Genomic DNA, 69,110 nt, shown 5'->3' on the forward strand with positions numbered 1-69,110 from the left:
TCCCCTCTTCCTACATCATCTTACATGTAGTTCTACACAAGGCTCACCTTGTGTTCACACAAAACACAGCCTGTTTCCTGTGGGGTTTTGTGTAGGTGTGGAGATCCATCCTCAGAGCTGCTTGCCACTTAGCTAGCTCTGCTTGAGGAAAGGGACAGTTGCCAGGAGAGAAGTAGGGACAGACAGAAAACTAATGCTGGGATGTAGCCATGCTTGCAGCATCTCAGCACCAGCAGAGGACAAGCTCAGCTGCTGTAAGAGAAAATGAGATCACCTCTCAGGAGATTGAAGAGATATGCTAGTCTCCAGTATAAGCCAGAGGTTTGGCAAAGGCGAAGTACCAAGTCAGCACTGTGAGCTGTTGCTGTTTTTTTTAATCCCATTAAAAGCTCTAAACCCCATTCTAATACTGGAAAAATATCTGCATTTTTAAATAGGCTTTTGTCATCATAAGATTATAAAAGCTTTCAATGAACATCCGCTGCATCTGGGAAGGTTGGAGAGACTAACCTTCAGATTTCAGAGCCTGGGATGAGGAATCTGCTGACAGGGCTTTAAAATAAGTCACAGAACAGACTGTCTTGTGAACCTGAAATAGACTGTCAAGGGAAAACACCCTTGCCTACTCACTGGAAAAGCTCAGGATAAAAAGCCTGATAATCACGGTGCAGCTGAGCACCCCATTCAACTCCTTTGTAGAAAGTTAAGCTGGAATGTCAGAAACGTGGCGGTTTTGGCTAGCTAAATCTGTATTTAATGATAGACCTATTGTATTGTATTGTTCCCCTTTCTGGCAGTGCACAGTGGTAAGAATCTTACCCTGTATATATGAATGTGTGTAAAATGTATCTGTAGCTATTTATATAAAATGAGGAGGAGGTTTAACAGTGCTGGTTATTTCTGAAAACTCTTCTGAAACAAATCATCTATGCTTCTGTCTAGATAGTGTGTATCTGTCTGTCTAATACACCATTTATCTCAAATTATTTTTCAGAAATAGCTGTCATTCTATAAACACTGCCCTCACTGAGGATGGAGCTGATGTCTTTTTTTGGAGCCACCATTTATCAGTGTTTTTAGTTGCAATTTGGTTATGTCATCTGAGACAGGATGTTCAGTTTCTGAAAGTACATGTATAAGGACAGAGAAGGAGAGGTACTTCAGTGATGTAAAGAATTTTGTAATACACTAGGCAATATTTGTTTGAGTTTTTTTACATAAACAGCATAGTAGAACTTGCACTCTAAAGTAGAACACTTTACAGCTTCTGAAAGCTTCCTTTAAGTCATGGATTTCCATTAGACTTGCCACCTTAGAAATGAAAATAAAAGAAAAAGTGGTTAGCCACCCTGGCTGGAGGTGATCTGCATGTTTAGTGAGTGCAACACTGACCTAAAGAAACAATAATTTATCACATTTTTGTGACTTTTTTCCTTTTTTTCCTTCTGAATTTTGAAGCTAAAAAAATAAGAATGATTGACGTACAGGGTTAAAAACCATTAGTGAGCAGCTTTGAAAAAACTTCCCTTGCTTAGTGTCCCGTCCAGTCCTCTCCCCCCGGGTCAGTTCTGGCTCAAATTGAGTGTTAGACACCACTGAATCAGGCCAGTTTTATGACTGATTTACATGGAACCCCAATTTTACCTACAGCATTCGCTCCCTTTGCAGGAGTGTAATGAACCGAAGCACAGAACAATGGAGAATCAACTCCACTGTCAGTCTCATACAGTCAGACTAACTTTCTGCTTTCTTCCTAATGTTACACAAACATGTTTGTTCATCATCTGTTTTTTTAAATTTAGAAAATATTTCTGTCCTCTGATGTGAATGTACATGCAAAATTGTGGGAAAAATATATAACACTGATGTATGGATGGACTGCAATAAAGTTCTTGCATTACAGACAGATTAGAGGCCTCTCCTCAGCAGATCTTTTCTGGAGATGACTGAGACTTGACATATGTTTAAAGAATCCACTAAGTAGTAGGTAAGCAACTGATGATTTATACTACTTGAAATTCTTGTGTAGTGCTTAGGATATTTTTAATTAGGTGGATTGTTATATAAAGCAATAATAAAGAGAAGAGCCTGGCAGATTGGAGCATTTTCTAAGACTCAGGAGTGACTTGGAATGAAGACTTTTGCTCTGTTCTTAGGTCTAACACTCACTAGTAGTTTAACAACAGATGCGCCGCTCAACTTCTGTGTCATTTTACTCATTACATGATAATAGGTAAGATTTATCAATACCTAATTGCTGGAGTTGTCATAAAGTCTTAATAGCTATTCATTATGCAACAAGACACTCTTAGGTTGGAAAGGCTATTGAAATGTTAAGTTATTACAGTGACACCTCAAGATAATTGATCCTTGGGAAATGATGAAATTCAAGGAAAAAGGGGTTTTGTTTTCATTTGGAAACAGAAAAAAACCTTAGAATTTCTGTTGCAACTGAAAATGCATTTTCCATTTTAAGGAAAAAAAAGTTGAGACATTTTATTTGTTTATTTGAAACACATCCCAGCCTCTTTGGGACTTCAGTTCTAGGGATTCTCCAGGCTACTGCCAAGAATTTAAGGATAGCTGTTATCTCTTGGTATAGAGAGTAGATTTGATAAACCATTATCATGCCATCTTGAGTAAAATTCTTTGGGCTTTTGGGCTCCTAACAAAGTCTGTGTATCCAGCATGCACTTGCTTCAGAGCAATGCTATGACATCTGCTTCCCCGATGTCGGGGACCCCAAAGCTTTCATAATCTGAAACTCTGGGTTTTCAAAGTGTACTGCTCCAAGAGAATGACAGAACACGTGGGCTGTCCTGGGGCCAGGCCACACGGAACTCATGCATGATATGCTGAGCCAGAAACACAGATGCTTTGAAGAGTCGTGTATTCCCTGGTGGCCCCATGGCAGGGGTAATGGAAGCTCTGATTTAAGCCACAGTTGTCAACAATTCCCCTCTTCTTGCTGCAGCGCATCCCACCGAGCTCCCAGTGCTGTGTGGTCTCCTGTTAGTCTCTTGGGGTGCTGTGAGCTTGAGGGAGTCTTGTGGGAGCCTGTTGGAGTCCTTGTGGAGTCTCTTGAGAGCCTGTTTGGCCAGTAGGAAGGAATCAGGCAATGAATGAAGAAAAGCTCTTTGGAACTGTGATGCTTCTATACTGAATTTTTATCTTAGGGGATCACAGTTTTCTTTGTTAGGAAAGATGTGTCAAGCCGTAATTACGGTTTTGGAATAGTGCAGCTTCAAGTCAGTGTGCTGACCTCTGTTAGACTGACTTCAAGACAGCCCTGCCAGTGTTCCCCAGCTCAGCAGTGGGCCCTTAGCATTTGACTCTCCATCCTGAATTGTTGAAGAGTGTTGCTGGAGAACAGTTTCACACAGCTACTGAATTTCAGTGCTCATTAACTCTTTGTGCATTTGTGTGGAAGTAAGCCACTGCGTTTACTTCATAAGCATTTGTAAGGCTTCATTTGCTTGGAGATGCTTTGGGTGAAAGATACTGTAGGTGCAAAATAACAGTAATAGAGGTCTATTGTACCAGGACTCATATCAAAGGAGTATTGTTGTAACAAAATTCTTTGATTTATTATACTCTGCTAAACAATGGGCAACATAAGGATATGGAGAAAAACACTGACTGACTTGAATTGAAAATGAGAGAATAACAAGCTCATCTTAGCATTGATTACATAAGTAAACATGGAGAAGAGGCTTATCTGCCTCTGGCAAATAGCTGAAATGAATATTTCAAAATAAGACCTCTCTTTCTGCTCAGCAGAAAGCATCCTGTTTATGTTATTAGCTTTGCCTCTCCCTGATGCTCATTGTCTGGTTTAGAAGGGAGAGAGCATTATGTTCCCAGTCACCTGAGCTTAGCTGGGAAGGTGCATGACACTCACAAAGCAAGCACAGACTGAATTTCCAGCCTTACATATACCATCCCACCTTCTCAGCTGTAAAAGGGATAAAGATTGTGAAGATTGCTATAGAAACACTATTGGCATCTTTACTGTTACAGCCCTTGGCTGCTTTTCCTGTTAGTCACAAGCTGGTGACCACAGAGACTATCCCCCGTGTGAAAAGTAACTTGGTTTTATAACTGAATATGGTGGTATTGAGATGGTCTGGATTGAGAGGCTTAGAACGCGATGTCCTCCCTCCACAGACTGGTTCCAGCCTGAACACTTTCAAAACTAGCCTTCCTTCTCAGGATTTACAGCAGTGTTTAATGGGTACCAGCAGAGGAAGCAAGAAGGGAGAGATTAGTCTATAGAATCTTGATCCACACTACCTGAAGTGTGGGCTATGGAAGTGCCCAGAGGGGTTTATGAAGCATAGAAAAAGCTGAGCGATCACCATCTCGGTTTGTCCAGAAACCGATTGCGTAGGGAGGTCAGTTCTGGACCTTGAGTTAGGTCTAGACCTTCCAGTGAGATCCAAAAGTATTGGCATGGATATTTGTCCATCAGCTGGCCAAAAGCACTGCCTTCATGGTGAACAGCCTGCCAGGTGTTTGCACAACTCCTTGTTGCTATTTGTCTACAAAAGGTATGGTCATACCACTGATATGGGTGTTGTACTGTCTTTTTAGCCTATTATCAGTCCCTCGGCCATCAAATTCTAAGTATCATGGCTTGCTTAACAGAATTCTTCATGATTTCAGATGTAGATTGCATACTTTCAATTGTTAGGAAGGATTTTTTCTCATCACTACCAGCAGTCCAAGATGTCTTAAAGTCTAAATCGTTCATTATCAGCGTGCAACGCACTCAGACACACACTGTGTTTTCCTCACCACATTGCATATGGGATCTACTGTTGTTTCAGTGAAAAACTCCCCTGCTGAATAGTTAACAAAAAGCAAAAACGTGCTTTCGGTGACAAAAGGACTGTTTGTGGTTGTGTAAGTAAGGAGAATTTTGCTTACATTCAGCTAAGCAAGTAAAGATAGAGAATTGTCTCTCGCATATTAATGGATTTGCAGAGACCCTGATGGAAGGGCTCTGTGATCCTGCATCCCAGAGGAAGCACAGGAGACCCAGATAGTCACTGTGCCTCCCAAATGCTGCACACCCCTTCTTCCCCTAGCAAGGCTGAGCTTCACTAGCTGTTTCAAGTGATGGAGTGTGCCTGCAGGCATCTGTTTGGGTGCTTGGACTTTCTTCTTGAAACCTGTTAACTTAAAATCTGTTCAACAAGTGTTCTCAGAATTAAGGACAGAAAGAGATCAAGCAGTTAAGCTTGTAATCTGAGAGTTTAAACTGCAGGAATATGTCTGTCAGCTAAGTTGAAAGTTAATAGGGCATCTGTTTTACACCAAAGAATCTGGCCTACAGTAAGGAGAGACATTCCTTTGCATGTCTGGAATGGGTTTATAACTGGGTTACAGTTAGCTCTGTAATTCTACCTGGTTTGATCTGAGGCCAAGAAAGAGAGATGGAGCAGCTTACATAAAAATGCAGTCTCATGCAGTATTATTTCATCCTTGGCAGTTCTTCTGCCTTCTTGTCTTACCTAGCTGTGTGGGGAGGATCACTGACTCCTCTCTGACTGTAGCAGCTTGCGTTTGGAGATTTGGAAGGATGGCTCTGGCTGAAGGACATAGGAATCTTGTGCAATTGTGGTTGTCTGTACCACCCAGGAGCAGAAGCAGAAAGGCGGTCATTCATACAGTGCTGAATAAATCCACGAGACAACTTGGCAGAGAAAAGGAGCTAAAGGTCAGTTGATCTGAACTATCTCAACCTAACACACACCACCTTCCCACCCCACCGCCCCCATCAGATCTGAATCGGGTCTTCTGAAGTGTGGAAGCACTTTCCAGTAACCTACCTGGGCAACAGTGAAAAGAATTCCCGTGGGAATAATCAGCTAAAGCAACCACGATTTTGGCCAGTTAAAACTACTGGGCCAAATTCTGCAAGTCCTTCATCTGTATTCTGCTAAATTCCTGCTGGCATCAAAGGGAATAATTTTGCTTGAGTAAAAGGATAGTGAGTGATTGTGTGGTGCTGCTGGACTGAGTATTTCTGGATGTTTACCACTTGACTGCCACAGGAATGAGCAAGAAGCCATGACTGGTGTTTGCCAAGAAAAAAAATCACGCCAAGTGAATAGGCAGGAGGACCTCACTGTGCCCCAGATCACAGCTGAACTGACAGATGAGAATTAGAGTAATAAATAGGGCTGCATGATTTGTCCCTAAGATCTGCAGCTTAAAAAGAGGGTCTGGCAGCATTTTTAAGAATGCTAGGAGACTTGGAAAGTGTGTAGTTTTGCTTGTGTTCTCTGTACTCTAGAAAGCTTCCTCCAGGCTCCGTCATCCTCCAGTGCTGCCCGTGAGGACTGCTCTGTTGGCAGCAAGAGCAAACCCCGGGTGATAACAGATTGGTGGGTGCAGCCAGACAGAAAGGGAGGCTTCATGAAGCCCTTAGAACTAGCCTTGTTTACTCCGGCTGAAGTACAGGATAGGGCTTTTGTGTTTATCATGAAACTGTGAGGGTTGATAGGGACTACGTCCATGGGAAATTTAATCTGAAATAAGAGAAGGGAGAGTGCAAAAACTCACTACGGCATAAGGCTGCACAAACTGTGGTCATGCTCTGCTCCAAGTGTCTTTATGTGGTGGTGGGCTTAGGCTCGAGTAGAACAGATTTCCCCTCCCTCCTTCGGCGCTGCTCTGTATGTCAAGGGAGTTCATATTCCCCGGAGGATCTCAGTTCATTTAGCAGCTTCTTCAAAGTGGTAAGGAAAAAACCTGTAGGTTAGTTGATTTGTTAAATATATTTTTTAATTGACTCCTAGATTTGCAAGCTTCTTAGGTTTAAGGGTATCCTTTCTTCTTTGTCTACTGAGTTCTCTAAGGGATGAGCTAATTATATTACACAAGGCTGCTTTGAACTTGCTGTATGCCCTTGGCAGCTCTTAAACATTTGCTGAAAGGTATAACAGGTGGCTAGGTGGTAGGTGGTCATAAATAATCCTTTACTGTATTAAGTTAGGATTCAAACATGCAGCTAAGTTGTGTCCTCTGTCTCCTCTCCCTGCTCAGGTATGAGGACGGCATCTGTGGTTTTTATTGAGGGCAGTGCCTGGCAGGGAGCAGGTCACTGCACTGAACACTGAAGCAAGCAAGATAATTTCCACAGCTGTTAGCTGAGTAAAAATGAGGTTTTGTTGGACCTTCCCTCAACCACACTCATGCAACAATTGCTTTGTTCATTGTGGCTTCCCTACTTGATGTATTTTCCCCTCCATTAGCCCCCTTTCGCCAGCCCACCACTTTGTCATATGTGTAAATGTCAAGTGGCTTTAAAAATGAATCAGAACATTATTTCTGTCACCCACAGATATCTGATCACCTCCATCTCTGCACTTGCCCTCTAAAATGCTCTCTGTAATTACTTGGTATGGGCTAAGTTGGACTAGTTTAGTAACAGATAAGCATGAAGTGAATTACTGGAATTTACTCAGTTCCTCAGCCAAATTTCAGACTTCTCACATCTCTTTCCTTAGTTGTAACAACTAATATATTTAATACCTCATCCCACACCATATTAGTGTCAATGCCAGGATTTGGGAGGACTTGCAAGAATACTCATTCCTCATTTGATCTCAAATTAGGCCCAAAATGCAAACTTTATAAACAAACTCAATTAGTTTTCCAGGAAATTAATCTTTGTGATTTATTTAATTTTCAAGCTTTTAAAGATGTTTTAAAATTAAACATTAAGTTATACAAAAACTATATTATATTAAATAGTATAAATATAATTAAAAATGTAAATATAAATTTAAAATTTAAATGTAAATGTGAAATACAAATATAGAGAGTTGAAACAGTCAAACCTTTCACGACTTTTGCGGGGTTTACTATTTGTATTCTCAACCCAACAGTTTGCCAAGGTGAGCATGAATTTGCAGAATGTTTTGGTCTTCCTGAGACTTCTTTTTTTAATTTGAGCAAAGTCTCAACCACCGAATGTCATCTTCAGCTGCGTAAGCAGGATTCTTTACTGGAGTGAAATAATATAATGCTGTGGCTTCAAGGAGCTCTTTTGGCATATTCAGTGAGTATGGATTTACTTGAAGGACTCTGGAGGCTCAGAGAACTTTCCATCTAACTAGCAATGGCCAGTATGATATACACATTCCCCTATCACAGATGTAGTTACAGCTGGATGGCTATTAACATTATATAGTAGTTAATTCTCAGAAAATACAAGCAGAGATGTAGAGTTGAATGGAGCCCGTGTTCATTCAGAGACTTTCTTGATGCCTAGTGAGTAGCAGTTTCAAGTAGTTCAAGGTGCAGGTGCTGAGGTTGCTGTTTCTTGCTATATTTGTTTAGTCACCTGTTGTAGGTTTGCACTGTCGCTTATGAGTGTGTTTAAGAGCAGCTGTGGCTTTGAGAGTGCATTTGGGAAAGACTATGTGATTGGGAGTGGATATAAAGGTCTTAGGAATGGATGTGGCCTTGGGAGTTGCTTTGGAAGAGATCGTGGCCCTGAGGATACATTTGGGGAAGCCTCTGGGGCTGGGGGAGAGAGTGGTCTTGGGAGTGAATGGAGATTTATGGATGCATTTGGAAGAGGATGTGGTCTTGAGAGGAGCGGGCATGGTCTTTTGAAAAAATGCAGTCCTTGGTGTGCTCTTGGAGGTTGTCTTTGGACTGACTTTGCCTGATGGTTTGGGAACTTGTCTTGCCTTCTGCGTGTGTTAGGACTGGCGCTTACGGATCTGCTGGAAGTTCTTTTTTTTGCCCTGTCTTTCATCTGATATTTCTGTGGCATCTTGCACCTGCTGGAGGTCAGTCCTCACATAGATCTTGTGGTGTGCTGTAGTAAGGGACCTGCAGAAGGGAAGCAAAGCCAGGCAGCCGTTATACTTCTGGCTTCTAACCCAAGATTCACTCTAAGTGTTACAATGAGACCTTTTAAATTCATTTGTCATCACATATTCCATACAACACCAGACAGCGATACTAACTGTTCATACGTTGCGCATGAGTATAGTTATATATAGTATGAGTATATATGAGTATATGTCATTATACTCATGCGCAACGTATGAACAGTTGGTGTTGCTGCCTGCAACTGTGAACCACTGCAGGGAGTCTCACATACAGCAAATAGCTGGGGAACAGCTGGCGAAAGAGTTACTAAGCTAAAGGATGAAAGTACCTGGCAAAAAGCATCAACTATGCTTAGAAAATAGGTATATTTGTGGAGCAGCACTAAGTACCACTAGTGAAAAGATCTCAAAATGTTCTCCAAGGATAGATCAATGGTTACATAGGATGGAAACTGTGCTCCCTTTTTTCCAAGTGTATAAACTGCAGTGGTTTTATTTTGGGTACCAACTTCTAGTACTGTACAGCACCTATAAATTCTGTTTGCACAGCAGCTCCGGAAATGAAGGTTAATTTGTCTTAAGGTTGGCATCCAGGAATAGAAGCCAGCCCCTCCTTCCCCAGTATGCAGTTTTGGAATGACATGTAAGTGTCCAAAGGCCAACAGCTTTGTAGTGACTGCTAGTGAAGTGATGGTGATCCCAGTCATTATTCCTGTCTTGCCCATACAAGTGTGTTCTGCAGAGGGAACACGCTGAGGATTTACTGTGATGGAGATGACAGTCTAAACATCTGGGCAGCTCTTACCAAGAAGCTCATAGTATCTATGAGCATGTTCTGAACTGCAGGAACCATCCTTCTAAGAGAAACCAGGACATGCCATGAGCACCAAGGTCCACATCTATAATTACATTTATCTCCTTTTTTACCTTCTGTCATTCACTTTTCTGACCCTTTTTTTGGGTCTTTTCTCCCTTTATCTGCCTTTCACACTCATTTGCCACTACTGTTCTTGTTCCTGCTCCATTTCTTCTTTTCATGACAGGACCAATCCATCTCCGCTCTTTATACTCCTTGCAATTGTTTTCCTTCAAGAAAAAGGTATGGCTGCCTGCTGTGCCTTTAACACTGGCATTTTAGAAAAAAACTAATCTCACCTTGCAACCAACAGCAAATTCCTTGAAATGTATCCTTGCAACATGGTCTTCAAGCCATGCTTTTTTGTCTCTTTTTCATCTTGTTTTTGGCAAAATCTCTCTTCTGTAGCATGTTAGTCAACAGAACTATTAGCTACCTTGGTTACGCCCCTAAGCTTTGTCACCTCTGCATATCCCTTGTACTTAACAACAAAAAATCCCAGGGTGTTTTTCCACAGACTTTCTCCTGCATGCGTCTCCCCTGACAGGGGAATGTTTTATAGCTAATTATCCGTCCCAGAAAACAGAAGTACTTGGCTCTGAAAAGCTACTAACAATGCTGCAAACAAGGAAGATCCGATACAGAACTACTCTCTGTGAAATCGCTGAGAATAATCAGCAGCAAAGACAGTGGCAGTAACCTCAGGGTGTGCATGGGTCGCTTCATTAAAAAGTTAGAGGCATCCTTGGTTTTGGCTTTCCCTTGTATTGTGAATGTGTATTTTTTGGTGCTTTAATCTCTGCGTTTTGATGGGTTCAGTGTGATCAGTTTGTGCCTGTGACTTTTGCACTCTCAAGTCTATGCAAAAGTTTTTCTTCCATTTGTGATTCTGCACACCACGAGAGCTTCAGCAGAAGGCACGGTGTGTGGATTCGAGGCGAGATCACATCACCACTGTAAGGAATGGGCGACAGTGGTCTTAAGGTCTTAACTGTACAGAGTTAGGAATAAGACTTCATCATATCAATCACTTGTACCCCTTTGTCTTGAATGCTGTTTTTGTTTCCACTATCCTCACGTCTGTAACATATTTATCAGCAAGATAAGAACCCAACAAAAAGGTAAGACACATTGTGAGAGGGCTGATGGGCTGATGAATAAGGATACTACAAGATTAGGTCTGTATAGGTTAGAGAAGGGCAAATAAGAGGTGAAACACAAGTACGCACAGCAAAAAGGGAAAGACTGTATCTGAAGCTGACTCAGGAGTCTTCATAAAATGTCAGCCTATACAGCTCATTGCCATAAAGCATCAGTGAAATTAAAAAACATTATCTGTATATATGTCTTCAAAATTTTATAGTTACAGGAGAGCAAATAAGAGATTTCTAAGGCACAGAAACTCTTCTTGCATTAAGGGGGAAGCCCACCACTAAGATGAGTCTCCCATGTAGGCAAGTTATGTGTAACTGCCTTCAAGAGGATTCCTTACTGGTTTGATTGCATGAGTCAGCTCTGGCTGAGAATGAATCCTGAACTCATCGGAGTGCAGGTGCAATGTGGTTGGGAATTCCTGTCTTCCTGTTGCCTTGCGAGTTTGCATCTCACTTTGTGCACAGTGAAGATATCAAGCCGAAGGATGACCAGAATAGCTGTGGTGTGGATTTTCATTGCTGGTGGCTTCTGTGTCAAGGCAAACAAAGTGATTGACAAGCCTCCTTTCATGGAGTTTATATACTATTTTTCAGTTGTTGGGTCCTGGTTTTGCCAAAAAAGGTAGTGGAGTATGGGAAAGGGGTACGCAGAAAATTTTAATTCTGGTGACGTCTTTCCTGTCCATTATCTGTAGGTAGCTCTCCTGTGAAGGCCTTTCCTGTGTGGCTGAAGTTCTCTGAATTAAGTTTTATTTTAGCTTGTTTTAATTTAGCTACTTTTCTGCTGTACTGTGCTGTCTGTGTTTTGAACATGGCACGTAGAGAGCCCCACAGAAGCACAGAATGACACTCACTGACCAACAGACCACTGACAAAGAGAACATGCATCAAAGGAAAGCTGGTTTTGTTAATGGAAACAGGAATGAGGTGGCTGTGTAAGCCAGCAGTTACTCTCAGTGGTATCTTTAGAAGCAGCTCTGGAAGGGGGACTACACGTCCCTGCTGTGGGGTGGAACTTGTCAAAAGTTTAATGCTTTCTCCTGACCTGCAGGGAGCCCAGGCTGATACCACAAAGTGCTGGGGCTGGCTAAGGGAATGCGCAGAAGACACGCTCTGACCTGCAGAACATAATCATCGCCACAAGTCACCTTGTGACTCCTGCTTTTGAGCAGGGGCTCCATTAGGCAGCCACAGGGAAGTTTGTGGGGCTTCAAAGCAAAACATATATTTTAGAGAGTTTGCAAATATGTTCATGTAATTCCAGATCATCAGCTGAAGTGCTGAGATCTCTTAAATGATTTTTGAGATGGAAAAAACCCACCCAGATATACTTCTACTAAAATCTTTATCTGGAACCACAAAGCTTCTTCCAAAATTTCCTCTGAGTGATAACTGTTTCTTATGGTTGTAGTTTTAAAGACTGAATTTAGACATTCTTGGAACTTTCATTCGCTACAAGTAGTCACAATAGGGAGGAATCAACCAGTTTGAGTTTAAAAAGTGAGGTTTACTCCAGCTATTTTTCTCCAATTGGATGATTTTTCATATAAAAAGTTAAATCTGAGCCCATAAAACATATGTCTGAGTAAGTCTTTTATAATCATATTACTAATTTTATCCATTAAGTAATTACCACTTCACTTTTTTTCTAGCACAATAAAAATCTAGAAATGGAGATCTGCAATATTTTGCTGATTCAGTCACTTAACTCGATTGGTATCGTTACAGCAGGTCCTTCTGAGCAGACAAGGTCTACCTCATGGGAGATGCTCATGCTAGAAGGCCTTAAATTAAACCTGAACCTGCCAGCACCTCATGAAAAACACCCCAAGGATAGTACCAGGTGAATTGGAAACTCACAGCATGGCTATTTGTGCTCAGGGTTTGTTTATAGGCAGGGCCAGGATGATCCTGGAGGTAGGTTGAAGCCCTAAGAGAACCATTTTCTTCTCACACTGCACAAAGAGGCACTAGGCAACTACCACTTGAGGGTTTTTGTGAGTCGGTGTTGTCCCCCTGGGGAATACCAGGTTAACTCTGTGGTCTCAGAGCAGTGGGCATGTTGGAGCTGGCACCACGGTGGACATAAGGCAGCAGATGGTAGGAAACGAGCAGGTATTTTCCCCACTGAGAAGCCTACAGAAGCCTTGTGTTGATCGTGTATTCAGATGTGTGCACAAACACATTAAAGCAAACAGATGTATGCACCCTTACTGTCGCTCTCTCCAACGCCAGTCTTTCAGGGAGACTCCAAGTCCTAGTGCTTACTCTTACAACAAACGCTTTTTCACCTGATGGTTCTTGAGGAAACTGTAACCTCAGTGTGAAACTAAAAGGCTCAGAAACCCAGAGGGCACAGAAGAGTTATTAGTTTTCAGGTGTTACAATTTCTAACTAGCTTTGAGGTAATTTTTTTTCCTCAGTTTTTAAGGGCTTAATGCAAGAAATATTCAATATAAGATGTAATAATCAGCCCAAATCAAGTGACAGCCACTGCACAGAAATGAGCAATTAAGTCATTAGTAGAGCAGGACATGAGCTTGTATTTTTAGCATCCTTTTCTTGTGTCTTGTGACAGGAACAGACTTTTTCTTTGCATAACAAATATATAATAATTTGGTCTAGACTCTTTTATTCTAAGCCACAGCCAGACAGGAAGGAAAAACAAAACTTCTCCAGGAAAGGGCCTGCTCTGCAACCCCATTTTCTGTGGGCTCTTTAAAGGAACAGCATAGGGGCAGTAAGCAGGCCTTGAACCAGCACCTGCTCTGGAAATGTCTCAAATGGGCCTCATAAAGTTAGAAGGTTCATTTAAATTCCAATCCCATACTTGGTTTGGGGATAGTTATTTACTGTTTCATACAACAGGCTTCTCAAACTCCCTGGAGATCAGGTGCTGAAAAGTGTGTCCATGGTTTGCTCCAGTCATTTTCTAGATGGGGTCTTTTATGGGCTGATGTATCCTATTTCTAATGGTGCTGAAATTATCACAGAATCCCAGAATCATCTCGGTTGGAAAAGCCCTTGAAGCTCCTCCAGTCCAACCATGAACCTCACCCTGACCGTTCCCAACTCCACCAGATCCCTCAGCACTATTAGCCAAAGAGGGGTTTTTTTGCAGTACTTGCTTTCCTGTTGGGAATGTAGAAACACACAGGCAGATTGTACAAATATGGAAACACTAGTTTTTGTCAGTCTGAACCTGCTGGTTCAATTGTTTTAATGTTTTCTAGGCTAGAGAGGGAGAAGGATCCGGTGAAATAGGTTTTCTTCTCTGCTTTGACATTAGCTCTTTGTTGCAGTTTCCCCTCTCTGCTGCCTTTAACTGTCAGGTGAAATGGGGGGAAGGTAAACCATGACATGACAACAGAATATTTTTTAAGTCTTCTGGGCAGCCTCTGTGGGAGTTGGCCTGGCAGGTCTGTTCCCTTCTTCTCAGATCTCCTAACCAAAATACAAGTTGTGGCGGGATAGCGTGGGGTGGGAAGTGGCAGACAGAAATAGCTCTCAGAGTTAGTAAGTGCAGAGGCATCGTGGTAGGCAGTAAGGGAGTCAGAAAGGTGCCCTCAGAACAGGTCAGGTCTTGCTGTAGGAAGGACCTTAGACGTACCTAGAGAGCGGATGGGTCACTGGGGTGTGCAGCAGTGGTGGTGCTGATCACAGAGCGTGCTGCATACAGTTTTATCATGCTGTCCAAATCACATCCCCAGCTAAAATTCTGAGTTACACTAAAAACCACTTGCAGTTTAGTAATTTCAGATGATCTCAATTTGTTGATTCCTAAAAATTTGCTAGTGGAAGAGTATAGCTTGGGGCTTCCAGACTTCTGGCATGTCTTTTAAGCTTCTGTTTCCCCAAGGTGATGAGAAGCTTACCCTAGGTACATGTCACAGAGCAGAGATGATCACTCAAGGAAGCAAGTGATCTGCTAAAAATCTGTGGCTTATTAAGGACTTAATGGCAGCTACCTCACACCACTTTCTCCTGGGTGTATTCTCCTGTGTATTTGGAGGGTCCTTTCTGGCAAAGTGGTGCACAGATCTTACAAAAGGAGTCAAATCAGTGTTCGTAATACAGGCTGCAATCTAGCAGAGGATGAGCAGGAAGGGAAGCAGTTGCCATAAGCCCACTGCTCCCTGCCTCACTTGGAGAAGAAATGGTGGGCTAGGCTAAGTGCAGGGAGGACATCAGTGCAACCACAGCCCCAGATCTTCAGGCCGTGGAGCCTAACTTCCTGTTTTTTCTAAGAGAGATGTTTCCTAAGGACGTTGAAGGGACCAACACTATGGTTCTTACTTGCCTCCAACACAATAGCAGCATTCTAGTTCTTCATTTTGCACTTTCCTTTTGTGTGTGTGTGTGTGTGAGAAAAGGAGGTTTAATCACATTTTCCATTCTTTCTAAAGCATTTTGAAAGCCTCAGGGAAAAGTGCTAGGCAGGAGCAGTGCATTACAGATAAGCTTCTAGATTATACACAGCTAGAGATGACAAAAATAGCACACAGCAAGGACTGGGCTAAGGAATGGTCAGGGAAAGACAGGGAAGTCCCTGGGGTTTAATGGCTGAGTAGGAAGAGATGTTGAGAGCACTGATCACCCATAGTAATTAACTCCTAAGAAGCGCACAAGGATCATTACAGAACTTGCAAGGTATAGCAAACAAGATGTAATTATTAAGTAGGATGATTCACTCTTAAAAATGATTATTAATCATGCTATGAACTGTGATGAGGATAAGCAGATATAAAGTATTAATTGCTATGTGATGGTTAATTAATATATCCTCAGGTTGTGATAGTCCTAATTAAAAAAAAATTATGTTCACTTCAGCAAGATTAATTCCAGGATAAGATACTACTGAGTATGAGCAAAGGCATTAAAATTCTGCCTGCCAAAAGCATGTTAGTTAGTTCTGGTCCTGGATGAATTTGATCAGTGGAAGCTGATGATATTCATCTGAGAGAGCTTACCATGAAAATGCTTTTTATAGGTGACCTGGTTTTGTAGCCTGCTGATAGTCTGATGCTGCTGAAGGGAACAGAAGCGTTTCTGTTGTCTATAATATGAAGGACTGGGGCCTTGAGATCAACAATTCAAAATGAATGAACACCAGTTTATATATTGCCGTACTCCAGAAACATCTCAATAATCCTTTCTACCTGTAAAACTCTTCTTACAAAGTTTGTAGCAACAACTGTTTTTTTCTGGTATAGTTGGTATTGAGAACGTCAGTAAGGAAGCATCGCTCGCTATAATGGAGGCTCAGTAGCCTGCCTTGGCTCTGTTCTGTAGTGTGACACACAGACTCATCCTTCTCTTCCCTGTCTGAGCAGTAGCACTGCTTTAAATCCTGTCCTGGATAGTGCAAACTAAATGCATTTCCCTACACAGGACGGAGCTATGACAAAACACGAGCCACAGGAGACAAATTGTGTCTGCAGACTTGACCAGCGCAGGTAACTGTAAAGACTGGCTTTTAGAGTAACGTGGTCTTATTTCCTTAGTGTAGTTTGGAAGTGCTGTAGTTTCATCTGTATCACTAAGAGGTTATTTGTGATGAAATGCCCATAGTTTAGCAGCAGTGCAGGCTACATACATGAGGTAGTACGATAGGAGGTTTATTCCTGGAGTGCCTCTGCCTATAGCTCTCCTCCACCCCTCAAGCTCCTCACATGCCAGTTTTTTCTCTCTCTGCCCAGAGCTCTTTTGTGTTCACTTCTAATAATGTGAGGATCATCCTAGCGTTGTATGGAGCCTGACTTTTAAGTACCTGAACTTTTGAAGAGGCACTGTCTGAAATACGGGCTTTACAGATGAAATATGGTGTAGAAAGCTCAGAATCAGGTTGCTTTTGAACAGTCTGAGTCATGAGTTGGCAGTAGTGTCAGCTTCAGCTGGCTTGCCCAAAAGTTCTCAGATTTGTGCTTTCATCTTGGTACCCATTTCAACAGTCTCCATCTGCATTACATACAAGAAGACAAACATACCGTTTGATTCCAAGTTTATAGTAATTTTATTAAAATTTAAAACTTTTTGTTAATAGAATTTATCAATTTTTAAATTATAAGACACTTACATATACATAGTTCTCTAAGGCAGGGAGTTCCTATGAGTTTGTGAAATACAGATTCCAGACATGGTCTGTTCTTACTTATTCAGAGAAAAGCAAAGGAAAAAGTAAAGCAATTGTTTCAGGTTTGTCTCACGTGAGGGTGAAACTGAAGTAACTTCACAGAAGTCAGTGTGTAGGATGACTTCCCCAGTACAAGTTGAATAGGGAGGGTTACATTCATAGAGTTACACTGAATTACTCCAGGTCATCCCTTGGTGAGAGTATCCATACATCATCATGGACTGAGCTGATACTTCAATACTGCATATAAAAATAAAAGCCCCAAGGCTGATCTTCTGAATATTGCACTGATCAGGTGATAGCCTGAAGCATGACATTAGTTAATTTATAGATTATATAGGCATGAGTAACCATGAAATTATATAGCACCTTCTCAAACCCAGCGCTCGGTGCAGAACATTCTGACCTCCGTCAGGATGGAGGTCTGTACTCCTCCGGCTCTGTGGGAGGTCATCTTCTTCCCTACGGTATGTGAAACTATCTGCCATTCACCCTGAAAATGCCATACTGGTCAGGACAGCAAGGATGAGAAGACGTACATTCAGTTGTAAATAAATACTAGCAAGCATTTCAGAAAATAATCAGTGGAACAGAGTCCAGCTATAAAACGAAGAAGTCAGCAGACGTTCAACCAGTGATGAACAGATTCTGGTGAGTTCGTGTTTGCTCAGAGATTTTATTGCCATTATCTAGTAGGAATTAAAAGCAGATACTAAGGCTTTCTTTCCTGTTATGTGTAGCACTGATGATGATTCCATTCAGTTGCCTTTGGTGGCACGTTTTTGGTCTATTTTCTTTATGGCAGTCTGCACCCATTCCTGATTAGAATTTACACAGACCTTGATACCTCTTGTGGTCATAAATCTGTAGGAGGAAAGAAAGAAAACCAGATGGCCATTAAATCCCAGTCTCCAAACCCAGGTTTACTGTTCTTGGGTTTTATGCAGAACATGAGGAGCAATGTGGTAAAACCATATCATATGCCAGAGTTTGTAGTTGTTAGTTGGAATAACAGCAGTTACCAACGTTTGTCCCCTCTTTATGGCATAGGTATGTATGTAACATACGTGGTCATGTGCATATATACTGACATTTGAAAAAAGAAACATACCTTTGAGATTTTATATGAAATGATGATGCACATTTACCTCCCAGGAGCAGATCCCAGATTTGATAAAATGCATGCTTGTGAGATCAAAAGACCGAACACAGCTCCTAGCAGGAGCCAAGTTACCCCAAACTCTTCCACATGATCTTTCCCCTTGGCTCAATTCAGTGCACTGGCCTTCTGACTGCTCCACCCTGACCCCTTGCTGAGATTTTTCCCCAATTTCTGGGCACAAAAGATCTGGCTGTTCAGTGAGATTTCTGCTAGCGTTTGTAAGCAACATGCATCTCCCAGCTTTCTGAGGGCCACCCCTCTCCCCTCACTCCCTCAGCTGCCAGGTGACTGCTTCATGGGGGAACTGGATGGGTGACCTGAACTGGCCAGATTTAGTGGGTTGGGCCACGATGATCCCCTTTCTCTTTTCAATGGTAGAGTGTTTGCACAGATGAATCTGAAGGTGAACTGTGCACTGGATACTTACATGATGGCGTTTACTGGACCTTGCCTCTTTTCATAGCTGACAAGATTTCGGATGTGCAGTTGCTGTGTAGGCAGATTTACACACTTTAATCTGCTCATGGACTGACTTCCAATGCTCCCTAGAAGGGGAAAAATAGATAAATTACAAAGGCAGTCAATACTATATTCATATTTAGCCATAATTACTTAATAAATTATGAATTCCAGCAGATTTCCAGCTATGGTTAGAACACGAGTGTCTCATGATGTACAGCCACAATACCAGTTATACAAGAGAGCTTGAGGTATTTTTTGTGATACATCCTACCATCTCTAAAGTGTTACTGCTATTTCAGTTAAGATATTAATCTTCACCCATTCTCCTGAACAATTGTACAATCATTCTGCTTCTAGGGGGTCACTACTTCCATAGCAGAAAAGGTATTTGGCATCATTCATAATTAGGTCTGTATCATCTGCAAATAAGGGTCCATATGGACTAGGGCTTAAAACCAGCACCTTTAGTGGGTGGATTTCCAAATGCCATCTGAATGTGGATGAGTAATTCCCCCTGCTTTCCAAGCAAAGGACAGGAAAGCAAGGCTACTTGTCTGACACTGGACATCCAAAACTAGCATTAAAAAAAAATTGTTGAGAGAAAGGGAGGTATATCTGCCAGAAGACTAAGTACTTGCACGTTCTTGCTATATGTCTGGTTTCATAGGCAATGGAGTGCTACTTAACCCTCCTTCCTCCAACGCCTGCGTATATTTCAGGGAAACGCGCTGGTGATTATTAAGAGGATTGTGGTATCAGTGTAGAATTCTCGGGGCGGTTGTTACCTTACATGATGATAACTAAAAATCGGAGCTCACTCAAGTGAGATGGAGTATATGTATACATTACTGGAAGCCTCTGCTTGCTAGTTTCTGGTTTTCTCCCACCCATCCAAGACAGGTTTGGGAAGGCGCGAGGGAAACAAACAGAACACTGCTGTATTCTGAGGTTTCTTTTTAAAGAATTTATAGAGAAACTGGCTTGAGAAAAGTCCAAGAGCTGTTCAGGTACAAGTTGCTAAATATGACACCCTCTTCACATAATCTCATTATCTGTGAGCTTTTCTTTGTTTTAAATAACTGGAATAGCTGAGGCAAACACACATCAGCCGTTAGAGAAGCTGTTGCATAGCCAGCGCACCAGTAGTGGCAGAGTTGCTAATTCCTGAGATTTTGTTTGCCTGAAGGAATGTGTCTTCTGATCGCTCTTTAGTCACGAGTAATGCGATGTATTTTTTGATGATTCATTGCAAATATGTATCTTACTGCCTCACTCAGACTGATTTTCAAAACATGGCATTAAAGAGCTCAAAGTAGTCAAGCAATCCTTACTAGTCCTGGAAATATTCTCTCTACTACTTAACTGTCTCCAGGGAGTGCATGCAGGGAATACCAGCACAGCTTCTCTAAGCCTGGGAACAAAACCAAACTGCTCTGCACCTGTAACTACCCTTTTTTCTGGTTTTGTTTTTTTTTTTTTTTTTCTTTCTAATCCTTTTTCTATCCCTTGCAGACCACCTCAGTGTACTTTTTCAGACTTGGTGATATTTATGGCAAATTATACAAGCTAGAGAATGACATTACGAACTGACAGTCTGTGATACGAGGCCACATGTTGCCGAGATGAACAGCAGTAGTGGTACTCAGTGTATGAGAATGTAGTAAGGTCTAGCGCTAGGGGCACTAGGTCAATATACTCACTGTGTAGCTACATAGTCTTGAGAACGCTTAGCAGTTCTCAGTTTGGTTTTGGTGTGGTTTTGTGAAGATGCCTTTTCTGCGTGTTCCTCTTTGCATGTTTCTGTGGGTTTGTATATCTTGCATATGAGTGTTTTCTGTGATTTTTATGCACTTGTTTGTGTGAATCTGTGTATAAGAAGGCATGTGCTTATGTGTGTGTATGCTCATGTTTGCGCCTGATACATGTGGCCTAATCCAAAAGTCACTGTAGACAAACTTATTTAAAGCATGACTAATAAACATGGTTCATCTCACTGCTCATAAATGGTCTCAAACAAGATGTTAAATTGTGTTAAATCAGGAAGAGAGAGAAGACATTGTATAAATCCACTGCTCTCCTTTGCACTTTTTGTTCATGGTTTGCCTGTCTGTACCAAAATATTTGGCTAGAAACAAGCAAATAGGCAATATGTGATACAGAACTGGAAGAACTATTTAAAATAGGGACATAAGAGGAATTAAGGCTATATAGTTAGTGAAAGACAAATACAAAATGATGTAACAAAAATATAAATAAAAGTATATCTGGAAAAAGAAAAAAGTACATCTTATTCAAATAATATTTTTCATAAAATGTTATTAACCTATAGAACTCATTGTTATATGGCATCAGTGAGATTAAAAGACATTGTGCCTTCAAGATTTCATGATTTTAAGAGAGAGAATATTGCACAGAAGATCTTTTCTAAGGCAAGAAACTCTCCTTGCATTAAGGCAGAAGCCAACCACTAACTAACAGGACATCAGATGAAATCTCCTATAAAGCTGCCTTTCTTGCGGTCCTGATCTGGATTTCTTGCAAGTTTTATCTCATGAATCAGCTCTGGCTGAGAATGAATCCCTCTCACCAGACCACTGGTGCAATGTGGAGCAATTCCTGCCTTCCTCCTGGGTTGTAAACTTACCTTTCACCGTGTGCTCGGTGAAGACGCCAAGCCAGAAGATGACGAGGATAGCTGCAGCGTGGACTTTCATTGCTGGTGGCTTCTTTGTCACGGCAGAGAAGAAAGTGGCTGTTGTCAGCCCTCTTTCACAGAGTTTATATATTGTCATTCAGTGGTCAGTTCTTGCGTTCACTTTTGGGGCGTCATGGGGGGGTTGACTATAAGTGGAAAAATTGAGTGGCAGTACTGTTTTCTGGTGACAGAAAACCACCTCCTTTCCCCCACCCGTCCTTCACTAGCCCCCCTGTGAAGGCTTTTCCTGCTCAAACCCTGCTGTGGTTGCACTTGCTTCTGTGTAGTGAGTGGGGTTTATTTCAAGCTGCAAGAAGTGAGAGCTCTTACTCTGTAGTGGAAACCTTTATTAAATGCTCCTGTCCTCTCACACCTCAATTTAGAGAGCCATAGCTGAGCCACACCGCAGAGGCACAGAGTAACATTCAGAGTTGCCTCTTTGACCAGTGGACCACCTAAAAGGGGAACTGTGAGCTAAAGGCTGATGCAAACAGGAACGCCTTTTGGCTTTTTCCATAGTGGCTGTAGATAGTTGGTCATTTTAACACGTAGCTTTGGAGGGGTATCACTCCTATTTCCTATGTGTGGTGGAGCTTGTCAAAACTCTTCTGTTTTCTCTGTGATTTGATATGGCGAAAGCTGATACCACTGTGTGCTGGGAGAGGGAAGAGCAAATGCACTTGTACATACAGAGCCAGATCCACTAGCCCTTCAGCTTGTCAGGCATAACCTAAAATACAGTGACTTCAAAGAGGAATAAGAGTTTATAAAGTTTTTTGGCTTTGAGTGTGGTTTTTTGTTTTGTTTTGGGGTGTGTGTGTGTGTGTGGTGTGGTCTTTCTAGTGTAAAGAATGGACCCCAAGAAAGTAACCAGGCAGAGAGGCACAATTTATAGGAAAGAAGAAAAAAGTTCATTGCACTTCCATGTAAGCATGGTGTTGACAACAGGTCTGTCAACTTGTTCCAGTTGTGCCTCTATCAAAATTGTCCTTTTTTGCAGTCTGTGCTAGTCCTATTACCCAGTTTTAGGTGTCCTTTCTATATCGTGGTAAGGTGGTCTGAGTTACTGGACACCGTGGCTACATGCTAGTGGTTTTGGGCCTGCAAATATTTTTTGAGCAAGCTGTGGACCTCCAAGCCACACACAAAGCAACACCTGAGCTGGCATCATCGCCCAGAGCCTCTGAGCAGAAATCTCTCGTGCTTTACACCCGGGAGCACTTCTGTGCCCAGTAGAAAGAGCCATGATTTGCTAGGCCCATGGAGACCCAGGTGGGCCTGGTGTGACTAGGTAAGCCCCAGGCTGCCTGATGCCTGGTATTGTAAGGCAGTGGTGTAGAACAGCTGTCAGTGCAAAGCCTGGAGCAAGAGTCCATTCGTGTGAGTCTGAAGATTCCCCTGCTCTTACCTCCAGGCCTCGCCTCAGCTGGTTACTTCGTTTTCCAAATTCTTGATAACATCAACGTAAATAGCTTTGCATGGGGAAATGCAGCATGTGGAAGTCAATTCCCTAAGATTCCTCAGGCAAATTAAGTTCAGGCTAAGAACTGAGCTCAAATACTTGACTCCTACACTGTAATGGCTGGTCTGTAACCTCAGGAACGGTCTGTAGGTCTTGCAGGTACAGAACACACTGCTTGGTTTACTTGTGTATACATGTGCATTCTTTGTTCCTTTTGGTTTGATTCTTTCCCCTTACATATTCCATTCAACCCAGGAAAAAGCAATGGCAAAAGCAGACAGTAAGCTGGTGTAAGGTACTTGCTGATTTACTTGAATGCCTGCTAACCCCACCTGCATCACTAATGAAATTGCAACGAAATGGAAGCCGAAGCTTTAACCAAAGCCCCCAAAGGACATGCCTGATGCCACACAGGGGAATAACCATGCTGACCTCAGCAGCACTACTGGGAAATCTATATTAAGTTTGTGTCCAAGCAGTGTAGCAGCCTGGTGTTTTGCTGAACACTGCCTGAAATCACTCCTTGAATGAGATATTCTAACTTTTTGGTGTGTGTCAGCTTCAAGATGCAAGATAGCAGCTTTGTCGTTGATGGTAGAGAGTTTTTTCCCCATTAAGGGATGAGATGCTCCCCCACTTCTGCTCACTGATACTGTAGGTACGTGTGTATATACTCACTGTCTACAGCTTTGAGAGAGGGTCACCAGCTGTATCGAGCATGAGCCAGCTCAGAAAAAGTCAGTCCTTCCCACAGAAGCTTCTGCAGGTTATAGATTCATCCCTGAGGTGTTGTTAGAAATCCTGTTGCTTCTTCAGTTTTCCACCATTCTTAAGGTGGGATGGAAAAATTGCCCTGGGGCAAGCTTTCCCCTCTTTGTAGTTCTCATTTGCTGTGGCCTCCTGGCTGTTGTTCTCTGTGGCTGGCTTATGTCCAGTGAAGTCTGTGTTTTGGAGGAGAGTTTTGTGGGCTGGAGTCCCACAGCCCTGTCTGTGGATGTTTGATGATTTCTGATATTCTAATTTTCTATATAAGGCTCATTTTGCATGTACTCTAACACCAGTGTGCACTGCCTCTGTGCTGTGGCAAAAGCTTAGTGCAAGATGATGGGATGTATATCCTTTCTGTTCTCTTGCTGGTAAGTCATATTAAAAAGGCAGCCAGTAAGTGCCCAAAGTACTTTTCCTATTACTGCTTCTCAGCTCTGGATAAGTTGAATGCTAATGATACTTGTCCTGGGGCTTGACTGCCTCTTGTATGGCTCACTCATCACAGGCTGCTTTCAAAGCATTCTGGATTAAAATGATCATTTTCAGATTGTGATACATCCAGAGACAAAACGAACGGATGATTATGGAGTTCTCTGATTGTGAAGTCTGAATTGTGGATGAAGATGACTAACTGTATCACAATGCTTACCAAACCCTTGGCTACAGGTATGATGTTGTGTGCGCCATGAGAGCTGCCCCTTCTCCTCCCCTCCACATCTCAGGTTTAACATGAGCACTCTTTGCTGAGAGAAAGCACGTGCAGAGAGTGGGTACTGCAGGTATGGATGTGTAGATGTATTGGCATTTAATCTGTGGAGCCTGCTTACATGCAGAAAACCACAGGCTCTGAGTGAGTCTCCTAGGCTTCTTACATGATGTGAGGAGAGGCTGGGACACAGGACAGCAACAGCAAGAGTTCAAGGGCTCTCCTAAGCCCTTCAGCCCCCGTTCATGCAGGGCAGCTTGCCTCTATTTTACCAATACAGTGGCTGGGGCACAGGAGGTGAAGGGACAAGTGAGACTACTCACACACAGCAAGAGGCCAAGTCAGGGTCTGCTCTAGCACAGCTCCTAACCAACTGCTGAATGCAATAGTTTTCCTAATTTTTAATGACGTCAAGAAATTTTTACTGAAATAATTGGTGTATATACCTGTTTCATGTCAGCAACCCTGCTGAAGAAAAAGAAATACGCAGTGACCAGAGTGTTGGGCCTAATATCAGAAGTTAGTTACCAGGGTAAAGAGTCTGAAGTGTGGCATCTTCTCATACTGTAGTTAGCTTTCGAAAAAGAGAGGTCAAGATCTTCACAGATGAGTATATTCTTATGGACTCCTAGAAATGAGCATCTTTAGTGAATGTTCAGCAGCCCCCTTGAACGTGAAGATGTGCCAGAAGGTCACTATCACTGCTGAAGAATAAATCAGGGCATTCAGTGGCTTTAAGAGGGGACCTAAGAACTTCAGCTTAGACACATCTGTATCTCCGACAACTCTTTTAGAGTGGGAGATGTCGCCCTCAGGAGATACATGTCTGTCTCTACTATCTATAGAAGCAATATATACATGTGTCTTATGCTGGACATGGTAAGTGAGTGAAGTTAGGTGGGATGAATCTGACCCTGATGTATTTTGGTTTTCAACTCGTAACAGTTGGAGTACTGGTTTAAGAATTACCAGCAAGTGACATCCAGCTGTGATATTTCCAGGACTTTCCTTCCCCCTCTTCTTCCTTTGCTTTTGATCACCTTTGCTCTGTAGATTTTGTCCTGATTTCACAGGTACCTCAAATAGCAGTTTATGTTCAGTCTTCTTCATTCGTATTGTAATGGAGTAGAAACAAACCCATGCTCGGTGCTCAAATCTCAGCCGAGAGACAATGACTTCTAATCTAATTTGATCACTGAAATCACATGTTTAATAACTACTTTGTTTTGTGCTGGTTTTGGCAGAGCTCCTCCTTTAGAAATGTAACCCTATTAACAATACTTTCTCTTAATCATAATAGAATTTTTGCTTGTAGACCATCTGTTTCCACTACCATACTGCCAGCTTTTCCCTGCCAGCTTTTCCCTGGTCCTACAAACATGCTCCTCTCTTGATGTATCATGTGCCCTTGAATAAGCTAGTCGTATCCAAATCTTCCCTTCAGTCATCCAACTTGAAGCATTCAGATAGGTAGAATTAGACTGAGAATGATTTGGTTTGAAAGGAGCTCGAACCAAACATGTAAAGGCTACTCTACGCTCCAGAGTCAAGCCTACAGTCAGCTGTATGCAGGCATTCACCTGTTTTGTTGATGTTCTAAGGTGACTCAACATGAATGTGGCATTCTCCACGTAGTAGAGGTTTTCAGCCTTTTTTTATTCAGTGTTGTTTTGTTTCAGGTTTTTTTGTTTGTTTGTTTTTTTTCAAATGAGCAGTTATACACCCACCCAAGAGTTTCCAAGAGGAAGGCTCTGATCCTCACCTTTATAGTCTTAGTCTTGTGTGTTTTGGTTCTTTGTGAGATGCATACCAGGAAGCTAACTAAACCCCGTGCAGTGCTACTGCTGCAGAGAATCACAGAGGTGACTATAGCGCAATTCTGTGAAGATATCTAAATATTGTATGTGCTGAAACAGGAGCCAGATACCTCTGGAAATTTGTGGAATATTCTCAGTCCATCCTATTGCTTTTTTCTTCCTCTGCTTTCTCTTCCTCAGCTCTCATGTAAAACAGAATGAAGATTTTGTTGAGCACTTCTTCCTGTGCGTGCCATATCTCTAGGATCAAGGATGTGGGAACCAAGTCTAATTCTGTTAGTCTTCAGGAGAAGAAACAAACCTATTGTGTAAAAAATAAATACACTTCTTGGTTAACCATAGATAGTCAGTGTCAGTAAACACTGGAGGTGGATCTGAACCGGTATGTTCCTTCTGGGTAAACCTGAGCTTTCCTCAGAAAACTGAAGAAGCTCAGATGCTTATGTTTTCTCAGTGGGGAACAGTTTCTTCAACTGTATCTCATGCTTTGGAGAGAGCCCCTTGGCCACTCTGTGTGTGTCTGGATTCCTTTGCTCCATGACGGTCATCGCAGGGAGTGTGCTGAAGAGCTGATTGTTAGGGGAAAGGGTGAGTTACAGGTATAAAACCACACATCAGTGCTATTTATATGCCTCACTCTCATCTGTTGTGCATGTGCTATTATTTACAAGTACACAGACTTTTTCTTATCACTGCCATTAACTAGTTTCACAGCCATATCTATTTTCATGAACGTTTGGAGTGGGGGCTGTGTAAAAGAGAATTGCAAATAAAGCAGCAGGTTCCAGGCAGCAGAGCGATGAGCAGAAGCAGTAAGCCTGGATTCAACTTTCAGTCCTTTATCTGCTAACTTCTCTTGCCTCTACCCAAGAATTATTCGAACTCTTCAGCATGTGTTTTCACGTGCCAAAGAAAACCGTGCATGCTCGCCACGTGCTTGTGACTGTCTAGTTCACCTCTGCTGACAGACCTGCTGCACGGAATGCCCCTGTTCTGCTGGCTTTTCCCCACAGTGGAGGCACTGTGTTGAGTCCTTCTGTTCAGACACTAAGTTTTGGAACATTCATAGGGATTTCTGCCTTTTGTTTAGCATTGGTTGAAATTGGCCAGTGAAATAAAAAAAAAAAAAATTCAGGGAAGACAGACAAATAATGAAAAATTCCTTTTTTGAAAACATCACCTTCTTGAACTCTCCAAAATTTATTTCTTTGGTTTTCTTCCACACATAGCTGATTTCTAATAACTGCATTTTTGTTTAAAACAATAATTATACTTGTAAGCAATTTTAATAACCAAACCCTCATGAGGTCCTACAACAGAGTTTAACAAATCTGACAAATTTCAATTTGCAGTTATGATGTTAACCCCTATGGCTTCCAGGGAAAAAAATAATAAGAAGGTAGGAAGAGATCATTCCAGAATCTTTGCAAGAAAAATCCGTGGGTTTTTTCTTTTTTTTTTTTTTTAAGTGAGGATGGTTTTTTTCCTTCAAAGAGAGTTATAATAGCCTCTGGAATAGGTACTTTTCTGCTTCATCTCCCAGATGAAGAACTGTCACACTTTCTAACCATGCCACTGGTGAGGTACATTGCCTTGCTTTCACACTGGTTACTATAATCTGATAATTTTGGGCCACATCCTCTTCCACAAAGTGTTACAGAATTTCTTAAAACTGGTCACAGCACTTGCTCCTTGTCTGCCCTATGAAATGAAGCTTGGTGCTCATGCAGCTGTACCCTTAAACAGATACAGGCTGAGAAGTGTTATTTTCCTTTCACTTGGCTTTTGTATTTCCTTAGCCATTTGCTCAGTGAGCCCCGTAACAGCAGGGGCTCTGTAACTGTGGAAATGAAGGCTAAAATGAGAGGGGCAAGGAAAAAAGAGCTCAGCTCACAGGGGCCTGCAGCAAACACCCACTCTTGAAAATGTTCCACTCTGAACCTTCTGAGAGAGAGTCCTTGAGGTTTATTTGTTCTCTGGGTTTTTCCCCCTCATAATGACTATGAGTATGAAAGCATGTGTTAGACAAATGCATCAGTCTATATTATTCACCTGAGCTCACTGCAGTGAGTGATGCAATGTGGGAGGCAAGAGGGGACGGGAAAATTTCCCCCTCCCCCCCTCAAGTTCTTTGCGATTTCAGAGATCAGGCTGTGTCTGTTCAATGCTGTTTCACTTTTCCTTTGCAAACTTCTTTTATCTCTAAGGGCTGCAGAAACCGCCACCTGTCTAAGAGCAATAAATTAAGAGCTCCCTCCCATGGTTATCATATTTCTTGCACCTCATTCAGCTGATTTCAGCGTGGTCGTGGGCCGCTCTGTTCCTCTCCCATGGTTCAGCACGGCCCCGTGTGCCACAGTCCACCCAGTCTAGCAAAGCGTGCCAGACCTGGTGAACACCCTCACTCTCCTCTCATACACAAACCCAGCCCAAGTTAGCCACGTGTCCCAGTGGCCAGTAAGGCTACCTGCTTTTGCCACGTCTATTATTTCAGATTATCAGTTTGCTCTCTGTGCACTAGCTTATTTACTGACATAGGACACTGGTTTCTTCCATCCCCTATACTACCTTCTTTGAGATAAACAATTATTTGCCTCATTTTCTACATAGAATGAAAAGCAGACTACTGGTAAAATACCATCAAAGACATACAAGGGAATAGGTGACCTAATCTCTGCTTGATGGGGCAGTTTGTACTTCAGAGCTAAGTAGGTATTGGTGCAGTCCCAAATTAAATGGGACCAGAGTCAGCTGCTTGTTGCTAGTTAAATAATTTTGAGACTGCCTTGCCTATTTATTTATCCCAGTCCTTGCCTTGTTGGTCCACCTCTGAGCTGTTTTGCTTCCTCTCACCATATGAAACCAGCAGATTCATTGTAAGTAATGATACTGCTCTTGCGTAGCACTTCTCTCCCGAGGTTCTCAAAAGGTTGTAAAAGTGTTGGAAACTATAATTAACTCTCTTATTACAAAAGATAAAAACAAGTCTGGCAAAATAGAGAAATAGTGCTGTAGCAGTGCACTGTTTCCCAAATCAGCTGCGGAGACGGGGTTGTAGCACTCAGGCACCATTTGTCTTTGCTGGACTCCTGCACTCTGTCAGGGGATAGAGCTCTGTTGTTCAATTAGATGTAAAATAAACTGTATGGCCTTGGTCTCAAAGGTGTTAGGAAATAGCTACTGTGAAAAAAATAGGAGCTGGACTCTTCCCTTGAGTTAGCAGTAGCATTTTTCAGTTGCAATTTGCTGTAGTTATTAATGTTTAGGGAAGGTTTGTATGTATGTTTATTGTTTGACAGTGAAGTCCACTGGAGGCATGCTGACTGGTGCTCCTTGCAGAACTGCAGGAGTTCCCTCACCAGGGACTTGAGTGGGAAGTTTGCAAACTCTTTGGCTCTGTCTCCAAATTTGTGTCTCAATCCTTCCATCAGGTTTGGCTGAGCCTCACAATTGTGATTGTTCTTCAGCCTTGAGGCACACTCACACCTACACCTGATGCTTCCTTTCTTCTGTGCCCTGTGACTAAATATCACAGAGTCATTCAGGTTGGAAAAGCCCCTCGGGATCATCGAGTCCAACCCTCAGCCCGACTCTACAAAGTTCTCCCCTACACCACATCCCCCAACAGCTCATCCAAACAACATTGGATTAAACACACCCAGGGATGGGGACTCCACCCCCTCCCTGGGCAGCCTATTCCACTCTCTGACCACTCTTTCTGGTCATGTCCAGTCTGAACCTCCCCTGTTGCAGTTTAAAGCCGTTCCCTCTTGTTCTGTCACTAATCACCTGTGAGAAGAGACCAGCACCAACCTCTCTACAATGTCCTTTCAGGGAGCTGTAGAGAGTGATGAGGTCTCCCCTCACCTTCTCCTCCTCACACTGAACAGTCCCAGCTCCTTCAGTCTCTCCTCATGGGATTTATTCTCCAAGCCCTTCCCCACCTTTGTTAATATATCTCATTCCTGTGTTTTTTCCTTTGTGAGGAAGGCTCTCATGGCAAATCGACAGCTCCTCAGCTGGATCAGGGTCCAAAGCTCTGCCTAATTTTTCTAGGCTCTTGTGTGTCTATTTACTTCTCCTCTGAGTGGGGTGAGACAGGTGGGTCATGGAGGCTGCTCCCCCTTCCTTCAGACCTTGGCTTGTAAGGCAAGTAGCTTGTGCAGGGTGTATGGGCCATGTTACAGTGCCCTTCAGCCATTCTGCTACACGGTCTTGCCACCTCGGTGTATGGCAAGTAAGTGCAGAGAAAAGGGAGGGAACGTAGAGATTTCGGGGAACATTGTACAGGGAAAGTGGCTGGAGATAGCTGCGATCTAGTCTGGGTAAGTCATAGTCTTTAGTGGCTTATCTACTCACTTACTACCTATTGTCTGGTGTCTTAAGCTTTACCTTAGGGGAAGAAAAGGTTGAAAGGTGTGCCATGAACCCAGGGCCTTAAACCTGGGAGAATTAGCTGGCCTGAGGAACCAGGGGAAAAGAGAGGTTGCAGAGAAGAAACTGGCAGGCAAGTGTTAAGCCTCCTCTCCCTGGGCAGAAGTGTTGGAGGGAGGAAAGAAGAGGAGGAAGTTTTTCAGGATTTAGAGGCTTGGTTGCCTTGGGGAAATGCAGCCTAATAAAATGGATTTCAAGGGCATTCTGAGCTGGCTTATTTTGCTGTGAGGAAAGAAACTGAATGTTGTTGGCCATGTTGTGAACACCCCTCATTCTTCCTAGTCCGGGACTGGAGAGACTGATACTGGACCTGCCCTGGCCTGCCAGTACTTCACTGCCAGGTTAGAAGGAGGTGCCTTTTCCCAGCAGCAGCCTGTGTCATGCAGGAGGTCAGGCTAGGTGGTCTGCTGGTCCTTTCTGGCCCAAAAAACTTGAAAAACATTTTCCCTCAGCAGAGCTTGCCTTGCAGCAATTCAGTTTCAGCTGACTTTGGGCATGACCTTGCTTAGGCATCTTCACAGTAGGGGGAAGGAGGATTGAGTTCAAACAGGTGAGAATCAGGTTTTGTGCCTTCATGATCCTGGTGGCTGTTGTGCCGTGGGGACTCCCTGCACTCCGGTTGCTCTGTGGGGGTAGCTCTAGCTGGAGCCCAGCAAGGACAGACTGGTTCTTAGGAAGTATTTCCTTCCAGAAGGGGTTGTTGGGCGTTGGAATGGGCTGCCCAGGGCAGGGGGGGAGTCCCCATCCCTGGAGGGGTTGAAGAGTCGGGTTGACCCAGCGCTGAGGGATCTGGTGGAGTTGGGAACGGTCAGGGTGAGGTTCACGGTTGGACTGGAGGAGCTTCAAGGGCTTTTCCAACCGAGATGATTCTGTGATTCTGTGAAGGCAGGAAACGAGTGAGGCAGAACAGAGGTGGTTAAAAATCAATAGGCTGTACCAGCCAGAGATGATGTGCCATGTTCTCAGCAAGGGAGAGAAATGACTGTCAGGGCTAGTTTTTTCAAGATCTTAATTTCATGTAACAATGCCTGAATACGAAACTCCCTCTTTTTAGCAGCTGACTGTTGAGGAGCATCTACTTTTGAGGCTTTTCTAGGCTGTGTGTTAAGTTTGTTTGCAGGCACGGTTGTGCAGTACAGAGAGACCTGTTCTCCTTTGCTTCTTACAGCAGTGGGGCAGAATCGCAAGACTTTTCACAAGCTTGGGCTTGATAAGCTGCCAATATCTACTGAAGTGTAGTTCATGCCTGCTTGAAATTGGGCTGGACTGCACACCAGCACCAACACCAGCTCTGCCTGCCTACACAGCCTCTTGCAGCCAAACGCGCTGAACTCCCCAGCGCAGACAAGGTCTAAGGAACGGTCGTGGTTTAACCCCCGCCAGCAACTAAACACCACACAGCCACTTGCTCACTTCCCCCTGGTGGGATGAAGAAGAGGATAGGAAGGGTAAAAGTGAGAACACTCATGGGTTGAGATAAAGACAGTTTAATAAGTAAAGCAAAAGCTGTGCATGCAAGCAAAGCGAAACAAGGAATTCATTCAGCACTTCCCCCCTGGCAGGCAGGTGTTCAGCCATCTCTGGGAAAACAGGGCTCCATCACCTGTAACGGTGACTTGGGAAGACAAACGCCATCACTCCAAACATCCTCCCTTCCTCCTTCTTCCCCAGCTTTTATTGCTGAGCGTGATGCCATATGGTGTGGAATATCCCTGGGATCTCCTGGGGTGGAGCAGTGTGAGAAGCAGAAAAGGCCTTGACGCTGTGTAAGCCCTGCTCAGCAATAACAGAAACATCCTGTTATCAACACTGTTTTCAGCACAAATCCAAAACATAGCCTGGTACTAGCTACTGTGAAGAAAATTAACCCTATCCCAGCCAAAACCAGCAGAGGAACACAGTGCAGAGCTGCAGGATCTCCCTGCACGTCAGACCCTGCAGCGCTGGGAACTCTGAGCGGCAGAAGGGGGTTCACTGGGCTGCTTCTAACGCCTCTGCAAAATGGGACTAAGGAAAACCTGACAGTGGAATTGGTTTCATTGTGTGGGTCTGTTTCCCAAGGGCAATTTTTTTAGGGGTGAGCATGTTGAAAAGGTTACAAATCACTGCACTTGAATGTTTCTAATTTCCAGGCCAGAGCAGGGGCAACTAATTTGATTTGGGCAGAATAATAAAAATAATGCAGTATTTTCCTTGATCAACTACATCATGATCTTATTTCTCAATGAACTGGATGACCTATATTGTCTTCCTAGATACTTCTAAAGCCCCTTTCACCATAGACTTGACCTGCTCTGGATGAATTTTTTCTCATTCTCCTCGATATGACAATCTGAGCTCAGGCCTGCCTGGTGCAGTGTGAACAAGTGAACACATGAATAGCACTTACACAAAGTGCACAAAGGGTTGCTTGTGTTTTGTCACACCTTCTAGGTGATGTGTGGTATTGTCCCTATTTTACCTGACCATTAAAGGAATTGGAAGGAAAAAAAAGACACTCAGCTGAAGCAGAGCAGGTCAGAAAAATGTAACTCCCCATATCTTCTGCCTTCTTTGCTGTAATTGTTAACCAGTGACTTTTCCCCACACCATCTGGGTTAAATGATTGGGTTCAAACTAATCACAACTTGTCTATCCAAAGCTATCCATTCTCATGCATCTTGGCATCTCAAAATTCTGATTGAGATCAAGAAGACTTCTCAGGTGGTAAATTTTGCAGGTTCAGAAATAAGAAATACAGGCTTGTTGAGGTGTTTGAGCACATTTAGATTTGGATTAAGCTGAGGGAGCTTTCCGTAGGTCTGCTATAGTCTGTGTTATGAAAGTGTAAATAATATTCCCTGCCAGAAGTATGAAATGGTGAGGTAAATGAACCTCCTGACTGTGAGGATCACTTGGGACATTTCTAAAGGCCGCCTGTCTTTGTTCCATCTGTTTCATACCTGAGGATTCAGCTTGTGTGCGGAGATGACACCTCTCTGCCCTTCCGAATGGGGTTGCACAGCACGTTCTTTCCAGGGCAAGTTTTGTTTTTCCTTCCTGTCAGGCAGTGGCTTCAATTAAGGGATTCAAAGTCAAGTCACTGCAGTAGTTCTTTATGCAAAGGAAGAGGCTCATTTTTTCAGAAAGCACTACAAAAGTATTTTGAAAATCTGGGTTTATGTTGTGTGCTACTGATTTTGCATGCTGCTTATATTGGCTATGCCTGCCCAGTGAGGATATTGTTTCTTCTTCTTCTTTATTTAAAATGTATGCTCTTAAGACATTCAGATATATGATAACCAGCTTTTCCAGTCCTGAACATCTAAAAGCTGAGCAAACCCCAAAACATGGTTAGATGAAAAATTCATGGCACTTTTTTAATCAAAGGAGGAATTTGATTTTCTGTGCTGAGAATTTGAAGTATTTAGAGATATGTAATATTGTCAAGATTTTCTTCAAAATCTTGAGGGAAAGATTGATTTCTCCTAGAAGGTAAAATACAAACCAAAACCCCCTCTTAACTTCCATGAAGGAGTATGTGCTTCTCCTGAGCGAGTAGGGAAGCCAAGTTAGGAAATGTAGCTGTCCTCATTATACCGGGAATTCTGGCAATGCTGAATGTCAGGTGACAAGTCCCTTGGGCACTGCCCTAAAATAATGCTGGTTTTATGGTTTCCCTGTTTCTTCAGTTGGGCATGTGGTTCCAAATAATGAAAAAAGTGAGATGAACGTTAGGCTGGCGTGTGAAACCAAACCTATACCTGCTCTTGCTGCTTGTGCCTCTGACTCACTTTGAAATGACGTGCTGAGCGTAAGTCTTGTCCGTAAAAACATCTGGGTGGCTTGAAATGTATAAAGGCAATCCGGAGCAAAAATGTGCTCACGTGGCAAAAGCTGGACAGCCTTCACGTTTGTTCCTTTCATCCCAGAGTGTTCTGTTTGAGCTCAGGCTTCTCTGGGGCCGCTGGCAAGTAAGTGCGTGCTCGTACACACCTCTACCTTAGTGGCAAGCCTCGGTGCTGGCTGGTTTTGCCTGCAATGTTACTGTTCCAGAGTGGCAATTCCAGGAGGCACAGAGAGCTTGCTGTGATTTTTCTGCTTGCTTTAGAAGCCTGGTCTCCAGAAAGGCTTTGATCAAGGTGAGCTTTCCATCCTGCCCCTGCCCGCATAGCTGTTTTCCACATGGTTCGCAGACAGGGATCAAGGTGCCTCTCCAGGCCTGCCAGGTTGTAAGGTGACCAGGTGGGTGACATCGGAGTCCCAAATGCTGTTGAAACTGTGCTCTGACCCCACCTGAAAGTGGCTGTTCCTGTATTCCCTGATAATAAACAGCGGGGTAGTCGGGAGTGTGGTCTTGGGGCCATTATTACCAGAGGGTGCAGACCTTGCCAGTGAATTTTGGGATCCTATTCTGAGAATGTGAAAGGCTGTCAGCTTATATAAAGTCTTATGCAAGAAATTATTCTAGGGAGAATTTAAAGCTGATTTTTCCTCCCACCTGTGGCTATCCATTACATTTTGCCTACGTGTTCTTTCCATGCCTTTTTTATTCTTTAGTGAACTTAATACCTAAGCTGGTGAGCACATTAGTAATGCTTGATTGCAGGCCCTAGCCCCTGTGCTCCAGTGCTGTAGCTCTGTTATTACAGAAGCGTAAGTGTCCTTGGCCTCTTACTCAGCTGCTCTATGAGCAGGAAACAACACCTCATTAATATCTTTTATTGACCAGTGGTTGCTAGGTGTTGCTTTGTGGAATGAGAGAAGGAAAAGGCCCTTTGATGATATTTGGCCTATCTCCTGGATATTTATAGGTCTACTCTGCCTATAAATAAACTCGCAACGGGGATTGTCTCAGTGCAAGTTATTGATGGACTTAGTATTGTGTCAGCATGGGCTCTGTTCTGAGCCACTGCAGGCTTGATAGAAGGAACACAGCCTGGGGGCCTGCCGCTCTGCTGAGATGGGATGCCGGGTGCTTTGGGGGCATAGGGAATGGGCAGCTTGCGAGGCGTGGTGCTTCTACCCCGTGAAGCAGGGGACCCCCATGGGAGCACGCTGTCAGGGCCTTGGGTGCACCAAGGAGAACCTTATAGCAGATGGAGGAGCACCAGAGACACCCATTGCTGCTGACTTCTGAGCCTGTTTTCACTTCAATCAGGAGCAGCTCGATACTGATACGAACTAGTAGGACCTGCGCTCTACAAGTTCTCGCCTGTCTTATGTGCCATACATTAGATTAAATGGAACGTGTACAGTGATGGAAATTTCTGTCTTTCATGATCTGTTTTTATTTCTGTGGAGAATTGTACTGTAACAGTAAAGCACAGAAGTATAGATAACAGCATTTGTGTACAGGGATAGTACATAGTCTAATTTATGTTTACTCTCCCGCATACATCAAACCTCTGCTAGATGGATTTCATTGAATAATGAATTTCTTTCATTGATTCATCTACTTAGAAGGACCTTCCTTCTGGGGTAATTAGTGACAGGACACTGTATGTTGCTTCATCCTGCACTTTACTCTGAAAGAACTGCTGATGTTTCTACACTGATTGTGCACAAATATTGCATCTCTGCTGGGGAGAGGAAGCTGCCTCTGGGTTCAGTATGTCTGAATGGTCAGAAGTGATTTGCACTTTAAGTTTTCAGAGCATTAAAGCATTAGTCCAGATATATTCTGAAAGAAAGGGACCTTGACTCAAGTTCCTACAATACTGGTTTTGCTTTCTTCTTACAGATGTCCTGTGTGGCTGTTTGCCAGAGGTCTGCGTAAGAGGTGTCTAAACAAAGGTGGCTAACAGGCAGAGAATACAAGTGAAAAAAAATTCACACACACAAGCATTTCTGCTGGAAAACTACACCTAAGAATTGTACTTATCTGGTGTAGAAATGGAAGATTGCAGTGTGACTTGCATAACATATACAGTTATGGCTGAGAAAATTAAACTGAAAATTTCAATTTTGGGTTCTCAGAGAGAACTGGAAATGATCTATGGGTAAGGTATTGCTGACCCACAGTTATTTGATAAATAATATTAATAATAATAATTAGGCTTCATACAATAAATTAGTTCAGAAGCTTTTCCACAAATGATTGTCAAATTAGGATGAAGGAAACTTCATCTGATTAAATAATTTTCTACCAGTCACTCAATAGGATCTACAAGGGACTGATTTTAAGTCACTTCAATTTTAAATCAATAAGCTTAAAATTGTCTTTTAATTCAGTGACTTTAATTACATTTTCTGGTAGTTGTATTTTTCCAAATCAGGAGTTGTGGCACTAAGTATAAGATTGTTGTAATCAAATAAAAATCTTCACACAAAATGGGTTTTTTTAGCTAATAAGGATATTCTGTAGCTGTGTATACTTAAACAGTTAGATAAACATATTTTTTTGCATTCTAATATTCCCATTGTAGTAGATTTAGGAAAAGGTGAACAAAACATTTCATATTTATGGCATAATTAACTTTCTACTTACCATTTGTATGAAGATAATTTTGGGAGGAGACTGGAACACAGATTCATACATTGAAAACCAACATTCTGAATAATTTCTTATATGACTTAATAGGTTTTCCACACTGAACAACTTTTGAGATCCTCAGTAAAAGTTTCACTTTACAGAATTCTGGATAACAGCAGTGAATATGCCAATATAGAAACTCTGTAGGTGCTGACATTTGAATGAATAGAAACTTTCTTAATTCAGGAAATAGTTTGTTGTACTTTATTTATATAAAGTGGGATATGATAATTTAGTTAAAAGTATTTCACCCCATACTTTCTACAAAAAATTTTAACTTGTTTAACTACTTACAAAAGCTCACTGATTCAATAAATGACAGTTTTCGATTGCTTAATTTATGGTTTTATAGTTAATTATTAATATTTGTTGATTTAAGTTCATTTGAGATATGAAATAGGTTCATTTTTAAAAGTGTAGGAATATAATCAGAGAGAGATTTGACTAAAATGAAAACATCTATTCTAATACTTTGAATAATTGATTTTTCTCTACCTTGTTTACTTATAACAAATTGAAGTTTCAAAAAAGATAAAGCTACCTTATTAAATATAAGATTGCTGAAATCAAAGAAAATAACAAGTAGTCAGCGGTGATTACAGCAAATTGCTGTGGGTGGTTTGGAGTAAAAGCTCAGGTTTCTAATAGCAATAGAAATCTAGTTTTCCTTCACATTGAAACTAATTTAAGAGGTTTATTTATTGCCTGCCTGTAGTTTAAATTACCAGCATGTATTTAAACTCTGTGCAGGAGATGGGTGTTTAACTGGTGTTGGCTGTATGCCTGTTCTGATGGGGACTTCACGTGGCAGTAGGTTTTCTCCCTCCTCACATGGCCTAGATCATATTTTCGGCATGGGGCGGTACCAATGGGATGCGCAGTGCTGGTGGCAAATCCACTCTGCTTAATTTCTTGCAAGCAATAGTCCTGTGAAGTTAAAAGTTACGCTTCATGTATGTCAAGTCAGATATGTAAACATCTTAAAAACTGGAGAGCCCTTACTCATAACTGGGATTTAAAAAAATAATATTTAATAAGTTAGTAGATATTCTGCTCCATTTTTGGCACCAGGAGGTTGAATTGGCAGGCAGAAGTCTTGGAATATTGCTTTGTTTGCTTCATTTTATTCTTTCCCCTGCTGTTTCTAATGTCACTTTGACAGCTTTGATCAAAGAAAGCTTTGAAACCTTTCTTCTTCAGTTCTTAAGGAACTATAACTTTAGATCAACTAACTTAACAAATGTAGAGCCCAACTCCCTCCCGTTTAAAGAAATTCTCAGTGTAGTAACATGGTACCTCTTCAGTGAGGAATCCAAACTGAGAATTAGAAGGTTTGGTTCATCAAAAAGAATTCTGCAAAGTAACTTTGTAAAATGATGTAAATAAAAACATGGGGTTTAAAAAACTGTTTCATGTTTGTTTAACAGAAATGAAACTAGACTTTCTTTGCCTGCTCTTATTAATGTAGCATTAGTGGAGATGTGAAGTTACATTGTGAAAAGACAGGAGATAAACAGAAGGATAAAACTGGAAATAACCACACTGACTGAGCCCATCTCAGGCAGAATGAGAGCAAACGGATTCACTAATGGATCCATTTTACTGCCTTAGCTCTAGTAATTTATCCTGAATCAGGCTCTGCTATTTTTATGGTTTGTTACAAGATGATAGCATTTGTACTTTCTTTGCTTTCTTCTTTCCTTCTCCAAATTGTGGTCAATTGACCTCAATCTCTGTTTTCTTCTACTGTTGATGTTTAAGGTTGGAGTTATATGACAAACTGGACAAAACCACAGAAAGTTTCTACAGGATAAAAAGAAAACTTGAATATGTGCGTGGAGTATTTGGTTGTACATCTTTTGCCTTTATTATTCCAATCGTGAACTCCTATTTTAATAGATTTATCATTGCATAGTGTACCCTGATCATTGACATGCTATATGAATTCACTATTTTATCTTAATCTTGTGCTCAGCAGGATCATTGGGTCAGAATGCTGTCAGATTAAGTAAATTACCTTTAAAGTAAAAGATTGAATACTGACAGAAATACTCAAGCTAGATCGTGTATTAAGTTCCTTCTTTCCATGTTGTTCCTAATGTTGTGAAGAATTTGTATCTGAAGATTGTTTACACTTTTTTGTATAGCAATTAATCACCTCATGGACAAGGAGTTACAAGGTATTTTTGTAAGTCCTTCTAAATGTTTGATTCGTTGACTTCTACCCAACGTAGAGTCAACCTGATCACTCCTGATTCCAGAGGAGAAGGCACTGGCTGTGTAAGCTTGAAGATGGGTCGCATCTTTTCTTATATACAACTTACATCAACGTAGGTGATCCTTTAATTGCATTGCACATCTTATGTCTGTCTGTGGTTTCATCAATTATTCAGAGATATTGGCCTCATGTAAGTGTAACTTCAATTGAGAGCTTTAGGAGGGGTATTTTTGGCCTAAGGAAGAATTTTCTTTGTCATCACAATAAGATCCAGGAACTTCAGTCTTGTGCCAAGAACCATTGCGGCATAGAACAAACAAATATGTAACAGAAAAACATTCTGTGAAGGACAAGCCTACAGCCTGAATAAATAAGCTGAAAGGTCTATACCAAACAGGCACCCAAACCCATGTTTGAAGGAAGACCCCTCAGTATGGCAATGAAGTTGTCACTATGCCAAATGATTTCATGATATGCTGTAGTTCTACCTAACCACATAAACATTTCTTTATATATGTTACAGACATACACGTTTCATATCAGATTTGTAGATAAGGATGGTAAGTCATCTGTGTGTCTGTTTAGATGCACAATATTAATAGTTCATTGTAATAGCACCAACCAGATTGTTTAAAGGCTGGAAGGCCTCCTAGCCCATTTCTCCTTCACTCTGCCTGTCAGATACATAGGCAGGTGGTGAAATGTTTTCTTTTCAGGGAATTTCTGTTACAGAAGCTTCTCTGGTTAATGCTGACCTGAGCCAAGAGGTCACTGGACTTTCCCTGAGTTTCCTTCTGTGTGCCTTTACTGCTCGCACACACAGAGAAGGGAATAGGGAAATAGGAAAGTAACTCTGAACCTAGTAATATAGAATTGAAATTGAGAAGAACTCAAAGATGTTCTTGGAAGCTCTGCTAAATAACCTCTTTTGCACAACAAAAGAACTGAGGGTTCTCAGGTACATTCATAAAACTTCTCTCCCAGCTGACATTGATTTAAAGATTAAATGAGTGCGTTCATCTACATGACAGCTAAAAGAGAGTACATACGTTGATAAGGATGGGAAGTGTTAAGCTAAAAAGGGGAAGAGTCATTATTAAGAATTAAATCCAATAAGATGAAAATTTAGAATAAGTACCAAGACTATAATTAATAATCAAATGTCTAAAAATGCATAGTAGTACACAGTGCAAGGGAAATGTTGTCCTTTACTTACAGCTGAAATGCCAGCAGATACAACTCACTGAAAGGCTACCTACTGAATCTCTTGCAGGGCCGGGGATCAACAGCCAAAACCAGTACAGGATAAAATACCCCTTGCCTTTTGAAAGTACAGAGGACTGAGAATTATGGCCCATACCAACAGAAGTGGCTGGAACTGTTACATGACACTGAAAAAGTTTTTGATACAAGTCTATGAACAAGGGAACTCCTGGGGACTTGGCTCCATTTGCTTAACTTTATCTCCTTTTTTTCTTCTCTACATAATCCTGTGCTCTGTTTGTTTGGCTTTTTGTTTGTTTGCTGCTCTATGGTATAATGAGTCTATACTGCATGTTTCATTAGGCTTATTTCCAGCTGTGCTGTCACTAGCCATGTTGCATAGCTGTGAATAATTAGTATCTGAAGTCTCCATTGGCATGTGTAAGAAGTGTGAGAAGAGGATCTCAAGAAGCAGGTGTACAAGTGGGATGTCACCTCTAATGTTTTACTCATCTGGTTTGTGCTCATGACCCTTTGGTATCAGAGAAGTCAGAGGTTTTGAAAGAAGTGGTAGTATCTTTTAGCCCAGTTGAAATATTCAGAATATGGAAAGAATATCAGGGTCATGAGAGGCTTAACTGAAGGAGGAGTGGAGTTAACCTACCTTCAGCCTCTCAGGGAGAGAAATGAAAACCACAAAAATATTCAAATTAGAGGTGGTCCTGTATGGAATCTCTTCCTTTCCCCATGCTTTCTAATTTTGTTGCAAGGAGTTTATATTTGGAAATGGTTTCTCCTATGTGTCCATAGCTACTTCATGAACATGCAGTCAATAAGGCATTTTTGTAAAGCCTTCTGAAGGTCCAAGGCTGCCTGTGCATGAGTCCAAGGGAACATGGTTTGCACAGCAAGAGGCAAAAGAAAGTCTAAACTGATGGATTGGATAAATACCTTGAATTTTAAAATCCTGGTGCTTCTTGCCTTTCTGAAAGGACTCATCTACTCCAACACCTCAGTGTGTCAGTTACACCATCGTGGGCTCCCAGGACCAAAACTTGAACTGATGGAGTATGAGTTAATTGCTGGCAGGAGGGCTGGTAGATGTGTGTAGCCTGTGTCAGACCAAGCAGGATTTGATTTAACATCATTTACTGGATGTATTGAGGGGAAAGACAGACAGTCTTAGTTTCCTCGCTCTAAACTCAGTGACTGTATCTCTGCTAATAAATTGAACAGTCCCAGAGGTTGTTCCCACATGCTGAGTGTGATTTTGTTTATAATGCTCAGCTATGACCTGTTTTGGCCCCAGCTGAATAACTCTCCCAGACAATTCATATGCACAGCTTGAAAGTTAACAAGGACCAAAATGTTTTGGGCTATAAGGGACTTGGGCTATAAAAGTAGGTAAGAAAGGGCCAGTGTGTACTAGAGACCAAGTGCTGGGCACATTTACCTTCCCAGTATAGACATCGGGTGTCCAGTGAGTAACATACTTTTGTCAGCAGTCCACAATAAAACGGTTGGGCAGGTGTCACTTGTCATGAATTAACTAGGGCTCAATCTAATGTGGATTTGGAAGAAGGGCATTTTTGGTCATTATATTTGCCTGAGAACATTTGGTGGATCCCAATATTATTTTCTTTTTAGAACAGGTCATCTTCACCATCATGTAGCTTATGTATCGTCATCATCTGTATGAAGATGAAACAACTAAGTTAGTGGTGTCTTGACTGGGTGTCCTATTACATAATAGTTCTCCACCTGGGAGCTGATCCGGCTCCTTGTCTTGTTTCCTATCAGAGAAACGCTGCAGGTAGATGAGAAAGGGGACTCTGAAGAATTTTGAAGAGAACCTAACCCTTACACTTCTGAAATTCCATCATAATTCCTCAAAAGAGTTTTATATCAGCTGCTTCCACTCCTCTAGTCAGCGGCTCCGCGTGGGGACACCTCCTTGAACTACATCTCCCATGATGCAGCCTCAGCCTTGGCCGTCCCCTCCCTGCAGGCGCGGGGTGTCTGGTGCTTTTGCTGATTCATGTGAGATGGTACCCGCTAGGAAACGCGTTTTCAAGCAGTCATTCCTCTGCATTGTATTTTGGTCAAAATCCTGACTTTCCAATCTTCCCAGCCCTTTGCGGTTTCTAAAGAGCAGCCAGCCAGCCCAAGTTAATGGCTTTAACTCTTCACTCGGCTCTGAACATGCTCTGCAGCACGGGAGACATTCTGCTACCCGCAGCCGGTAGGTAGGGAAACCGAGGCACGTTGTCTAATTCGCGATGAATAACCCCGCTGGGAGCCGAGTCCAGGTCGTGTGCCCCCCTGCCAAGTGCCCTAGGACAGGTGACTTAGAGGTGAGAGGCTGCCGCTTTGAGTCGGCCAGTCCTCCTTGGTTAGCAGCGATTAACATTCCTGAAAAGCCTGCCCGGGCTTACGGCAGGGAGTCATGATTTATTGCGTGTGAGGGTCTTTATGTAAGGCTTCACACGCTGGCTGTAGCGAGCTCAGATGCCTCCAACCCTGGATTTTAATCTGTATTGTTTTAAAGTCTCTCCTTAATTTAAATAAGGAATATTCCTAAATGGTTTTACAGGAATAAGATGCAGATACGTAATTTCTTCTGGAGGAAGTGTACTACTGTAAAACCTCACTAGAGCATTGAACAGATTTGTTGAAAAAGAGAAAATCGAACCCAGAAGTGAACTTTCTAATTCAATTCCTTCCTGTGCTGGCACAATACAGCAGCGGCTGCTACTGCATCACCCAAGTTTCCCTGCCTGCAGTGGTTTTGCTTTCCTGCCTCCAGTAACGAGGTACCTCCCCTTCTAACGCAGCAAAGTTAAATTTAGTCCCTGCAGAGTGCACATTTCCTATATTTAGTGTTGTGAAAGTCGGACTTCAGCAAGGAACTGGCTAAACTATGAGGTGTTCTGCAGTCCAGGAGACAGAAATAGAAACATAGCAAAGCCCCTCCTTGGGTTTTCCCCCTCTGGCCAGGCAGCAATGACAATGGAGGGGCATGTGCAGGGCCAGGCTTTTTTAAAAAATATGTATCACGGCAGTTATCATGGGATTCCTGAACGTGAGCAGACAGAGAGCTGCGGAGCCCAGTGCCGCTGGGAGGACGCTGAGCATAGCTGCTGGCATTGGGACGCAGGGGGGCAGCTCAGCCAGCACTGGCAGCTGGGGGGGACACAGCGGTGGTGGCTCTGGCACACTGGTGCTGCATCCCCAGGTGCCAGGCACGCTGCAGGGGTGATTTAGCCTGGATTTCACTCCTCTGCCCTACAGTTGTGTATCTGCTTATATACGATATGTGCTGAAATATGCGTGTGCTCGTATACACCAAAAGGGCACAATTTGCATTTACCCGAAGCTTGCCTGGTATCAGCTTGGCCAGATTTGTAAGGCAATGTATTACCATTTGTTAAGCCAGGCGATGTATTTGGGAGAGAAATGGGAAACTTGTGGGCACTCTCCTTTGGGTCTTGCGTCAGAGCAGGTGATGCAGGCCACAGTGGGGGTGGAAATGTGGGTTTTACTCAGGTGGCACCTGGCCAGATGGATGAGTGGGGTGGTCATGGCACCCCGATGGCAGTCTGCACTCCCTCTGTGGGGCTCTGCACCAGCCCCCGGGCCCCTGAGCACAGTGGGTTAATTCAAATTGTAAGATGTGCCAGCATTGAGCCCCTTTTGGGCTACCAGGGGAGGTTAACAGAGTTAATATAAATGGGTATTCAGTGATCACTTCAGAGTGCCTCTTGCGTCCTGCAAGCCATGCAATTTAATTCCTGTGTGAAACAGAAAGCATCTTTTGGACAAACATCAGACCAGTCTGGTCAAGCAAATAGTTGTTTTTTTCATTTGAGTCTGCAGAGTCTGCACATTAAACAAAATTGGATTAAAATTTGATCAAAAAGGCTGGTACATTACAGAGACAAGCCTCTGTCAGGGTATTGAAGAGCCTTGTGGGAGCCTGTTTTCAGCAGAAATGTAAATGCTCTAGAAAGAGAAGTATATAGGGCTAGAAGATTCCTGAAATGATCCCCTGCTATCATAGCCATCAGGCCATACAATGATAAAACCTTCCTAAACTGATCTTGTTATTTCCTAAAAATAGCTGTGTTTTTTTGCCCCCGGTACTCCTCCTGGGAGGCTCTTCCAGAACAGCACAGGTAGAACTATTTTCGAATTTCCAGCATAATTTTATTGTGGCTCATTTATTCCCGTTTGTTCTTGTGCCATTTGTTCTTCATTAGCTCGTCTTCCTCCCTGATGTATCTCCTCTATAAATATACCTGGGATAATCATATTTTCTGCCAGCCTTTGCTTGGCTAGGCTAAACAAGCAGAGCTCTTCAAATCGCAGATTCTAAAATAGGCTATCAAGCTTCAGGACTCTTGCCACAAGGCATAAATATGTCCTTTTTTTCCTTCTTTTACCCATTTGGTCATTAGCAACACTGCACAAGTGGGGTTACTATGGCATGGGGAAAATTTGCCATTATGCCTTACTATGAAGCGTGGCACCAGAGTAGTTTTCTGAGACAGAGCATTGCACTGAGAGAACCATTTGATGATGTAAATTGGCAGGTACTGGTCTAGATGCACCATTTGCTTTTTCTAACGCCTTTATTTCTAATTTTTTTTATGCAGAATAGCTTAGTTGCTATAGAGAAAATCATACTGTTATAAGCCAAGGAGCATGACCTCAGAAAAGGATTTGAAAAGAAAGCAGCAAGCGCACAGAAAAAAAAAAGAGCAGAGCTTTCAAAACATCTCAAATTTTCCTAGATTTTCTGTAAGATGCAGGAGTGTCTTAAAAGCATTCAGGACAGCATTCACATATTGGTTGCTTCTCACATACAGGCTGATTCTTGGAAAGAGGAAAATGTTTCTAGCCTTGTGACAGTACCCCAGACTGGAGTGAGCTCTCTGTTCCTTTTGCCTCTGTCTCCTGGCTGAGTTTCCATGCATGTAATGAGTTGCTACTGATGGCTTTTGACCACTCCTTTCAGCTGGGTGCCAGCAGCATGGAGCTGGCAGGCAGTGAAAACTGAGTCTGTGTAGGAATGAGAAGAGGGAAGCATCTCTGAAGAGCAAGGCTGAGTCCGTGCAGCAAAGCAGAGCTCATGGCTGAGAACAGCCAGTCAGTAACCACTGCTGTCTATGGAATCACGAAACCTGAACTGTCCTGGGGTGGGAGACGTTTGCCACACACTGCGGCCACAAATGACAGGCACAAAGACAATCCCATGCTACTCAAGTTCCGATTTAACTTGTCTGTTACCCATAAAGTACACTCTGACTTGAGCATACATTCATTTACACAAGCATTAAGTGTATCTGCAAAAGTATATCTCTCTTGACATCCTTTGTCTCCATGTTCAGGACAATTATTTGATAAAAAAGGGGACTGAAAGAGCATTATTTTATCCGGAGAACAAAAGTTGCCAGAAAGGAATGGATAGGGAAGGGGATTCCATACTGAAGGTAATTAAAGATGAAGTACTTAAATGAAGTGAATGCTTCACTGTGCTTAGAGTTAATGCTGAATTTCACTGGTCTGGGAAAAAAAGCTGAAATGTTGCTGCTCAGATTTGTGTTAATAATTTTTTGATGTGCTGCTAAATGACCCAACTCACTTTGTTGTGGGAACAGAATAGAAATGATCCAACCAGTCTCCCGCAGATTCCGGGACAAGACTCAGTACAAAGACAGCCAGCTCTGTACTGTGACAAGACAGCATGTGAATGATTTAATATTATCTCTTGGATCTTGGTAGATCTTGGTAGATCTGAGAGCCAAAGGAAATGGAGGCCTTGTTGGGCCAACAGTACCCAAGAGTCACATCTCCAGTAACTTGTAGTCTGAACAAATATAACAGAGAAACAAGGGAGGATGTGGCATTGAACTAAATAGGTGAGAAGCGATAGTAGTGTGGTACCATGTAGGAGCATGTGCTGCTCCAGCAAGCGTTAATGGCTCACAGGCAACCTTAACCCCTCCTCCCAATTAATCTGCACTTAAAGGAAGGTGATGGAAATTAAGTCCAATACAGCCTAGCAGCAGAGTGATTGCAGGCAGCTTCCTATGGCCTGGCTGTGTGGCAGTTGCCGAGGTGATGTCTAAAAGCTCAGCTCCCAGAGCCTGTACCGCCCTGTCAGCACATTGCCTTGCCTCAGCTGCAGGGTTCAGGCACATGGAGCCGCTTTGCCCAGTGCTGGGGCACCTTCAGTGCGGTGCCACCTGCCCGGGGCCAGCTGGGAGCTCCCTGTGGCACGGAGCAGAGGTGCTCAGGGAGATCCCTCTGGGGTGCACCCACCTAGACAGTAACACAGCTCAGCCTTCACCTGGGCCTCAAGCCTTTGCTGCTTCTCTGTATCATGTGGAACTATAGCCACAGTGAAAACCAGCTCTGCTCAGGTCTGTTGCCGAATTCCCAGTGACTCTAACGAGGCCAGGATTTCAGCCTGGCAAGCTATTCAGTAGTGCCATCCTCACAGCCGTAGCCCAGTTAGCCCAGAGATGCAAAACCCTTTGTGATTTTCCCCTTCATGTTCCTAGTTCACCTGCTAACTAGCTACTGAGTACCAGTTGCCCTTTTTCTGTCTCTCAGGTACTTACTTCTGTTGCCAAAACGTCTCCCTCCCTGGCAGGCACCATGAGGGAGGATGGCACCCCTCTCTCCTTCCCCAGATGGTCACTGCTGTCTCCTCCTCAGCCACCAACTGCTGAATGTGAAAAGATTCATGACATGAGTGTTGACATAGTGAGAGGCTGAGAAATTCCCTGGCTTGTAGTACTGTCCTCAGCCCGACCTTCCTCTTCATCTATATTTTCGTTTGCCGCTCAGGGTGGAGGAGTGCGGCCGTGAGTCATCCTGGGGGCTGATGACTCATATTTTCAGTCAGAGCGGTCGGCATGCGGAGGGTTTCTTGAGGCTCTGCCCAAGCGTTCATGCCCGGAAGCTCAGCAGAAGGAGGGGACTCTCTCCATTGGGGGTATGCGTGTGGGTTTTCCTCGCTGTGATTTCTAGCCCCCAATTGTCTTTTCTATTTCATTGTTTCATCCCTCGCCAGTAGCTTTTCCCTCCCCCGCGATCCACCTCTGTGCTTTCCAGTTCCAGACTGAATCTGCCTGTTTTCCATATATGCTAACGTGTTCCTCTAACATCCCCTACACTTCTGCTGCTTGGAGAGAGCCCACTAGTATTTACTGTCTACATGACATGCCGCTCTGTCACGGCTTGAACAGCCTGTGTCTGTGCGCTTCAGGTTGTGCTAAGAAATACCACGTTCTTTTGAGTGCTCAGTTGCTAAAGTATACATGCTGCTGTACGTCATCCCTCGCAGCTGGTATCCCCATGGGTTAAACGGGCTGCTTTCCAACTGTGCATCTGTGGTTCTTAAAATACCCATCCAGTGCCCAGTTGAGGTTTGCATATCATCCATGGTGACTGGCTGAAGCAGCTGCTAGGCCCAAGCATTACTTGTCGTCTCCTCTTGTTTGAGGTTCACCTTCACTTTAGACTACAGTATCAAGAAGCTGCACATGTGGGATCTCAGGGAGCAGTGGCAGCTAGGAGGTTGTCCACAGCTGAGGGGGATCTGCTCCAAAAGGAGATGATGAGGGACAATCTTGAGATGGTTGGTGAGAAGTTGCAGGAAGAATTCTGCTTGACACGTAAGCCAGTGGTGATACTGGAAGGGGATCGAAATGAGAAGGGCACATGAGAGGTGTAATATGCTGGGGAAACTGGGAAAGCAGACAGCATGGGAGGGTAGCAAAAAAGTAATCGAAGTAACCCTTCCCAACTCCTTTGAGCTGAGGAATATTCTGACATTCAAAAGCACCAACACACAAAAAATAACTTATTTTTATTGTACAGTGCATGACTGACGTGCTGGCAATGTTTTGTTGTCACCCTGCATGGCTTTTAATTGAGGTTACCTAGAAACAGTAAGGGGCAAAAGTGTTTCACTATGACTGAGTTCTAACCATGGGAGAGTTCATAGGAAAACCAAAAAGTATCATGGAGGAGAGTGGAAAGCCAAATTATGTTTTCCTCAGTCTTTTCATTTTATCCTTTATTTGTAGACTTTTAAAGTAAAAAACATAGAAGAAAGTGACGCAGACAAGTTATGGTTTAGTTCCATCATATATTTTCTCCAATTTCTTTCCTTTTTCCATCACATATTTCTCCAATTTCTTTCCTTTTCCCAAATTGAAAAGAAAATGAGAGAAAGGGGAGAGGGAAGTGAAAAACAATTCAGTTTGGGGCTCTTAATTGAAACAAAAGTTAAATTTTTAATCTCACTACAAATTTTCTTCATAATTTTCATTTTTTAAAATAGCCAAAGTTTTTGTGTTTGTTGTAGCAGCAAACTAAACCAATATGAATCGAAACTTTAAACCACTCCATGCGTGACAGAATGGACAAATGGCTCTTGCTCTCTGCATACATCTTTGCTTCAGTAGATTTAAAGATGCAGTATACATAAAGAAGACATAATAACTACACCATTTACCAAACTGCAGTGCATCTCACATTTTGTGTGATAGGTTCAAAAACTTGTATTTCATCTGAGCCTGCTGATGCATGGATAATAAATAAATGAGCTACTAACAGGCTATCAGGGATGTGAAGCCGTTCTGCACCTTTTGTCTAATTATGGAGAGTAAAAAAGACTGTCAGGCTAGGAAGCATATATACATAGAAGTTCTGAGATCAGAGTGTCCCCAGAAAAAAAAGATTTGCTGGAATAAAGTAGCTTCCAAAAAACTCTGGATAGTTGCAGTATTAGTGGAGCCAAGCCCCCTGGAAGCTGCCAGCCGTGTTGTGTGTCTTTTGGCACCTCTGCAACATACGTAAATAGCTGGAGACCTTTCTGCAGCCAGGAACAAGTGAGATGAGAAAAGGCTCTGTTTCTAAATTTGAAAAGAAAGCTGTAAACAACAGCCATGCTGATTATAAGTATGCCTGGGGACTTCAGGAGCCTGCCCTTTGTCCTCTCTGCAGGCAAGGTCAACTTCCCCTCTGTTTTTTTGTAAACACAGGCAGTGCGTGAGCACAGTCTAGGACTGCTCTTTCCTGAGGACCAAATCCCAAACCGTGAAGAGGAAACTTATCCTGGGGTGATCAGAAGCCCCACACTCACACCTTTGCTTTAGTAAGGCATTGCTTGCCAGTTGTCCAGAGTGGCTGTCTTAACAATACATGGTCCTGCTGTGTAGTTCCTCTACTTAATCTTTGAAGAGCTCGGGCAGAATTATTTTTAGGGGAAATCAGAGCAATAAATAAAGATCTTAGGCCGTGGGACACGGTGCTAAGTTAAGCAAATGGCAATTCACTACAGTATGAGTGGTGAAAGAGTCCACATCCTACCCCTGTCAAAGACCACCGTGTATTTGGCATCTGGCCACATGAATTCATAACATGTATTAGATGTCTTTGTTGTTTCCTAGTCCTATTCAAATGCCAGACATATTTCCAACTTCCATGAACTCTGCACACTCCACACAGTGGGCTGCAGATTCTGTTGATGGTTTTAACCACTTCTAATCCAGTCAGGGGAGAGCAATGTGGTCTGCTCAGAGAAGCATAGCCCTACGTTAGGCTATCTTTTCCCAGATTTTCATTACTTAAAGAGTCAGGGTCTTATTTTAAAGTGTTTTAGTTTGTTCTTAACTGAAAATTTTGCCCTCTTATTTTGCAGAGATTTTTGTATAATTGCAGAGAATCATAGAATCATTTAGGTTGGAAAAGACCCTCAGTGCCACGTCTACACGTTCATGTGTCTGAAGACAAACATAATCGAACGAGGTAACTGAGGACTTTTTTGGCCACAGTGTTCTGTCAATGGAATTTTAGTTCCTTTAGAAAAAAGGGTTGTATAGTACATTAGGAGCCAACTGAAGGCAGTGGCTGCCTAGGTGGTATTGTGCGTCAGTGAAAACTGGAGCTACTGAGTAGGCAGCTGCACGTGATGCATTTCACACCTCACCAGCTCATAACCTCTAGAATAACTTTTCAATTATTCCTTCCTGCAGGCAAGGTTGTGAACTCCAGAGAAAACATAAACCAATGCCTAATCCCCCAAATTGCTCAAGTTTATTATTTTACTTCAGTTTATTAAGCCTTTTGGCTGCTTTTTGCATGCTTTTCTAGTTCCCTGAAGTGACCCTTGGAAGTTTTCAGCACTTTACAGGGGAGCTCTGGCTACAGACACTTTTTGTTAGGTTTTTTTGCTAATGTTTCAAAGAATATTCTTTAGAATCATTGTTTCACCATTTTTCTACTTCTGTCTTTGCAAACCCAAGTAGCAGATGATTAATTTCCGTACCCTTTTTTCTTTTTGGGTCTAGACTTGACATAGAGTGAAAGGTTAATTCTATGGGCCACCAAAATGTTCATGGTGGCACTTTCTGTTCAGCTATTTGAGAGGATGCTCCTTCTTCCATCTGGCCAGTCACATTCACCCAACTGCTTTTTCCAGAGTACACAGCCCATTATTACAAATGGTTTGGGAGTATTCAACCATTTGTGCAAAGCATGTTTTCCTCAGAGATCTCCAGTCTGTTACAGGTTTTGCTTTTTCTTATCTTTTCCATTGTGTTCTTGGAAATGTCATGACACTGTTCATTGATTGCACCTGTCACCACAACAAACTCAGCTTTATTAGTAGTATCTAGTAATGTTTAATAACATACACAGCAGAGTCTGGATGCTACAAATGAGATCAGTTTCTCTACTTCACAAGGGAGCACTGTTCTTCCTGCTTTATAGACAGAGAACAGGGCCTTGAAGAGACTAACAAGGAAACCATGGCAAAACCCGGTTTGTTTTCTGAATCCTTTTTTGTTATCCTAATCAGAGGAGAATTCTGCCTTGCTGGCATTCCTCTGGTGCCGTGAATTACAATGTGCTTAATTACCAAGTAGTGGTGTTCTTCCATGCAAGAATATTTTGTTCCCAAATCTTCATCACTTCAAGACACAAGAAATAACTGTGCAGATGAAAGAGCTGTTACTTCAGAACAGCTGTTCAAATGCACATAAATGCCCTGCTGAAATTGCTCTGGCTATTTTGCATATGATTTACATTAGCAAGAGGCCTTAATAACCATTTCTAGTATGAAATTTCAGCTCGTGCTTCCAGCAAATGCTGGTGCAAGTTGTGGTGCCAGGACACTCTTCTGCTGAGTTACCTGCTGAGAGTGGAGGCGGCTGGGGGAAAGCAAGCTGCCACAGGGACACATAATGGAGGACACTTCTCACCTGTTGTCTAATGATTTTTATCCATTTTCTCCCCAAAGGTCCTACTTCTAATAGCTTCCTAATGTCCTCTGTACTGGCCATTAGGATGGCTTCAATTACATTCCTGGTGAAGAGTTTCTGTATTAGCATAGCTGATGCCCTGGGCTTTTTTTCATCATCATAACAAGGAAAGTATCAGGGCAGTGAGGAGACAAAGCTGTTCCCCGAGTGGGGGGCTAGGCTAAAAGCTCATTGTGGTGTGATGGAAACATATTTGAGGTGTGGAAAAAGAGGGCTGCCTTCTCTATGACACTGTTGCTCTCCTTAAAGGAGGATACTTTATTTTTCTTCTCACATAATGAGTTGCTAAGTGACTGACATGAAAATACAGACATATCAAAATGAGGTAGAGCTGCATTTTGGACATTCAATACAGCTGCAGGGAAAACCGTATGGGATGATATGTTAATGGTAGAAGCAGATATGTGTATGCCCACATTGATCAGTTCTTGAGCAGGTATAAATTTGCTCAGTGTATTGACTTTCATGGAGGCACACCAGTTAGCAGCAGATGATGGTTTTGCCAGAGGCGCTTTAGTTTCTAAAATAAAATGCTTAATTAAGTATATATTTGATATCTGCTGTTTGCACCATGTTATCTTTTATTTCTAAAGCAATTTAATTTCCTAGGTCTAGTAGTACAACACACAACATTTCTCTATCAGTAGAAATCTAAAAATCTTAGTAGTATTACTGTGGCAGCACAGCTCTACAGGTGTCAACTTGTGTCATAGGCTGAAATTTTAAAAATTTCTGATTTGTTAATGGTAGTTGGATATTTTTTCAATCTTGAGGGTTTTGGTGATGTTTTGTGAACAAATACTTTCGGTTGCAGACTGGCCTCAACACCGAGGGAATACGATGGCAACCAAAAGCGTAGTGATTTTGCCCTGAATGTCCTGTAAGACCAGGATCAAACCATCTCTTTCTTTGCTGAAACAGAGAGTAATTGCCTTGCCTTGTCCCTGAGTGGATACACCTGTTTGGTGGTGATGAAAGGCAGCAGAGATGCAGCCACGTAGGTAAATAGTGAGTGTCGTCAATACAGGTTGTTTATGTTTTCCTCATTAGTGTGTGCATCCTCCGGTCACATTTGTCACAGGTATTTCATGTGGGAGCCGGTCATTTTCCTTCCAATACACCCACTCCTGCTTTTTAGCTCTCAGTCACGGACTAGTCCCCAGTGAAAAATCTGTCACTGCCTGTATTTGGTGCGGTGTCAGGGCTTTGGCAGCGGGGGGTGCAGGGCGGCCTCTGTGAGGAGAGGCGGGGCTGCCCCAAACCGGGTACATCCGGTTCCAGCCGGCGCCAACTGACCCACCACCACAGGGCAGGGCCGAGCCTCGCGGCCGCGGGTGGGGCCCTGAGGGGAGCCTGTGTAAGAAAGGGCCAAACTCCGCTCCGCAGTGAGAAGTGAGGGAAAAAAGTGTGAGAAACTGCCTGCCAGCCCTGAGGTGAGAGCGGCGGGGGCGGCCCCAGAGGTCTGCGGGCCTCAGCGCTGCGCCCAGGGGCAAGGGGTTTCCATTGGGAAGATTTCCTCCATGATCCCAACAGGTTGTGTTTTGAGATGAAATGTTACAATTTAAAAGTGTAGACTGCCACCGGGCTGTGACTGAGGCTCCTTTTTCCACCCCAAAACTGCTGTTAGCATCTTGAAGATTGTCCCAGTTTAGAAAGAGTTTGTAAGGCTGAAGCGGGATATAAATGTAGGGCCTTGTGGGCGGGAAACTGTATTTTATGTGTTTGTCAGGTAGTGACATGGCTGTGTGAGTGAATACTCCCTTCTGATCGACCCAAAGTAAGGAAATAATGGTCTTTTCCCATCTCTGTGGTTATACTGCTTTACTTGCAGACTGATAGGTAAGAGTGTCTATTACACAGAATGAGAAAGATATATTTTCAGTTTGTTTTCTGAACGTGTAAGTCAGCTTGGCAGCCAGGGCCCTCAGAGGAAGGGCATTCTAATGCCTTCTTGCATAAGGACAGTACGCTCATCTAAACACATCTTCTTCTGTGTTCTGGAACTCGCAGCTGTTGCTACACCAGAGCTGCCAAAGTTTTTTCAGTGATTTGAATGACACTTAGTTTTTTTGGGGCTCCTGGCTTTCTGGAGAGATGCAGGCTTCTGAGCAATCTAGATGGCTCCCTTCAAAAATTGCCTGGGAGAGTTAGTCACTCGGAAAACTGCACTACTCAGGGCGCTGTGCTTTTCAAAGCGGTAACAGGATTTGTGATAATGAGAGAAGTGCAAGGAAGTGGAGGGTGAGGGGAATTAGATTATCACCCTACGGGGTCAGGCTGTCTGGCTGGGAACGTGTCCAACACAACAGAGGACCAGCAAGACACTGCAGACCTCTTCCTGATTGCAGTCTGAGCATTTTGTGGCATGTAAAATCCTCGCTCCCTCAGTGAAGTGGTCGCTGATGCTGAGACCACACCCAGACCCAGGTAGAGCCCATGGAGCAATTCTGTGGAATCCCAAGATTTTGGAATGGGCATCCGATGTTTTAGTAAGTCAAAAAAAGAAAACCAGAGTCACACCCAAAGAGTCTGCTTGGTCAGGGTGAGCATGATAAATGACAATGTGGCAGAACTGGGTAGAGGTTAAGAGAAACAAGCATTTTGTGAAGAGAGGAGGGCGGGTATCATCTGGGGCAAAGGGAGAAGATCACAGAAGGATAAATTTGAAGGACAGAGGACAAAGGTTTACCAGACAAAGATTGTTAAAAAAGAATATGCTCGTGCAATTTTGTTTTAATGAGCTCTTACAGATTGGCACCAAGGCATCTATCTAGTTTACTTTAGCAGTCTAGATGAGCTCAACAGTTAATCTTCACCTAGCAGTCAGCCACTGACACTGTGATACATTACAGAGAGGGCCTGTGTTTTAAAAAAAGGAAGTGATTTATTGAGAGTAAAACATCACAAGTCTGTGTCAAGATAGAAGGGGAACAAAGAGACTGGTACGTTTGCAACTTCACATTCCCAGCAGCCTGATTACAGAACCTGCCTCTTAAATGAAGGATGTCATGTTTTTAAACACAGTTAGATCCCTAAGAGTGCACAGAGGTGCCTCCTGGCATTTGCAAAAGTGTTTACACATCCTGCTTAAGGGCAATAAGTGAAGTAACTGTCATTTCCTTATTTGCATTTTGGAAGCTTAAAAGTTTTAAAAAGGCTAATGCTGGAAGGTCAGATATGTCACAGTTTATGTTTATTTCCTGACTAATGTGTACCTGTGGTCACAAGTATTGTTTAAACATTTTCACCATATTTATAGCCATCATACAGCATGCATGCCACAGGATTATTTTAAAATTGACTATTTTTTTAAGGAATTTATAAAGATTATTTTCTCCCTACTTTCCAGTTCTCATATGAAAGGCATAAACAATACAGGATATTGTAATAGTGATATGTAAAGTGTTAATTGATCTGAATCTGGAATAATTTCTCTCATGGGGCCTACTGTGATTTCCTTTCTAAAGAATTATCCTTCTCTTCTATACAGATTTGATTTCCCAGTGATTGCTTAATCATGCTGCTACTTATAAATATTGGGTTAGACCAGGCATGGAAATGAAACTTCGCCTTTAACAGAGGTGAGTAATCAGACAAACAAGTGCATGTTGCAGAACACACAGATTGAAATACACATCAAATACAACAAAATTATTAACCAAACAGTGGTTTTTCTTTTATTTTCTCATTGCTACTTCCTTTGCTTTTTCTATCTTCTTCCTTCTCCTCCTTTATATTTCCTCTTTTTTCTCTTTGTCTTTGTCCTCACTACTTTCTTTTCCTTTCTTTAGGCCTGCTTGACCACAGGTGGAGAGCTACATTTTTAGACCTTGATTCCACACAAGCTTTAAACACAAAACTTACACTCGTTGCTGGGTCAAAGTGGCAGGTCTTAACCTTCCCTTAGACATGCAATTAGTGAAAGGAATTGGAAAGAATATGGGTTACATTGACACTAGAGGAAGAACCATCGCTTTTTGTAGGCAACAATCAGAATTTCAGGATGTTTTCAGTATGTAAGCACAAGATGAGATGTGTTCTGTTACGAAAGGAAAGGAAGAAATCTGGTAAAAAATCTCTGCTGACAATCTATAGTACAATCTATAGTACAGGATCAAAGAAGTAAGAACTACCATTGGTGCAACCATTGCAGATATTAGTATGAGTTCAGTGAAGACAGAAATGAATGGCTAGGGTGCTGGAAAAATACTCTTTTTAATTATTAAACTGCAGGCTAGTTTGGTTTGTCAGAGAAGAAAATCCATCTGAGTTTTCTAGCTGTGGTCCCATTTTTTCAGCAAATTTAAAACAAAATATGGTATCATTGTGCTTGTTCTTGCATTCCACATATTTTGTTCTGAGTTGATGATTTGAGGGTTTTTTTTTCTCCTGCCTCCAGCCAAGGTTTCTTGTATTTGTAGAATCATAGAATCACAGAATGATTTGTGTTGGAAGGGATCTTAAAGATCATCCAGTCCCAACCCCCTGCCATGGGCAGGGACACCTTCCACCAGACCAGGTTGCCCAAAGCCCCGTCCAACCTGGCCTTGAACCCTTCCAGGGAGGGGGCAGCCACAGCTTCTCTGGGCAACCTGTGCCAGTGTCTCACCACCCTTGCAGGGAAGAATTTCTTCCTTATATCTAATCTAAATCTCCCCTCTTTCAGTTTAAAACCATTATCCCTTGTCCTATCCCTACACTCCATGATAAAAAGTCCCTCCCCACCTTTCCCGTAGCCCCTTTCAGTCCTGGGAGGCTGCTCTAAGGTCTCCCCAGAGCCTTCTCTTCTCCAGCTGAACCCCCCAACTCTCTCAGCCTGTCCTCACAGGGGAGGTGCTCCAGCCCCCCGAGCATCTTCGTGGCCTCCTCTGGCCCCACTCGAGCAGGTCCGTGTCCTTCTGATGTTGGTGCCCCCAGAGCTGGACCCAGCACTGCAGGGGGGGGTCTCACAGAGCGGAGTAGAGGGGGACAATCCCCCCCCTCGCCCTGCTGCCCACCCTGCTCTGGGTGCAGCCCAGCACACGGTTGGCTTTCTGGGCTGTGAGCACACATTGCTGGCTCATGGTCAGTTTTCCATCCACTAATACCCCCAAGTCCTTCTCCTCAGGGCTGCTCTCAATCCACTCCTCGCCCAGCCTGTGTTTGTGCTTGGGATTGCCCCGACCCATGGGCAGGACCTTGCCCTTGGCCTTGTTGAACTCCATGAGGTTTGCACGGTCCCACCTCTCCAGCCTGTCCGGGTCCCTCTGGATGGCCCATCCCTTCCCTCCAGCGTGTCCCTGCACCACACAGCTCGGTGTCATCGGCAAACTGCTGAGGGTGCCTCGATCCCACTGTCCATGTCACCAACAGAGATGTTAAACAGCACTGGTCCCAACACCCACCCCTGAGGAACAGCACTCCTCACTGCTCTCCACTGGGACATGGAGCTGTTGACCAGTCAGGATCATAGTTAGACATGTGTATTTAAGTCCTAGTTCTGTTGTAAGGTACGTTTAAATGCTTATTGCTGTCCCCCTCTGGCAATGGTGAGGTGTCTAATTCTGAATGCAAAAATATAGATCCTATTGGCTAGAAGGAATATGACTGTGAAGATGTCCCTTAAGCTTACAGGTTAGGTTTGGATGTTTTCCCACTATTTATATGGTCCCCTAGTGCAAAACCATCTCATACTGAGCTATGCAACCTCCACCAAGTCTCCGGAGTGGATTACTTCTATTATAGTAACAACTAGGCCATAAGAGCCTAACAGGGAACAAAATAAATGAAAAGTGTGGAATAGGTATATGAAGAGTTGTGGTGGCTGCTAAGTGCTCTGCAGCACCTGATCACTAACAGCTGTGTACGGCTGTAACTCAAAAAGCAGCAAACAAACTGCTGCCACAAGAAAATGCCAAGCTCACAAGTAGAAATTTGTTTTTCTTATTGGGTGCATTTCGATGCTAGTTTGAACTATGTATTACCCTAGAGAATTAGCACTCTGATCTTAAAAACAGTGTTCAGACTCCATAATTTCAAAGAGAAAGGAAAATTTTCAGGAAACCAAGCAGGCTACTTACTTTCCTTGTGGAGCACAGGGTGATGGGTTCTGCAGGTAACTCTGGTTCGCCAGCCTGCCTGCAGCAGGGAGAAAAACCTCTGCAGCCACTTCTTGTGCTGGAGCTGTGCCTGGCCTTGCTTCGTCATCCTCCATCACCAGAGTTGGTTCCAGGAGCACAGCAAGGCAGCCAGGTTAGTAGCCACTCTGGGAGCTGCATTCCTGCTACAAAACCCTAGAGATTGTCCTTTCTAAGTTGCCAGAGGCACTAATAAAATCAATAGCTCTTGACATGCCAACAGGCTTGAAAGACTGTCCTGCGGGTGGTATCCCCAGTGCCTGTCAAATTACTATTTGGCCCTCAGTGGTGAAGAGTGGGAATTTGTGGTGAAGTGTGAGTCAGGCACCAGTACAAGCCTGGGAGGAGGCGAATGAGCCTGAGAACAGGATTTGTATTGTAGTTAATGCTGTTGAATAGTACTGGGTAATACTTGTTCTTTCTGTGAAGTCACTGTGGGTGATGGCTTAAAAATGCAAATACTCTCTGGCTAGCTGGCAAAGAGATGCAAGTTAAGCCAGCTGCATTCTAGGCAGGACACAGCAGTTCCTGCATGTGTTACTGCTGCTTCAGCTCTTGGAGGAGAAACATGGAGAAGCCAGGGGGACACAGAAATCTGAGTGAAGGCAGAGAATGGTAGGCACCGGGTGCTGAGCTCTCCATGTGGAGGCTGCAGGCTTCCCCTTCCTGCCACGGGGATGGTGCTCGCTGCTCCCACCAGCTTCTGCTCTGGTGGAGCATATCGCTGGCAGAGTCCACTGCCTTTCTGGAGGAAGGCACCTACAAATAGATGGGGGGTGACAGCCAACTGAAGAACATGAGCTTGCTGAGAAGCTTGGAAGCCTATGATACACAAACAGTGCTCCTGAGCTTATTCCATAAAAACTTCCTGAAGGTATCTTTTGATAAGAATAATTTAAAATGGATCATAAGGAGAGATATGAAAGGTCTGAGAAGCAGAGAAGGTGCTGAATGACATGGGGTGGATTTACTTTCCTTACGTACTAGAAGACTCATTTTTTTACTCCACGTTTCTCATGCAAATCAGTTACAGCAGCAAGTTTTAATATTAGTTTCTCAGTAGAAGATCAGTCTGAATGGGGGATGTTGGTGGTAAGTCAACAGGCTGTAGGAACATTTGGGGCTTTCTTCCACCCTGGCTGCAAATTTCCACTTGGAAAGGTCTTTATTTTTATGCTGTGGTGCGTGTGCTTTTAGACTTTTCCTGGCTGCTGTTTGTGTGGCCTCACAGTACCGTAAGAGGAATATCCTAGAAACAGCACTCCACAGTAGTGGCTGTGGTTGACCTGCATCTTGCAGCACTTTGTCAGTGCCTTGTTAACAGCTGCTTTTGTGTGCGTTCCCCTCTAAAATTCCAGTATGCAATTCTCCCAAATTGCTATCTACAGAAGACCTTTTTGCCATGCTTCTAGTTTTCCATGGGCTGAGGTTTTCATAACTGATTGAGCATTGTATGCAAAGTATATGTTTCACTTCTGTCTTTTTTCCCTTGGCACATGTTTTTGAGGAAGGATGGGTAGTAAAGTATGCAGTAAGAGACATGGTTGCTTTTCATTTCAGTTTCATTATGCAGGGAGGTACAATTATGAAACTGAACTGGCTGTCTACACTTTGTATATTAGCCAAGACAGGATAAATCAGGACGTTGTTAAAAGGTCCTAGATATGATTGTCAAAGCAGGTAATTTTCAGGTGAAGATACCCGCCTTCCCCAGGCTTGACACAGCCTTTACTGACCTACATTTGCGAGGTAGTACCACTTCTGTGACTGGCTTCTTCAGCAGGTTTTGGCTGGGTGGAGAAGGGGTGTGAAGGAGCCGTTCTCCTACAGCAAGTGAATGTGGTGCTATTGCAATTTTCAGACTGCCTTGTAGGATGCATTCTGAGTCCTGTGTGCATTGTAGTTTTGACAAACAGTATAAATATTACAGATTGTGCTTCCTTCTAACTCTTCAAATGGACTTCGTCATGAGAGAGAGAAGTGGATATTATATGCTTCCCACGTAATCAGCAGGATATGAACTGGGTTTTGACCCTGTGATGATTGAGCCTGTCAGATTCAGAGGTTTATGGACAGCCATGGCATGACCTTCATCTAAAGGGAGAGCTGCGGAGCTATGACTCTGTCACATAATGCAGGACTGCAGCCTGCACTGATTAGTGCTGGTGGAAAGGCTTAATTTGCTGGTAAATGTGTGTTTGAGTTTGCAAAGCCAGCATTTGGGGAATGAAGGGAACATTATTTTTGGTTTTAGAGACTTCATGTTTCATCTGGAGTTAATGAAAGGCAATAAATGTTGAATGAGAAAGTACCATATTTAGTAAATCTCCTCTCAGGGACAGAAATAATGGCTTCTCAGTTGATGAGAAATGTTGCATGTGTATTCTCAGTGGTTGTGTTCTTACTGCCTAATGGTGGGGTTTACTGCAGTTTCAGTATATAAATAAATAGGCAGGTGTGGCTGTGCCACGATCAGTAGTTTGGTCAGGCTTCCCCTTAAGCTACATGATGAGCACAAATAAGTGAGAAAGGTTTTGCTTGGGCAAATAACCCTTGGCCTTCTGAGCTTCCTGGGCAGCATCTTTACAATACCGACTTCTGCCCTCTGAGAGGAATTAGATTTAAATCATCAGCTGATTTCTGCAGCTTCACATCAGATTGCACCAGCTCTTGGCCACTAGACCAGATTTAGATTAGTCACGTGGACCCGAAATGTTATCAGTCATATTACAACCCCTGTGAATCACTCGTTGCCACAACGAGGTTTACCCAGTTCTCTGCATTTTTGCAAGTACTTTCCCTCAGTTTAATTTTAGTTTGTATACTAGTAGTAGCTGTTACTGATTTCTGTTTATTTTTCATGCCACCTTTTTTTTTGTTTCTTCATCTCTACTGTAGCTGTGTTTTTGTCACTATAAAATGATCAAGCAGGTTGACATTTTTACAGTAAACTAGAATATACAAGGGAAAAAATGAGTTTACAGCTACCACTAAAATTTTGACCCAAGGGTAGTTTTGCTAACAGTTAGTAGTTTCCAGTTTCACGAGATCAGTTCTTAACCTGAAAATCATTCTGACCTATCATTTTATACAAAGATTTATTATGAATAGGGGACAAAATTTGTGACTATTCCCTTGTGTATCCACATGCATCTACACACTTTTATCATTTATTTCTTCATAGAATTATCACAGACTCATAGAATACCAGGTTGGAAGGGACCTCAAGGATCATCTGGTCCAACCTTTCCTGGCAAACACACGCTCTAGACAAGATGGCCCAGCACCCTGCCCAGGTGAATCTTAAAAGTGTCCAGTGTTGGGGAATCCACCACTTCCCTGGGGAGATTATTCCAGTGGTCGGTTGTTCTCATTGTGAAAAATTTTCCTCTTGTCTCCAGTTGGAATGTCCCCAGGAGTACCCTGTACCCATTACCCCTCATCTTTTCCATGTGACTCCTTGTAAAAAGGGAGTCTCCATCTTCTTTGCAGCCACCCTTCAAACACTGGAACATGGTGATAAGGTCTCCCCTAAGCCTTCTTTTGTCAACAAACCCAGTTCTCTCAGCCTTTCCTCACATGCCAGGCTTCCCAGTCCTCTGATCATCTCTGTGGCCCTTCTCTGGACCCTCTCCAGCCTGTCCACATCTGGTTTTTATATCAGGGACCAGAACTGAACACGGTATTCCAGGTGCGGCCTGACAAGCGCTGAGTAGAGTGGGATAACGACTCCTTTATCTCTGCTGGTGATGCCTTTGCTGATGCAGCCCAGCACCCCGTTGGCTTTCTGTGCCGCTGCAGCACACTGTTCACTCCTGTTGAGCTTGTTGTCCGCCAGGACCCCCAGGTCCCTTTCCACAGAGCTGCTCCCCAGTCGGGTAGAGCCCAGGCTGTGCTGGGCTCCTGGATTATGTTCTCCCAGGTGCAAGGCCTTACACTTGTCCTTGTTGAACTTCATAAGGTTCTTGCCAGCCCGCGCTTCCAGCCTATCCAGGTCTCCCTGCAGGGTGGCTCTCCCTTCCGAAGTGTCCGCTTCCCCACTCACTTTGGTACCATCAGAAAAGTTCATCAGGGCACGCTTGATCCCATCACCCCGGTCGCTTATGAAGATTAAACAGCATTGGGCCCAATACTGATCCCTGGGGGACCCCACAGGTGACAGGTTGCCAGTGTGAAAAGGAGCTATTTCCCACCACCCTCTGGGTGCGGCCTGTCAGCCAGTTCCCCACCCACCCACAGACCACTTGTCTAGACCGTAACACATCAGTTTCTCTAGGAGGAGGCTGTGGGGAACCATGCTGAAAACCTATAATAATGAGAGAAAAGCTCAAGTGAGAATTATGGCTTGGCAGAAATTTAGATTAGGTTATGTTGAAAAGATTTGATGTTGTTACGATGTAAAAACAGTTCTTTGCTCCTGCGTCAGAAAGGACCATATAAATCATCATCTTTTATACAACTACTTCCCTAATTTTCTTCCTTGATGAATGGATGTGACTGATTGTCATAAGGTAGTTAAATTTATTTCCAGTGAGCTGAGAGAATGTAATAGGATGCATGGGCAAGTGACAAGGTATAGTGGCTGACTAAGCCATTAGCTATTTTTAATGACCTGCTTGGCCTGTAACGGTACCTGAGGTAAGAGTAATTACTTTTCCCCACAGCAGAAGGCTAGGGATGGCTTGTCCTGGTGAGGTGCCGTAGAGCAAGGTGTTTTGAAAGTCTGTATGATTTTGAGAGGCCATGTGACTGCAACACAACTTTTACAGACAGTGATTTTCCGGGTGGGATTAGTCTGAAGCCTGCCCTCCTCAGCAAGTGTTATGGGAAGGTATTTTCACAAACTAGATTGCAGGTTTGGCTCCCAAAATGTGGGAGTGTCAAAATGTGGGAGTTCAACACATGAAAATAAGAAAATGTCGGCTGCACATTCTCTATCTTCATTATCAGCACCTGTAGCTTTCTTGGCCACCCAAGAAAGGAAGAAGAGAGGATCTCAGTGATATTCACTGCCAGGTGACTGACCTACTACTATCTGGGAGATCCCTGCTGATGAAAAATCTGTACAAATACCTTCTCTGTTAGCTACTTTTTGCAACTGAAGTAAAAATCCAGCAAGGTTCAGAAAAGAAAGTAACAGATCAAAAGTAGCTCACCATTTCTAACGGTCTTGCTTTTCCTGTTCTCTTTTCTTTTTATTTTAAAGGAAAATGTTTCTGACAGCAGCATGCGTAGTGTGTGTGTTTGCATGTGACACATAATTCTTGAAAAGACTGCCTTGACATTGGCCCTGGTAACGCTCCCCTGTCGTTAAAACCAAAATCTGCAGTTCATCTATTCCAGGTATTGCTTCATTTAAGAAAGTTATCTGAAACTACTACCTTGTAAGGTGTCAGCTTTGTTTAGTAAAGCTACTTTGATCTGTAGTAAGTAGGTAAACTGCTCTTTAGTGATTAGATAAAGAAGAGGATGGATGATAAGAGGATGATTCTTTCTGTTGCAAGATGCATGATCTGCTCTGGCTGTTGGTAACTAAACCAGATAGCTGTAATGTCCTTGTGAAGCAATCAGTTGATCTGTGAGGTCAGGTTCAGCTGTGAGCAAGATTTTGTCATTCAATGCTAATGAAACCAGGGAAATGTTAATGGTTTTCACCTGTATGGTGGGTTTCTTTTCAATTAATGTCATCTTGCTTATTTATTTTATTCAGGCCTATGAAAATTAGGGAGCGCTGATTTATTCCTTCCGAAAGCCTCATGGGCTGGAAATGTGTAATGGGGTGAAGCAGTTGTGTTTATAGGCATTTACATACTATTTTCTACACACTTTAAAGTGTTATTCTTGCTAGCTTTCGAGATACAAGTATCACCAATGTTAAATGTTACATTTTGGAAATAAATCATCCTTACAATGGAATATGATGCCACCAAACGTGCTAAGAAAAAATATATGCTGGTTGTTTCTAAATGGACTGTGGTGACCCCTTGCAGACCCAAGAGGAATTAGTCATGGATTGTACTAGGCACAAGTAAATAAATGAAAGACAAGAATATGAAAAGGTAGTTCCTGTGTTGGAGAGGTTGTCGCATTTGTATGGGAACAAATACAAAAAGGTAGAGCCTCTGGTACAGTTTAGACATCCGGGTGTGTTGGGTTCTGCAGAATGAGAGCTGTTCTTTCTCAGAGCTTTGCATTGGGTGCTAGATGGGCATGTAACTTAAATTTAAATTCAGGAGTTGTAGCCAACTTTCAAATCACCCATGTGTTGCCTTTCTGTAAATCCCAGACTTCCTGTAGACTAGAATAGAGTTAGCAGCAGTTTGAGACTGTTTGGTGTATCATTTGTCTTTGAAAGTGCAGGAGAGACCATCCATTGAAACAGCTGCAAGATATCATGTCACATAGCTTCTCTAAGAGATCCCCCACAGACAGTCCAGTACCCGCCCTCCCCTTTTTGACACTCCTTTTCTGGGAAATAATATACTAGATCCAATAGCTCATGAGAAACTGGAGCACATTGCAAATTGATGGTTAATGAGATTTCTTTTTGTATAAACTCACCTTTAGTAGAGACAGGGAATAAATTGTAATTGCAGGCCAGAGCTTTATAACTGATTTGGAGATCAGGCTCTTTTTGAAAGAATTTTTTTTAAATCCCTATAAAGACTGGTAACAGGTGATGTTAGCTTTCATTTTGACCTACATTTGTCATAATTTCTTGATGTTTGTTGAAAATGACAAGAAAGAAAAAAAAAAGAAGAAAAACTTCCTTCTTTGGTGGCCAACACCAAACAGGTGAGTTCTCTGGAAGGTCTCCTGGCCCCTGGTGCACAGGATAACAGCGCATCGGTTTGTGGAATACATAATCTCTAAACAAGCACTGTTCCTGGTTGTGTGAATACATCATGAGTGCAGCTCTATACTCTGTTCATAGCTGCTATTATACATCTCCTTTTTTTGTGTGAATTAATGGACAATTATGCTTGTAAGATCTGTAGCTGGCAGGCAAGTGCCTCTTGGGGGATCAGCGGCTGGCCTGCTGGCATTACCATCAGCCTTGCCCAGGTGCTTTGCTCTTCTGAAAACTGGACAACATGCTCTGATAGTGTGTTAGAGGGCAACGTGTGAGAGCCACCCTCAGGAATATGCCATGAGAAGCAGGGATGGTGTTCACTGCATGTTGCCTTCACAGTTTTTTAAAATAAATCCAGTATGCAAATAGAGGGAACGCGCCTTAGGATAGAGAGAGCGGGATTCCTGTTGCAATTATGGCACTAACTCAGTATGATCCTGGATAAATCCTTTCCCCTCACTTAGGCTCATTTTCAGGAGCCATACAATGAGCCATCAATAATATTTGCTTCTGTTATCATGAGCTGATAATGACTGGGAAATGCTTTGAGGTCTGTAGGTGAATGGCACCAGATTTATTGAATACAATGTGCTGCATAAAATGCTGGTCATGTTTGAAAGGGATAGATGAAAATGGGCTGATTATAGGGCCCTTTGAAGGCTCTGTTAAAGTTTTCACAGATTTCTCTGGGCTCTGGATCAGATAATCAGTGTGGAGGGAGGGGTGGGAGAGAACATCTATGCAAGGTCATCATCTACTTGTTTTTAAACAAGGAAGCAAGCTGGTGAACTTGTGATTGATTGCCCTTAATACTGGTCCTCAGAAAAAAGGAAGGTGACGAAAATGTTGTTGAGATCCCATTGATGTGCAGCCAGTTTTGGAACAGATCATGGAAACTCTCTGCATCAGCGCTGTCTGAATTTCGCTGTCTGACTTTCTCTGTCTGCAAGTGATGATCCACTGATGAACGCCCTCATAAAAATGGAAAGAACACTCTATGCTGCAACCCCGCTCCGCAAATCCTCTCACAAATAGACCCTCCAGCTACTCAGGGTCATGTTGCCTGGATTATTTCAAGGGTCAGTGCCTGGGTGAGGAATGTGACATCTTGGGCCATTTATGTAACCACCTAATCATGTAACAGGTGAGAAGGGAGCCCGTGTACAGTGTAAACAAATCCCTTTGCCATTTTTCCCTGCATTGTCGGCTAATTCTGATGAAGAAAACATGCGAAACTGGAGCCATGGAATCAAGGTTTGGAGTCTGCTCAGAGCTTCAAGGGGAAGTGCTTCAGTGAGGGCAGTTTCTGGCATGTTTCAGGTGAAGACTAAAGTATTTCCCCCACCTCCTCTGTCTCATTTGTTAGTTCACTTCTGCGCCACCTCGGCTGGGTGCCGGAGATACTTGTGCTCCGAGGAGAGGAGAGAGGGTGGTTGACTCCGCAGCATGTGGCCTGGTGCCAGGAGCTGTGGTCTGTATACAAATCATTATTTGGTCCCTGATCAAGTTACGGTGTCTTGCTTTCTTCTCTGTGAGTGAGGTGTTATAGAAGAGGCTGTGTTCATTTGTTGCTTCCCAAAGGAGGAGCTGGGTGTCTTCATTGTCTCCACTAGAGACTTCTCCTTACCTGGGAGCCAGGTAAGCACTGGCTGCAGACAGGGAGGGGTGCCCCTGACTGCACTTAGTCCCTGATGAGTGTGCACTGCAGCTGATAATCGACAGCTTTTCTCCCCCAATGAATCTGTGCAAAAGAAGAGCTCCTGCATCTACTTCCCATAATCAAAAAAGAACATTTGTAATGGGCATCTCTTAATTGTTCAAGAGCATCAATTTACTCAGCTGGTACACGCCATAGATTCTGGCATGTGTTTTACAGCTTTTGCAGCTTCCTCTCCATTTAAGCACAGCATACTGTTATACCTAGAAAACTCAACCTGATCTTTAAAAAAGAAAGATATTTCTCCAGGTTTACCAGGGCTCTACTGCAGTTATCATCAATAGGAATATTTAATAACTCCTTGCAGTTTCTTGAGGAAAAGGCATATGTGTATGGAGAGGCATAACTTGATGCCAGCTGAATATTTTTTAGCCACATTTCATAACTTGGTTTTTTTTACACGTGCTTTCTCTGGCAAGCATACAGTTAAAGGCAGCATTGTACATATGGTACATAGTAAATATTTTATTAGCATTATTAGGTTAAAGGGAAAGAATAGATAATTAATAGCTTAGGTTAAGCTGATCTCAGAAGGCATATAACTCTTACAGTTAATATATTTGCCATATTTCCTAGTTGGCGGCCAAATTGTCTTGGTATCTGCACAGCACTTTGCCGCTCTGCTGGGCTGCTTCCCTCTGTGCATGTAGTATTTATCATTAATGTGTCCATTAAATCAGCATCCTTTAGCGGATCCTCATGTTGATTGGGTTTTCCCTGTGCAAGGACTATCTCATGTCTTGTCTATCTGGGTATTATTTTTTTATTACGGGAAGATGAAGAACAAAAGAAATAGCAGTGCTCTGATGCTGAGTCACGATGAGCAGGAGGTCTTCTCTGAGTGTGTGTGTCTGCAAGTGCATCCTCGCACCGCCTCCCTCAGTCAAGCAAGAACTCATTTTATGCTCTGTACATGTATACATCGGAATCTTAGCTTACGACTAAGCTCCTGAAATTAACTCACTTAACTCCCTTAAATTAACACACTTAACTCCCTTAAATTAACACACTTTCATATTCTGTCTCCGTGCGGACACCGATCTAAAGCCTGCTGAATTCCTGGGGAGTTGGTTTGTCAGCTGAAATAGTCTTTATTATCTAGGAGAGAGTCAGGAGAAGGAGAGTATCAGAAGCAATTGATGTGTAGGAGGAGTTTCTCCCAGCTAGTCACAAGCAGGCAGTACTTCTGGTTACCTCACAGGACCAAGGCAGAGGGAGAGGAACAGAAGTCTTTTGACCTCTTTAGGAGATCCGGAGGTGGATCTTCTTTATGTAACTCTTACTGAAAATGTCCTTGGAAGTACAGAAATCTCAGGAGAGATACTCCACTGAGAATATTTAATAACTTTTGAACACTGAGACATTTGACACTGTCCTGCACAACATCCTTGTCTCTAAATTGGAGAGAGATGGATTTGATGGATGGACCACTCAGTGGAGAAGGGATTGGCTGGATGGTCACACTCAAGGAGTTGCTGTCAACAGCTCGATGTCCCAGTGGAGAGCAGTGAGGAGTGCTGTTCCTCAGGGGTGGGTGTTGGGACCGGCGCTGTTTAACATCTCTGTTGGTGACATGGACAGTGGGATCGAGGCACCCTCAGCAGTTTGCCGATGACACCAAGCTGTGAGGTGCAGGGACACGCTGGAGGGAAGGGATGGGCCATCCAGAGGGACCTGGACAGGCTGGAGAGGTGGGACCGTGCAAACCTCATGGAGTTCAACAAGGCCAAGGGCAAGGTCCTGCCCATGGGTTGGGGCAATCCCAAGCACAAACACAGGCTGGGCGAGGAGTGGATTGAGAGCAGCCCTGAGGAGAAGGACTTGGGGGTATTAGTGGATGGAAAACTGACCATGAGCCAGCAATGTGTGCTCACAGCCCAGAAAGCCAACCGTGTGCTGGGCTGCACCCAGAGCAGTGTGGGCAGCAGGGCGAGGGGGGGGATTGTCCCCCTCTACTCTGCTCTTGTGAGACCCCCCCTGCAGTGCTGGGTCCAGCTCTGGGGGCACCAACATCAGAAGGACACGGACCTGCTCGAGTGGGGCCAGAGGAGGCCACGAAGATGCTCGGGGGGCTGGAGCAGCTCCCCTGTGAGGACAGGCTGAGAGAGTTGGGGGGTTCAGCTGGAGAAGGGAAGGCTCTGGGGAGACCTTAGAGCAGCCTCCCAGGACTGAAAGGGACTACAGGAAAGGTGGGGAGGGACTCTTGATCAGGGGGTGTAGGGATAGGATGAGGGGTAATGGCTTTAAACTGAAAGCGGGGAGATTTAGGACATTAGGAAGAAATTCTTCCCTGTGAGGGTGGTGAGGCCCTGGCACAGGTTGCCCAGAGAAGCTGTGGCTGCCCCCTCCCTAGAATTGTGAAAGTTTTCTCTTGTTTGGTCCTGTTTGAAACACCCCAGGTACAGGCCTTCAGCACTCAGGCACTCAAAACATCCAAGCTGTTTGCAGAAACTGTCCATATGTTTTACTGCTAAGCAACTGAGAATTTCTTTTTTGCTTCCTTTAGCCTGTGCTAACCCGTCTTTACTGGAAACACAGTGGTGAGAGAGTGGAAACAATTTAACAGGATTTGCAAAGAAGGGAATGATGCTGTACTAAACCTGACTCACAGTAAACCCACTAAGCCCTGTGGAAAGCCTTAGTTAT

General features: G+C 43.2%; 1 protein-coding gene and 1 long non-coding RNA gene across 2 annotated transcripts; both read right to left on the reverse strand.

The window, feature by feature from the left end:
- Positions 1 to 17,654: 17,654 nt before the first annotated feature.
- On the reverse strand, positions 17,655 to 21,414 carry LOC141920084 (lymphotactin-like). The gene is made up of 3 exons (XM_074816767.1): positions 21,267 to 21,414; positions 18,588 to 18,705; positions 17,655 to 17,862 (listed from the first exon to the last, which is right to left on the reverse strand). The coding sequence occupies exons 1-3, from the start codon at positions 21,412 to 21,414 to the stop codon at positions 17,757 to 17,759; spliced, it is 372 nt and encodes a 123-aa protein (XP_074672868.1). The 3' UTR covers positions 17,655 to 17,756.
- A 10,561-nt stretch (positions 21,415 to 31,975) lies between these two features.
- LOC141915859 (uncharacterized) lies at positions 31,976 to 57,962 on the reverse strand. Its single transcript, XR_012621024.1, has 3 exons — positions 57,838 to 57,962; positions 47,066 to 48,141; positions 31,976 to 32,277 (listed from the first exon to the last, which is right to left on the reverse strand). It is a non-coding gene; the product is annotated as an uncharacterized LOC141915859 (long non-coding RNA).
- Positions 57,963 to 69,110: the final 11,148 nt, after the last annotated feature.

Source organism: Strix aluco, chromosome 2, assembly GCF_031877795.1.
Source record: "Strix aluco isolate bStrAlu1 chromosome 2, bStrAlu1.hap1, whole genome shotgun sequence".
Lineage (NCBI taxonomy): Eukaryota > Metazoa > Chordata > Aves > Strigiformes > Strigidae > Strix > Strix aluco.

Bases quoted from the DNA above. Each gene is read 5' to 3' on its own strand.
- LOC141920084 (XM_074816767.1), bottom strand. From the start codon at position 21,414: ATGACAATATATAAACTCTGTGAAAGAGGGCTGACAACAGCCACTTTC. The intron at 18,706-21,266 runs GTAAGTTTACAA...TTCCCCTTCTAG, and splicing joins CACCGAGCACACGGTGAAAG to GGAGCATTGGAAGTCAGTCC. The intron at 17,863-18,587 runs GTAAGTATCCAG...TTCCTCCTACAG, and splicing joins GGTCCAGTAAACGCCATCAT to ATTTATGACCACAAGAGGTA.